Source organism: Pseudorasbora parva, chromosome 23 (assembly GCF_024679245.1).
Source record: "Pseudorasbora parva isolate DD20220531a chromosome 23, ASM2467924v1, whole genome shotgun sequence".
NCBI lineage: Eukaryota > Metazoa > Chordata > Actinopteri > Cypriniformes > Gobionidae > Pseudorasbora > Pseudorasbora parva.
Genome location: NC_090194.1, coordinates 35,929,276 through 36,001,364, shown reverse-complemented (window position 1 = coordinate 36,001,364; position 72,089 = coordinate 35,929,276). Strand labels below are relative to the sequence as shown.

General features: G+C 39.0%; 1 long non-coding RNA gene across 1 annotated transcript; it reads right to left on the bottom strand.

Moving 5' to 3' along the window:
- Positions 1–30,842: 30,842 nt before the first annotated feature.
- LOC137063015 (uncharacterized) lies at positions 30,843–69,438 on the bottom strand. The gene is made up of 5 exons (XR_010901333.1): positions 69,008–69,438; positions 65,326–65,475; positions 35,536–35,628; positions 35,057–35,147; positions 30,843–31,066 (listed from the first exon to the last, which is right to left on the bottom strand). It is a non-coding gene; the product is annotated as an uncharacterized lncRNA (long non-coding RNA).
- Between the last annotated feature and the right edge of the window lie 2,651 nt (positions 69,439–72,089).

Sequence of the window (72,089 nt, the reverse complement as noted above, 5' to 3'; positions counted from 1 at the left end):
ATTTTGAACAATACTGTATATATATATATATATATATATATATATATATATATATATATATATATATATATATATATATATATATATATATTATGAAAAAAGTGTAAAAATGTAGGGAAATGAATACCCCTCGGTAAAAACCTTTTATAAATAAATTAATCTGTAAGTTTTGGTGTATATAAGTGATACTGACATGGAGAAAAATCTCTTTAAAGATATGCATTGTGATTGAAATCTTAACACTTAAAGGTTTATTTTCTTTCCACTAGTTTCAAACAACACGTTATAAAAAACAAAGCAGCCCAAAATCTCATTAATGACCAGTGAATAAAAATACGAACAATATTTTTGCCTGCAGTGTCTTGCATCACTTTTTGGTTGACTATGCATGCGGAAAAAATTGATTTACCAAAACTAGGTTTCTGTCAGATCATGACCTGAACCCTCTTTGCTTTGTATGAAATGAGCCAGATCTGTTGTGGAAACAGTCACAAACACAAAGTGATTGTATATTGGCTTTCTTGGTCTCTTTCTTTGTTTCTTTGTCCTGAAATCCCTCAGCAGAGGTTAGTGAGTGCATCTGGCACACTGTTCTGGCCGTTTGCCACGACTCACACAAATCTGTTGCAGCTGAGCTGTAAATTCAGGTGGAGTCGCCAAGTGAGACCAGGGCTGTGTTCCAAATCGCCCCCTATACCCTTAAACAAGGCACTATTTGAGCGAACAGTACACTCTTAAAGGGATAGTTCACTTTGAAATTAAATGTTGATATGTTTTAGCATACTTCATGGCCATCCGAGATGTAGGAGTATTTGTTTCCCCAGTAGTTTCAATTTTGATCATTTTAGGTCAAACCGTTCTTGTCTGTGCGTCACATAATGCAGGTCTATGGTCACCACCTCAAAGAGCATACACAGAGAAGTCCAAATTAAACAATCCCCCATCGTAAGTACACACTGATGGCCTAAGACACGAAACGAGCGGTTTGTGTGAGAAAACCAACAGTATTTATATCGTGTTTACCTCTTGTACACCACTACGTCCGACTGATCTGAGGGTGAGCGTGTGTGTTTCCTGTTGTGACATTCTCGCGTTCTGGCTTTAGTCTGCGCAAGCGAGGAAAAAAACCAGAAGTGGATCTCTCGCGCGTGTACGTCTCTCATTGTTTAAACAGAAATTTGGGAAGTGTTACCTTTCACTGTGAAGATCTAAACATATTTATTCGTACAGGACATCGCAATGGAAGAAGATTTCGATATATTTAACAGACAACGTTGAATTTTTTTCACAACCATATTTATTTGAACCAGAATACACTGATCAAGAACTCGATGGAGGAAGCATCCGCTGCATCAGCACGTCTTCAAGCCTCAGAGAGACAGAGATCTCTTCAAAATTGGTGGTGTTCTTGTAGCAAGTGTTGTGAGATGCCAACAGAAGTGGAGAGCATATGTTGTCACGAATGGAACATAGCAATGCCACAACTACAAGTCGACGCGGAGGACATTGACAGTATCGCATCACACACCAGCCTGACTAAAAATCCTGAGTTTTCTCCGCTGTTGAGTCGCAGCGTTTTGAAAAAAATATTGCTTGTTATTACAAAGTCAACACTAATATAGCTACACGAACATGAATACACACTGTGTATTATTATTATTATTAGTAGTAGTAGTAGTAATACTATCATTGACTGCACCCTTATGAGTAGTACACATAGTTTCACATTGTTTTGACTAGATATCTCTCTCATGTAAAACCATTCTTACCAAACATATGGTGACCATATAAAAAAGTAGTAGTTGTAGAAATGCAAGTAATGCCCCCCGAAAAATGGTTTTACTAACTTACATCAAAGCTACATTTTATCGCTCATTCATGTAATGCCAGCTTTACAAATAGAAATAACACATACAAAGACGTTGTTCACATACCTCCGTTGCGAAAACACCATAAGCACAGCTGATGGTGTCAGTACTATGCGATCCACTCGTTGCTTTGTAAAATCATTAGGGGAAAAATGATCGCTGCAGACCCTCCACAACTTTAGTACGTTTATGGGTGTGTTGATATCCAGCTGAAGAGCAATCAACCATAACTCCAAGAGAGCACGCTCATAAATTGGGAATTTGTGAAAACTCACCACTCCTGGATGAGTTTGGGCAAGCATACGTAAATGTTTTCTTTTACATTGGTTTAAACATCCAGGATAACCGCAAATTAGAACCATTTCTATTAGCCGTTTCACCTATAATCTCTGTTTTGTGTAAACAATGAGAGACGTACACGCGCGAGAGATCCACTTCCGGCGCTTTCCACGCTTGCGCAGACTAAAGCCAGAACCCGCGAATGTCACAACAGGAAACACACACGCGCGCCCTCGGATCAATCATAGTGGTATACAAGTGCGAGTACAAGTACGAGTGCGGCGAGTATAAATGCCTCGTCCGTTTGGGGAGGAGCGCGCGCCGTCAGCGGAGACAGGCGAAAGTATAAACAAGCCTTTAGAAGAAAAGGTCTATATAGAACCTTAAGGGTGCGTTCACACTTGTAGTTCGGTTAGTTTGGTCTGGACCAAAACACAAAAACAAAACATATAGTCCTGGTCCACTTAGCGTTCACACTTAGCCTGACAAGCCTGACCCACATCAAGATGTTTGGTCTGGAAACTCCCCATTGACGGCTCAATCCGAGGGGCGGGATAAACGGCTGTCTGTCAAACTCCCTCTGCACGCGACAGGATAGCGCTACAACCAACCAGAGCAACGAATGTGAAGCAGAGCTCGCTGACAGATTAAACATTCGCCGTATCCGGTCGGCTAAACTCCGAACACATCTTCCCTTCTTAAGAATGACTTTAGTGCCGTTCTTTGTTCTTTTCTCAGAGAAAAGAAACTCCAAGTCTTTTAAAATCACAGTCAAAGCTGATTCGAAAGGCCGCCGTTCGCCAGTTTCTGTGTTAGAAGCACGCAAACACAACTCAGCCGTCGTCATTATGGCCCCGCCCGCCGACTCTATACACGATGTGACTGGCCCGGCAAGAGATAGGCAAAATACAGCTCAGAAGGGTATTGAGAGTTGCTAGACAACACTTGCGGGCAGATTAAATTTGCTGCCGCTAGGGTGCGTCTAGATTTCTAGGCTAGTTCACACTGGCATTTACATTTACATTTATGCATTTAGCAGACGCTTTTATCCAAAGCGACTTACAACTCAGGAGAACAGGAAGCGATCGGTCAAGAAGAGGCAAAGAAACACAAAAAGTGCCCCAAATACCAAGATTTGTATACCGCTCAGAGTAGCAAAAACCAGAAAAGGGAAGAAGACAAAAGAAATAGAGGAGGAAGAGGGTTTTTTGTGTATTTATTTTTTTATTTATTTTTTTGATATAAAATTAATTAAATACTGTTAGGTAAATACTGCTAATCCCAGATTTGTTAATCATGGTTTAAAATTAAGTGGTGCAACACAACTAGATTTAAATTAAAGCCTAGATCAACAAATCCTAGATTAGCTCTAAACTGAGCTTAATTTAATCCTTGTTGGTGCAACCCACCCTAAGTTTTCATGGAAGAGATGAGTTTTTACCTGTCTTTTGAATGAAGCGAGTGATTCAGTCGTGCGTATGGAGGACAAAAGATCGTTCCACCAACCAGGAACAATGAAAGAGAAAGTTCTGGAGAGGGATTTCATGCCTCTCTGTGATGACACCACAAGCCTCCTCTTGTTAGCGGAGCGAAGGGTTCTGGTGGGTGTGTAGACTCGTAGGAGTGAGTCGAAGTATGCACTGCTGAGCTTATGGAAGATCCATGAGCAAGAGTCAGAGCTTTGAATTTGATCCGGGCAGCGAGTGGTAGCCAATTCAGAGAGATGAATAGAGGTGTGACATGAGCCATTTTGGGCTCATTGAAGACAAGACGTGCCGCAGCGTTCTGGATCATTTGCAGCGGTTTGATTGCACAAGATGGAAGTCCAGCCAGAAGCGCATTGCAATAGTCAAGTCTAGAAATGACGAGGGCTTGGACAAGAAGCTGTGTTGCATGCTCCGGCATTTTTATCAGCGAACTTAAAGTTACCGAACCAAAGGCTCAGGGAGATGGTCACAACCCAACATTGGGTTGTTTTTTACTCAGAATTTTTTAGAGTGAACAGTTATTCAACTATGCTCGTTGATCTTGCGCAGTAGAGCAGACTCCCCAGACCAATGTTCAATCTTAAATTGAGCTTGGATTGGGAGTTCAGGGGGATTAGGACACTTTTCCCACGTCATCTCAATGGCAAAAAAGTGTCCCAATCACCCTGAAATCACCCTAATGTAGGGAGCAGTGAATGAGGGTGATTTGGAGCACAGCCCAAGAGACGCTCAGCTAACGCTGAGGGAATGGAAGAAGATCACACACGTTTAAAAAGACACACCTTCACCTACATCTTTTTGGGAAACATCATAATGATGTTATCTTTACCAGACCAAACATGCTCCTGATGATGATGCAAACCTGTAATGATAAAGATGACTATGCCTTCCCACACCCTCAGAATAAAAGGTACACTTTTGTTCCTTTTAGGTACTAATATGTACACTTTAGGTGCTATTATATACCTTTAAAGGTGGCAATCTCCACCCTTTAGGTACAAAAGTGTATCTTTTGAAAAGGTACCGACAGCTTTTGTACCTCTTTTTCTAAAGATTGCAGGCGAAACTTGAATGCACTAAAAAAACAAGCAAGTACATTTAGTACATTCTTATTTAAAATGATATGCTATATAAAAACACTAATTAAAAGTATAGTTCTACAGTAGTGATTCAGTGCACTTGAAAAAGCATATTGATTTTCAGTACATTGAAAAAAATTATAATACCACACAAATATACAGAGTTTTATTAAAAGTGTGCTTTGAATGCTTTAAAAATTTGTTCAATCTTGGTAGCTATAATAGAGTAATCCTAAATTTAAATTAAATATTTTTTTTTAAAAATACATCTAATGTACTAGTTATAAGTACATTTTTCCAACTATGAGTACATTAAATATGAATACACTAATTAGCACTAACACTTAAATAGGTTTTTTGTGTATACAGATAAAGTAAACCAAACATACAGAAGTGCATTACTTAAAAGTGTGCTTTGAACACTTTACATAACATTTTAGAGCATTTTTATATATATACTGTACATGTACCATAACTTTAGATTACAGGGGAATTCTTTAGTGGAGTTTGCTCAACCTCTTTTGCTCCGTCTTAATGATAAGAATCTTAAAGGTGGGGTAAGTGTACTAGCCTAATATGCTGGCTTTTGCTTGACTATGCTCGTGTGTCATGTTCGCTTGTTTGTCCATTTGCGATTGTATTGTGGTGGCCTGACAAGCCTGACCCACGTCAAGATGTTTGGTCTGGAAACTCCCCATTGACGGCTCAATCTGAGGGGCGGATAAACGTCTGTCTGTCAAACTCCCTCTGCACGCGATAGGATAGCGCTACAACCAACCAGAGCAACGAAGGTGAAGCGGAGCTCGTTGACAGATTAAACATTCGCCGTATCCGGTCGGCTAAACTCTGAACACATCTTCCCTTTTTAAGAATGACTTCAGTGCCGCTCTTTGTTCTTTTCTCAGAGAAAAGCTTAACTCCAAGTCTTCCAGAGTCACGGTCAAAGCTGATTCGAAAGACCGCCGTTCGCCAGTTTCTGTGTTTACTAGAAGCACGCAAACGCAACTCGGCCGTCATTTGTGTTAAGCCCCGCCCACCGACTCTATACACGATGTGATTGGCCCGACCAGAGTTTGGCGTTTACAGCTCAGAAGTGTATTCGCCTTATTCACCTGGCAGCCATTTTGAAAACTCTAACGCCGTTGTGGGGTACACAAACCCGGAAGTTGGACTCCAATACAGTACTAATCAATAGCAGCATTCTGTGTCACTCACTTTCTGCCAGCTGTGTGTAACAAAATCATGTAATGCATGACCGATAATATGTTTTCACTGATAATATGCAATAAGTTTTCATTTGTTAATGTTTTTTTAATTTTCCTCCTAATGTAATTTCTAATGTTCTGCCCTTTTCTGGTACGTTTTTCCATACTTACAATATACAAGCAGGCCATTTGTATTCCTCCATACCAATAAATGTACATAGTTACCATTTACAAACCTAGACCAGTATGCCTATCAATGTTTTTGAATGACTTATTTCTTTCTGATGTTCTGACCAGTTGTAAAGTTATGAAAGACATCATCCATGTGTCATAAAATTGTACTTTATTCTTTAGATAATTGGACATTTTATTTTACATATATGAAGATCCAGGAGCTTATACATACACATATCTCCCACATGTAAATAAACTGTATCAACTATAATACTGATCTGCCCACGTTGACACTATATGATAGATTAAAATAAGCTGATAACATCACCGTTTTCTCCAGAATGACTGCAGCCGAATCAAATTTTGTTGCAATATTGTCCTGTTTACACCGTGAAGCTGCTTTGGAACAATCGGTATTGTAAAAGCGCTGAATAAAGCTGACTTGACATGTCCCAGTCTTGCTATTGCTTGAGTCTTTCGAACTTCGTCTGTAGTAAAATGCAGAAATTACGACCAGGATCCCTTCTGATATTTTTTTTAATCCACTCTCCATGTAATACCTTATCCTATCTTATTTTTTCCTGAGTGACGAAGTGCAGTGAAACAGAATGCTGCTATTGATTAGTACTGTATCGGAGTCCAGCTTCCGGGTTTGTGTACCCCACAACAGCGTTAGAGTTTTCAAAATGGCCGCCAGGTGAATAAGGCGAATTGAGAGTTGCTAGACAATACTCGCGACAGATTAGATTTGCTGCCGCTAGGGTGCATCTAGATTTCTAGGCTAGTTTTGTGGCTCACTTCAGCGATGATAAAGACCTGTTCATTTCCGCACCGTATGGAGCATCTAAATCTCCTCACTGTGTTCTTCAAGCATCAGCTCACGAAATGTGTCCTACAAGTAAGATACTATACTCCTAATATACCGTATGTTTGTTTCCTCTTTTCATGATCTATATAACCCTTATCCAGTCATAATTGTAATATGTCGTTAGTTGGACTGTCGGCTCGTGTTCTATTGAGTTGTTCATGAGAACGGTTTGTGTTTTTGTGATGGAAGGGGTGACTTTTTCATTGAATATTTGACCTGGATTAGTTACACACAGTTTCTGCCATTGCCTGGGTTTGCGTGTGTGTGTGGGGCGGAGCTATCAATATAGGGCGGAGAACCTTTTTGGGGGTAGGGGCGTGTTTGTTTTGGTGATTTGAAATATCAACAACGGTTTCCAGATATCACTTACCCCACCTTTAACCGTCAGGCTTCTAGAGACAAAATATTACAAAGCAATTCTAGGCTGCATGATTGTTTATATTGTCGCAAAAATGTAAACTACTTATTATCGAACAGCTAAATGAAGTTGGATAAATCCAACTTTATTCACATACTGTACATACTCACATATAGCAAATCACAACTGCATGATCTTTATTATTTTATTGCTAAATGTAGAATATTCCTGACACGTACTAACAAATATAGTGCTGCACAGGCGAACACCACTCACAATTGAATAATTTCTGCAAATGTAATGTATAATCTGCTATCAAGAGCTCTATGATTGTGTAACCCAAGGGAAGGATATTGATCATTTGGGTGTTTGAAGTGTGTGAAGGGTTTTGGCAGAATCCTGGTTCATTCTCCCTTTTGAGATTTGTTTTTATTTATTTTTATTTCTAGCCAAATGTTTTTGTGGTACCTTAGGGCCAGGCCTACTTATGCAAAGTTGCAATTAATTTCACTTAACATTTTGTTATATTAAAAATGCTTAGGGTATTTCCTAATCTGAACAGATATTGTTTTGTTTCATCAGACTCCTAAAGATTTATGTAATCTTTTTTTATTATCAGAAAGCCAGGTGTTTCCTAATATCAAACAGATGGGAGCTTTTCGAAACTTTGATTCAATTGAACCGATTGATCTGAAAAATGATTCACTGTTCCGAAGCGCTCGAAACGCCGTGTGCTGGCGATCCCTGCTGGTCAAAACTGTGTAAATGCAATGAAAACTCAGCCAAAACATCAGTAAAAAACAACTTTTATAAACTAATTGAAAATGTTTTTTTTGAAAGTATTAAATGTAATAGACAAATCGAATGCCATTATATATGAAGTGTCTGCATAATATGTGTTAGTTAATTAAATTGTAGGTCTTGTTTTATGGACAGCTTGGTTAATTAGAACAAGAGATTTTTAACTAAAACTGTTCCATTTAAGTGCATTAAAATGTCTCCAAATGTGTAAACTTATGGGTTTCGAAACATCTATGACGTAACGAAGCCTAAAATAAATGATTCACAAAGGTTTCGAATCTTAACGACTCGTTTTACTACCGGATGAATTATATAAATTATTAAATAATATCTGCATGCACTCATATATGGTAACACAGGTCTCCAGCATGCCATGTATGTAGCGCTGTGATCATGCAAAATGGACCAGCTGTTTAATGTTCAGTAAAGAAGACAGAGTTTTATGCTTCAGCATCAAGAGAGACCAAGTCAAAACAAGAAGCTGATTTGATAAAATTACAAGATGATAAAAATTTTGCTGTAGTTACTAATGACATTGTTTAGTTTATCAGGTTGAATATGGATTGTGCCTTCTGTCAAGGCATGTTTACTCGTGCCTTAAGGAAATAGGCCACAAGGTGGTAGTGTTGTATTTTACACCGATCACACACACACACACACACACACACACACACACACACACACACACACACACACACACACACACACACACACACACACACACACACACACACACACACACACACACACACACACACACACACACACACACACACACACACACACACACACACACACACACACACACACACACACACACAAATTGTTTTTATGGTTCTAAACAGCACCATTTGATTTGACTGACCAATGACAGCGGAAGTGACTAACACTGATGATCTCTTCATCACGGCTCCTGTTAGTGGGTGGGATATATTAGGCAGCAAGTGAACATTTCCTCATCAGAGTTGATGTGTTAGAAGCAGGAGAAATGGGCAAGCGTAAGGATTTGAGCGAGTTTGACAAGGGCCAAATTGTGATGGCTAGACGACTGGGTCAGAGCATCTCCAAAACTGCAGCTCTTGTGGGCTGTTCCCGGTCTGCAGTGGTCAGTATCTATCAAAAGTGCTCCAAAGAAGGAACAGTGGAGAACCGGCCACAGGGTCATGGGCGGCCAAGGCTCATTGATCCACGTGGGGAGCGAGAACTGGCCCGTGGGGTCCCATCAAACAGACGAGCTACTGGAGCTCAAACTGCTCCAGAAGTTAATGCTGGTTCTTATAGAAAGCATAGCCGCTGACCAGTAAGGGTGCCCATGCTGACCCCTGACCCCGCCGAAAGCACCAACAGTGGCACGTAAGCATCAGAACTGGACCACGGAGCAATGGAAGAAGGTGGCCTGGTCTGAGGAATCACGTGTTCTTTTACATCACGTGGATGGCCGGGTGTGTGTGTGTGGCTTACCTGGGGAACACATGGCCCCAGGATGCACTATGGGAAGAAGGCGAGCCGGCGGAGGCAGTGTGATGCTTTGGCCAATGTTCTGCTGGGAAACCTTGGGTCCTCCATCCATGTGGATGTTACTTTGACACGCTCCACCTACCTAAGCATTGCTGAGACCATGTTCAGCCTTTGATGGAAACGGTATTCTGGTGGCTGTGGCTCTTCCAGCAGGATAATGCTCCTGACACAAAGCACAAATGCTTCAGGAATGGTTTGAGGAGCACAACAACCAGTTTGAGGCGTCGACTCGGCCTCCAGATTCCCCAGATCTCAATCCAATCGAGCACTCTCAGAAAAAAAAGTTACAGTGCTGTCACTGGGGCGGTACCCTAAAGTACAAAAATGAAAAGGTACATCTTTGTACCTTATTCACCCCTAAATGGTACATATTAGAACCTTGAAAGGTACATATAAGTACTTTAGGAGTGCGTATTAGTACCTTAAAGGGATACAGTATTACCGTATATAACCGAATATAAGACGAGGTTTTGTGACCTAAAAATAGGCTGGAAAAGGGTCTTATATTCGCAATATAGACAAAATCAGATATCTATTAAACTGACGATAACAAGGTCACGCTGTTAACGCTCGAGCCTCTCAAAGATAAATCACAACACATGAGCCGCTCACACTGACAAACAGCGCTAAACACTCAAAATGTTGTTTTTATATTCATAACATATGATACAATTAAACAACATCACTCAACCAAAAGAGTGTTTTCCTGAATACCATCACGACTGAAAATGACACTGATTTCATATGACAGATCCATAAAAAAATTAACATTAAGTCACTTACAATTTAGATGCAGTATTGGGTGTTTTTGTTCTATTTCAGCAGTGAAAATAGTTCCAAACAAAGATTTGCTAAGCAGCAAAGTTAAGCAGCAGAATCATAACGCGTCTCACAGCAACAGTGTGCGTTACTGAATGATTCAGTGTTTGAATGAATCGGTTGAATCAAAGATTCAATAACTTGTTTGTAAACACTGCTTCAATCTTGAATAAATCAGCCGTTTGAATGAATCGTTTGAATTAATGACTCAATGACTCACTCATTAAGACTCACCTGCTGCCACCTACTGGTGGTTTAGTTTCATGTTTAAACATACTTTCTAAAATGTCTTATTTATCCAAAAATACAAATCTCATAACATTATTTAATGCAGTTGTAATTTTTCAGTGTAAATTATTTAATTTAACAGGCAACAGCCCTATAATGTCTTATTTTAATTGAATGTATAGATCAAATTTAAGAATATAATATAAGATTAGGGATAAAATGCCCTTTAAAAAAGGTAAACATATCATAAATATGCAGATTTCAATATGCCAAAGCTGATTGGTGTATATATTGTTTCAGAATAAATTATATTTACAACACAAAAAATAAATAAATAAACTTTTTATCCAGACAAGCTAATTTTTAAGTGAATGAGCGATTTACTTATCCGAAGGACAAGCACACGAACATGTTTAATGTTGAGCCCTGCAATGAATGGTGTTAAAAAATCCAATGAATTATCAGTAGAATTTTCAAATAAAACAATTTTCTGTTGAAAACCAGATTTTTTTCCACAAAAATCTCTTTTTCCCCAAAAAATAAGTCTGGAAAATGGGGGTTTGTCTTATATTCGGGTATGTATGGTAGTACCTTTTTGGTTTTGTACCTTAGGGTACCGCCCCAGGGACAGCACTGTACCTTTTTTTCTGACAGTGAGCATCTGTGGGATGAGCTGAACAAACAAGTCCGATCCATGGAGGCCCTCCCTCTCTCAGCTTACAGGACATAAAGGATCTGCTGCTAACATCTTGGCGCCAGATACCACAGCACACCTTCCAGTTGAGTCCATGCCTCAACGGGTCAGGGGGACCAACGCAATATTAGGAAAAATGTTGTATATAGAAAAAGATCCATGATGGTGAAATATAATTTTGAACTAGACTTCATTTGAACAGCCCTTTTGTACCTCTGAAGTGAACACTAGATGCATGTCTTTCAAAGGAGAAAATGTGATGTCAGACCAGTCACCCTTCCTCACGTCCCTCGCCTTGAACCGTGCTGTCATTCTTCTGCGTAATCACAATCCACTGGTGGAGATGAATGAGGCCGCTGTCAGCTGAACGCACCTCTTCAATCCCGCGTGGGTTCGCCATCACTCTCTCATCATCTGTTTCCACAGTAACTGTCACCGCCTCAGAGAATGGGTGTTGTGTGCTGAGTTTATACAGGAGCAAGAGGCCAAGACAACACTTTGTTATCTAAAGCAATGGCAGGAGGAACTAGAGCCTCATATCGAAGGGCATCTCAGGAACTGAACTCCAATGGTTCAAGTCTTTCCTCTCAGGAGGTCATGTCGTGAGGCGGGAGGTGTCTAAGTCACAACATTTAGATACTGGAGTGCCTCAGGGCTCGGTGCTGGGACCGCTTCTCTTTCCCATTTGTCATCTACATTCTCAGAAAAAAAGGTACAAAAGCTGTCACTGGGATGGTACCCTTAAAAAAAGGTTATAATATGTACCATTTAGGTACTAATATGTAGCCTGACGTGGTCATACTCTAGTCTAGTCAGAATATGAGTCTGATGCTCCATTGGGCTGTGATTATGAGGCGTGTTTCAACCCAACCAGGAAAGACCTCGATTGGACAGACAACAACCAATCAGAGCAGCGGAGCGACGCATAACGTTAGTTGTCAAATGTCAACAGAGCTCAACTGCACTGTGTTGCCAAGTCAGTGTTTTTTCCCCTGCGGGTTGTTTTCCATGTCCGCGGGTTGAAGAGACCTAAATTATGTGATAAATAGACCCAGGAATGCGAATTTTAGCTGGCAACTTTGCCAAAATAAAACACATTTTACCCCCTGTGGTGTGGCAAGCAGCGGGGCGAGGGACTGCGAGAGCGGGCCGGTGACGAGTGGTACTGAGTACCAGCTGCGTGACGCACCGGTGACGGGAGCATAAAAGGAGAGGCCAAGGCAGGGGCTGCCCGCGGTTTTACTTTCGGTTTGTTTATTTATTTTCTTTCGGTTTGTTTATTGGGGCGGCAGTGGCTCAGTGGTTCATGTAGGTTGTCTACAAACCAGAAGGTTGGTGGTTCAATCCCCGGTTCCACCTGACCAAGTGTCGAAGTGTCCATGAGCAAGACACCTAACCCCAGCTGCTCCCGACGAGCTGGATGGCGCCTTACATGGCTGACATCGCCGTCGGTGTATGAATGGGTGAATGTGAGGCAAAAATATGCAAAGTGCTTTGGATAAAAGCGCTATATAAATGCAGTCCATTTACTATATAAATGCAGTCCATTTGCAGTCCATCCCGCCTCCTTCCTTCCCATCTACGAACTTCATTACACTGGTGCCGAAACCGGGGGGGAAGGAGGGACATGCTGTCGAAGAGCTCTCGCTGCTGAGGGGGATCGCAGTGCTGAGGAGGTCGGGCAGCGCGGATGAATGAGGACCGCGAGGGCTGCCCAAGACAATGGTGCTGGAGCGAGGAAGGTGGGACAGAGACCTCGCTGCCGTGCCCCTGGGTCGAGGTGGGGTGGCTGCCGTCTGAGAGAGAGCGGAGGAGTCGCCGCGCTTGCCATGGGCCGGAGCCTGCTGCCATCCGCCGGATAGGGGAGGAGCAGGGAGCGCGGGGCTCGCTGCCGGGTCCCTCAGAAGGAGGAGTCACCGCTCGGCCCCCCCGGGAGAGGGGGGGGGAGTAGAGCGCAGTCTTGGGAGTGCCCCCCGGCCTGCGAAGGGCGATGGGGGTATGTGGTGTGGCAAGCAGCGGGGCAAGGGACCGCGAGAGTGGGCCGGTGACGAGTGGTAATGAGTACCAGCTGCGTGACGCACCGGTGACGGGAGCATAAAAGGAGGAGCCAAGGCAGCGGAAGAGGAGAGAGGACCAGGCCTGGAGTTTATGTTGAGTTTTGTTTTACGTGTTATTATGTTTGTGTGGGCAGTCGTCCGTGAGGGGCTGCCCGCGGTTTTACTTTCGGTTTGTTTATTTATTTTGAAATAAAGTTTGTTGAATGTTCGCCGGTTCCCGTCTCCTTCCTTCCCATCTTCAAACTTCGTTACACCCCCAAAAAAATTTTTTCCGGAGTGCCCAAGCTTAAATGTTGTGGGTGGGGCTGAATTCGGCTGGCATCTAGGCTTACTAATATGTACACTTTTGGAAACAATATGTACCTTTTTAGGTACTAATATGCACTCTTTAGGTACAAAGGTGTACCTTTTGAAAAGGTACCGTCCCAGGACAGCTTTTTTTCTAAGCATGTAGACAAGGAGTTTTCAAACTGGGGTCCGCAAAGGAGTGACAGGGGGTCCGTGGAAAAGTCTGGACAAAATAAAAAATAAAAAACGACTCCAAAAATATGCACAAAATATTTCAATAGTAAACTCCCACATGGGTTAGGTTTCAAGCAAAGCAGGCTTTTCTTCAGAGATTTACTCAAAGTTTTGTGTGTGTGTGTGTGTGTGTGTGTGTGTGTGTGTGTGGATATTTTTGGAGTTGTGGTGTGCTGACTTTTGTCAGTTTTTTATTATCTGTTGTGTTGAGCATATTTATTGCCAGTGATGTGCGTGTTTTGGACCTGATTTTGCAAAGTCTTAACCATGAAAATAAGTTTAAATAAATAAATAAATAAGATTAAAATAAATAAGTCATTAAATGGTAAATTCACATATAAAACATGTAAAAAAAAAAAAAAAATACAATTAAAATAAGTAAATACATTTGTTTAATTTCTTATTTATACATTTGCTTAAAAGTGCAGAGAATTAAATAAACTAATTTGATTAAAAATAAATAAATAAATGATTGAATGGTAAATTTACATGATAAAAATAAATAAATGAGATTAAAATAGACATGTTAAAGCCTAGAGTAAAACTAAATATTGAAATAATAAAATGAGTAAGCAAATAAATTAGCTTAAATAAACACAAAAGTTTAGAAAAAAAACATTATTCTAATTTATTATATATATTTATATTATTATTATATATTCATATACATACATGACAGATTAGATTAAAATAAATAAGTGATTGTTAAATTAAAATTTTAAATAATTTAGATAAAAATGTTTAAATAAATGAATACAAATTTATTAAAATAAAGAATTGCTCAGTACAGATTTATAATGAAGCAAACGAATGAAGGCAGATGACCCGTGGCTTTAAATAATGCCATGCGGCCTCAGACTGAAGTGTGTAACTCGCAGTGCAGACGGTCGAAATGAGGGGAACGAGAGAATAAACCCAAGAGAGGTTTCATGAATAACCGGAGGCGGCAGTCGCCTTTACTTCTGTGCACTGGAGCTGCAAAACACCCCAGAGACTCACAGGATGGAGAACTTTGCCCTGCTCTCTTTGTTTGCAAAGGCATCATAACTAATATGCTTTTGCCCGCTCATACATAATCATGTGATCGCCTGTCTCAGGTCGGACATGATTAAAAATACAACATGGGATAACAAGACTGTTCATTGTCATGTATAAATCACAGCGCGTACGTACACACACACACACACACACACACACACACACACACACACACACACAGAGAGAGAGAGAGAGAGAGAGAGAGAGAGAGAGAGAGAGAGAGAGAGAGAGAGAGAGAGAGAGAGAGAGAGAGAGAGAGAGAGAGAGAGAGAGAGAGAGAGAGAGAGAGAGAGAGAGAGAGAGAGAGAGAGAGAGAGAGAGAACCTAAACCTACCCATCACAGGAAACATTATGCATTTTTACATTTTCAACAAAAACATAATTTAGTATATTTATGAATCCATTGTGGGGACCGCTGGCTGCTGATCTCAGGTTTATATTACATTGGTCCCCACAGTGTAATATAAACAAGTACACACACACACACACACACACACACACACACACACACACACACACACACACACACACACACACACACACACACACACACACACACACAGCAATAAATTAATCAAAAGTGTCAGTAAAGACATTTATAGTGTTACAGCACAACTGTTTTCATCATTGATAATAATCATAAATGTGTTGATCATCAGCTCCTCATCTGAGAATGATTAGTGAAGGATCATGTGACACTGAAGACTGGAGTAATGATGATAAATTCAGCTTTGATCACAGGAATAAATTACACTTTACTATAGATTCACAGAGAGAACAGATGATTTACACTGGAGGAATATTTCACAATTTTTTTTACTGTATTTTTGATCAAATAAACGCGACCTTGATCGATCTTAATCGACTCCAAACCTTTGAACAATCCCTCAATATCATATAGCCTAGTATAAAATTAATATAATATAATACTTTGTACCATAATAATATAATAATATATAATATAATAAAATAAATTTAAATAAACTACCACAAGTTTTTCTTTTTTGGCCTCTAGGATATAAATAAAATAAATGAATGCTGAATGATCCCTCAATTAATAAAAAATATATTAATATAAGATAATAGCATTTTTTTTATTTATAAAAATGCCAAAATATTATTTACAATTAATAAAGTATAATGTTTAAGTTTTGTAGTTACACCACTGATATTAATGTTTATCCCATACAATAATTATGAAATTTGAATTATATTTTAGGCAAAATGAGGGATGAATCCGAATAATCTTCAGTATTGAACTCATGACCTTCCTTCAGTGTGTGTGTGTGTGTGTGTGTGTGTTGTATGTTGAGTACTTCATTTATAAACTAACCATATATGGCCCTCCGCTGTGATCATGTGATATAGTTAAACTCCCTTTTACAAAATATCATATTTCCTTATTGCTTTGTTCCGAAATGACAAAGAAATTCCTCATCTAACCCCTTCATTCAGCACGTCTGAACCAAAGAAATGAATGTGTCACGCTAGAATTGCCATCATTCTTCTGCAATAAAAGCGGCTGGTGTCAGATATTGGCTTTTGTAAAGACCTAGACGGTGTGTGTAATTTGACTAATGGCTCTTCCCGCTCAGAATCTGCATCTTTTGCTCCTGCCGGCTCTACACGATGAACACAATTAAATATCCCTCTGAAAATCAGACCAAAATGTCACGGCCAATATCGTTATTTCTTTGTATTCGCTCTGATCAGTGTGTCTAGGGTGCGGGATCGCTGCTGTTTGGATGATTGAGGCAGTGGAGAGGAAGACAACACACATCCCATGATGCATCTGTCTCTGAATGGAGCGTATTTACTTTCTTTCCACTCATTTTTCTTCTTCGCAGCAGGAGATGAATTACCCGGGGAATGGATTGGGAAGCGGCGCTCCCTCATTGCGAGTCTTTTTCTTCTCCCGCGTGGAGTTTGACAGACGACACACACACACACACACGCTGATCGGGACCCACGGCAAGGTGAAGGGCGACTGAAAGACTTCCTCTAGAGAATCAGAAGCGCAGAATGAGATTGCGTGCTACGGAAAAACAATGCATTTGTTTGCTGTGTTTGTGTTTTTTCACCCCTGCTATGGGTGCGAGATTACAAAGGACGCACGCATGAAAAGAGAGCAAAGGACATTGTCGCAAAAATTTGAATAAAACAGCAGAACTGAATTATTATGCCCCCCTTTTATTTCAATACACAAGTGCAGTGAGTCAGTGTTGGTCTCCTCTTACAGAACAAAACACATGAATTTAACATGTGAAAAAATGTGAAATACACTATATTGCCAGAAGTTTTGGGACGCCTGCCTTTACATGCACATTAACTTTAATGCCATCCCGTTCTTAATCCGTAGGGTTTAATATGGAGTCGGCCCTTTGCAGCTCTAACAGCTTCAGCTCTTCTGGGAAGGCTTTCCTCAAGGTTTAGGAGTGTGTTTATGGGGATTTTTGCCCATTCTTCTAGAAGCTCATTTGTGAGTTCAGGCACTGATGTTGGACGAGAAGGCCTGGCTCTCAGTCTCCGCTCTAATTCATCCCAAAGCTGTTCTATCGGGTTGAGCTCAGGACTCTGTGCAGGCCAGTCAAGTTCCTCCACACCAAACTCCTCATCCATGTCTTTATGGACCGACGCTTTGTGCACTGGAGCGCAGTCATGCTGGGACAGGAAGGGGTCGTCCCCAAACTGAGTATGAAATTGTCCAAAATGTCTTGGGATTCTGAAGCATTAAGATTTCCTTTCACTGGAACTAAGGGGCCAACCCCAAACCCTGAAAAACAACCCCACCCAAAATCCCCCCTCAATCAAACTTTACACTTGGCAAAATGCAGTCAGGCAAAGTCCCGTTCTCCCGGCAACCGCCAAACCCAGACTCGTCCATGGGATGGTCAGACTGAAGCGTGATTGGTCACTCAGAGAACACGTCTCACTGCTCTAGAGTCCAGTGGCGGCTGCTTTACTCCACTGCATCCCACGCTTTGCATTGCTCTTGGTGATGTAAGGCTTGGATGAGCTGCTCGGCCATGGAAACCCATTCCATGAAGCTCTCTACGCTGTTCTTGAGCTCATCTGAAGGCCACAGAAGTCTGAAGGTCTGGAGCTGTTGACTCTGCGGAAAGTTGGTGACTTCTGCGCACTGTGACCCTCAGCATGCGCTGACCCCGCTCTGGGATTTTACGTGGCCTATCACTTCGTGGCTGAGTTGCTGTTGTTCCCAATGGCTTCCTCTTTGTTATAATCCCACTAACAGTTGAGCGTGGAATATTTAGTAGTGAGGAAATGTCAGGAATGGACTTATTGCACAGGGGGCGACCTATCACGGCCCCACGCTTGAGTTCACTGAGCTCCTGAGAGCGACCCATTCTTTCACTAATGTGTGTAGAAGCGTCTGCAGGCCTAGAGCTTGAGTTACACACCTGTGGCCATGAACGGATCGAACACCTGAACTCATTGATTTAGAGGGGAGGCCAATACTTTTGGCAATATATTGTATGTGGATTATGTGTAAACGTGTGCTTTTGGAACATTTTCGTGTGGATCACATGTGAAAAACATTGCCGTATGTAGAATTAAAGCTGAACCCTAACCCTAATGTGGCTGCCGGGGTATTGTTATAGTTACCAGTGTGTTTTTATATGGTTACCACAGTCTTAAACCCTTATGCTCAAACTAATAAATTGGTTTGAGTACTGCCAACTCAAATTAAATTAATTCTTCAAACAAATTAACTTTTATGAGTATTCAGAACTTTCTCTTTTTTTGAGTTCTCAAAACTGACACATTTTAAGTAATCTGACTTTTACAGATTTATGTGAAATGTTTTATATTGCTGTCCTCATTCAGCAAGCAAGTCCTATGCTAATGCTACCAAAGCATCGTGTGACCAATAAGCAAGGTGGCATTTATTGAATTAGCCAGTTAAAGCTAATCAAGTTTCCACTACTAAAAATGTGAGATTAGAAATGTTTAAAGGTGCACTATGTAGTATTTTTGCAGTAAAATATCCAAAGACCACTAGGCCAGTGTTATATATTTTGTTTAGTTGAGTATTTACAATATCCCAAAGGTTTCCAACTATTTGTAAATTGTGAGAAATTGCTATTTTAACTGAGGACCGGGACGTGTCAGCATAGCGTCTGAGGGAGTCGCCTGTCAATCGTGTCATATCTGTTTCCCTCGGTTTTATTCTGCAGAAGCGCTTTACTCTTAGCAGTGTGAAGATGTCACAGCAGCGCCGAGCGAACGCACAGAGTAACGTCATAACATCACTTTAAACACACTTACGCCGCATTCACACGGGGCGTAGGCGTTAACGCTTGACGGAGGGCGTGGCTGAAGCTGGGTGCTGATGCGATCGTCATAGTAACAACAGCCAATCACATTAACTTGCCGCTTGGACCAAAACACAACACAAAAAAGCGCCTTTTTATGACAGCTAGTCTGTGAGACGAAATGGATGCCGATTTGGTTGTATGTGTGAGTGCAATTGCCCGTGTAGTTGTTGTCAGCGCACCGCACAGGTGCACAAAGCTGTTAAGTACATTAAATCCTGAAAAAGCGCCGACAGCGGGAAGAATATCACGTAGTGGTCCGGGAGCTGCGTCTGGATTTTTAACGGTCTATGGTCTGGATGGTTCACGGAGCTGTAATGAACGCAATTGGCTAGCGTCTGCTGTAGGATATTTGCATACGGCGATCTGATTGGATGACGCCTGCGCTGGCGCTTGAAAAGTTGAGAATTCTTCAACTTCTGCCGCTTGCAACGCGAGTGAAGCGCCGCGACGGAACCCACAATTCAGTTCGGCAACGGATGATGTCACCCATTCAAAGTAAATGGGAAGCGTTAACGCCTACGCCCCGTGTGAATGCGGCATTAAATGTATCTAATATGATCAACAGAGCTGCTTTACCTTATAATCATGACCGGAAAAGCGGAAATACTGCAGGCGCCCGGTGACGGTGTCCCGTCTCGTCATAATAAAAGCCCTGGTGCTCGCGAGCCGTGCGTGTGTGTAACAATCGCTCCAGCGGGCCGTGCTCAGCTCCACAACACTCAGCCCTGCTCTGCTTCACTACAGTAACGTTAATAACCAATCGCTCCAGCGGCCGTGCTCAGCTCCACAACACTCGGCCCTGCTCTGCTTCACTACAGTAACGTTAATAACCGCATCCATCAACATGATTTCTGTCCGAGTCCTATTCTCCACCGGCTGTGAGGTGAAGACCACATGTCCCAAGATACTGTGCTCACACTTGGCGTCATCAAACTACGCCTTTGTTTAGAATAGGCGCCCTCTAGTGGATGGAAAGCTGCATAGTGCACCTTTAAGTTAAATGTATAAATTAGCTTACTCAAATATTTCAAGTTCAGAGCAATTCAAATGTATGTTTACAAAATAAATATCTGTCAGTTCTGCTTGCTTAAAGTTTTAATTTGAATCCCTCAGTCTTATTCGGGATTACAGTGTGTGCGTGCATAATGCCTAGAAAACATAGATTACCTACTAAATTGGGTAAAATGTGCAGGCTGACCTATTCCACAATGCACCCCACCTGATTTGACCAAACATTTTACAAATAAACCAGAGGTGATATCAGCTAAACATTCCTACGCAAACTTCTATATTTGCATCGTCAACGTTTACAGTTGAAGCATCTTCTTTAATTATATTATCATTGATTTATTGTGTGCTATTTTTGAGGGTGTATTAGTGCAACATTAGGCCCGTCTCGTTTACTTCTAGACTTGCATTCAAGCAATGCATCTTTTCAATTCATGCATTCAGGGGCAATCTAACACATGACCTTGTGCTCACTCTTTGAGCTAAACATCAAAACATATTCATAGCAGAGCCACATAAAAAGACAGATGATAAACGACTGAAGATGTCTATCCAAAAATGCATTCACGTTTCAATGCATCAAATGAAAACAAACCAACTTGAGGTGTATCGCTGGGAAGGATAGGCTCAATTCTTGGTTTGTTTTGTCATTCAAATACAAGAATATAATAAGCTCAGACTAGTTGCCATCAGCTGATCCATGCGTGCTTTGTGAAGTGAGCTTTCGTTCTCATCTCCAGTCTGCTGGCTGTCATTTATCCGGCGCTTTGATGATAAAGTCATTATCTCCTCCTCTATTCAAAGCGCTGTCACACCTCAGCCGAGCCGCAATTTATTTTCTCTGCGCACACGCTTACACTTATTTGTCAATTTCCATTCAGAATTGTATATTCCACCAAAGACTGAGTTTCATTCTGATACGCATTTGATACTCATCAACAAAGCGCGAGGGTTGATGTTAAAATGACGCCGTGCGCACAAGAAAGAAAGGACGGCGTGTTATCAGACATTACAGGCGGGTGTGATCACTGCTAAATCTACACGTTTGTCTCTGTAAATTATTCACTACTGTCAGACCCTCAAAGCAGATCTCCATCTAATCTAACTTATACTGATATTTGGCATTGCTTCCTAATAAATAAATAAATGCAATTCCCACACGAGACTTGTGACAGACGTCGCTGTAACATCAGCAAGCATGTGATTTTTTAAAGTCTAACATGCCAGACAACTCGGGCTGCTGCGAGGTGCTTTTATGCCTTTTCATCGACTAATCTATCCTTTTCATTAAACTTGCATGCACGGTATAGCTTCAAACTATTATCAAACCATATGACTAGTGTTTTAAAAAATGAATGCAAAAACAACTCCTGTGCATGCAACTCGTTTCAGGGGAAATCAAAGGGACGATGAGAAATAATTCATAGGCTTCGGAGAAGCTTCTAATATCGAATAAACAACATATTTAGATGAAAAAATAGAGAAGTAAATGTATTAAGTCGATGATTAAAAAAAGCAAGCTGATTACTTTCCGGCCTCAGAGTCATGCAGAAGCAGATTGAGTCCACACGGTGGCGCTCTCAACCACAGATTGCTCAATGAAAAGCATACGACTCAATTCAGCGATGAAACAAACGGAGAATACTGGAAGGAATAGGCCTATACTGTATCCCACAATGCAATGCACTACACTCCCATACATTTGAACTGGAAGCAATATTAGATCTCGTACACGTTATGGAATTGAAATTGCATCTATGAATTAAACACCGCACTGTAAATTAAACATGCAACAAAAATGTTCAATGTATGGAACTCCAGGACTCAATTTTAAAGAGCCCTCAATGCCAGAAAGATTCAATGTAAGAAATGTCTCCATTGTTGGACAATACTTAGATTTTTGATGGGTTATTTAATTTTCTTCAAGTGATAAAGTCTGTTAATGAGCTGATTAATTCATTAAATTTAAGTAAAACTTTTTTTTTGTATTAAGTCCATGATGGGAACCCCTAAGAAGTTCTATATCGGAACCCTTTAAAAGTTCTAAATAGAACCTTGATAGTGATAACAAAACATTTTGTGCAGTGTGTTTTTTCCACATTCTGTTTTTAAGAAACAATAGCTGACTGTAAATAGAAGCCTATTCTGTAAAATAAAAGTTTTTGTTTTTTGTTGGTTTAACTTAAAAAAGTAAGTAACCTGGTTGCCTTAAAATTTTGAGTTTATTGAAATTAAAAATTTGAGTTGATACAATGAAGGAAATTTGTTTAATAAATAGAAACTCTAAATATTATTGTATCTGAACCACATAAAAAATGTGATAAATCATGAAAATAGCACTATTTGGCATGTTTCACTGAAATCATCACAAATAAAACACACACAATTACCCAATATGCTGACAAAATCTTTTAATAATATTTTAATAAAGGTTGTCGAATCTCAAAAAAATGTCATTGTATTAACTCAAAATTTTAAGGCAACCAGGTAACTTTTTTTCTAAATATTTTTTACAGTGTATACTATTCGGAACTATATGGAATTTTGATTGTTGACCAAAAAAACTAAAAAAAAAAAAAACTAAATAAATAAATATTCCATATAATAATCCATTTGAGCATTATATCAACTTAATTTAATTTTTTTTTTAAAAATCTTCATTTAAACTGGCTTAATATACAAATTAAATTTGTACACTGTTAATTTTATATATTGTTAATATACAAATTAAATTATTAGTTAGGTCATATTTAATTCTACACTTTAAAAAATATTTAGAAAAAAAGTTACCTGGTTGCCTTATAATTTTGAGTTCATTGAAATAAACATTTTGAGTTAATGCAATGACAATTTTTTTGAGATTCGACAACCTTTATTAAAATATTATTAAAAGATTTTGTAAGCATATTGGGTAATTGTGTGTGTTTTATTTGTGATGATGCAGGAAAACATGCCAAATAGTGCTATTTTCATGATTTATCACATTTTTTATCTCAAATTTTTAATTTCAATAAACTCAAAATTTTAAGGCAACCAGGTCACTTACTTTTTTAAGTTAAACCAACAAAAAACAACAACATTTTTTACAGTCTATAAACTATCCAAATCAAACTAGCCAAATAAAAATTTGTTGCAATATTGTCCTGTTTGACACTGTGAAGCTGCTTTGAAACAATAGTCATTGTAAAAGCGCGATATAAATAAAGTTGATTGAAATAAAATATACAAAAAAAATCCAATTTCAGTGCTAGATAACGACATTCATATTTGGTTTCAGAGAGTTATACAAGAACTACAAATTTCTATTTCCGCCTTATAATAAAACAAATCCTACTCTGATAAATCATAATTATCGAATAAAAAGTCTAAATTATGACATACTAAGTCAATTATGAGATTAAAAGTTTCAATTATGCATTTAACAGTCATAATTATGAGATGAAAAGTTAAAAATTATGCGATAAACAGTCGAAATTAGCATCATAATTTTGACTTATATCTCATATGACTATCATGATTTCAATTTCTCTCAATTCTAAATGTCATAATTTTGACAGTTTATATCATAATTCTGACTTTGTCCTAATTTTGACATTTTAGGTCATAATTATGATTTACCAGAGCATTTTTCTTATATTTCTGGCAGAAATAGGCTTCCATAAACTGACATATTAAATCCAAATTATGACTTGAAAAGTCGTAATTGACATAAAAAGACTAAATTGACAGAAACTTTGTCAAAAATGGAAATTATGATGCCAATTATGACTTGAGTCATCTCATAATCTCATGATTTTGACTTTTTAAGTGATAATTTCAACTTTTCATCTCATAAATATGACTTAGTATGTCATCATTTCAACTTCTTAGGTCATAATTATGACTTGGCAGAGGATTATTTTTTTCTTATGTGGCAGAAATGTGCTTCTATAGAAATATGCATTGAATAAAACAAAGGGCCTATAGAGAGGCAGATACGGGGCCGGTTTTGAGAGTTGCTGATGGGTATAGTAAGTTCTTCAATGGCAGTCATTATGCGTCGCTATATTTTGATCAGTCTTTTAGGGCCTTGAAGAAGACTCGCGTGTTGAATTATTGCTCACATTCAGATCTATTGTATCCGGAGGCCTCACGGAGCGCTTTCAATGCTGCTTTTGCCGCCGTATCATCATTACATCGGGGATTTACAGCTCCTGTCAGGTCGGAGACACAAGGGTTATGAAGGGCTTATTTTAGAGCAGCGTGTCACTCACTGTTTACATCTCTCTCTCCTCTCTCTCTCTCTCTCCTCCTGCTCCTCCTCTACTTATCATGAACGATGCACACCCCATCCATCTGACTTTATTATAGCGGCTCCTGAATATGCAAAGCTCGTCTCAAATGAGACGCATCTATCTTGTGTCATATTGCCCTGCCTGCTCTCAGAGCTGGAGAACTGAATCTTGGGATATCTGTAGATATTAGACTTTGCCATAAATTGAACTTTTTAATAAAACATTTACAGTGTCTGCTATTTTAAGGCTAGCTGTGGAGATATACAGTGAGCAAATTTAATTTGAATTGGACTGAAACCAGTAGGCCTAAATACCACCAGGAAGGATAAACATGAAATAATACATTCAGCTCCATTAGATGCTATTTCATTATTTGTTTGTAAGGTCATTGTTTTTCTTTTTGAATTAGTATTTTTTATATTGCTGTGGTTGCCAGGGTGTTGTTATGTGGCTGCCAGGGTATTGTTATAGTTACCAGTGTTTTTTTTATGTGGTTGCCAGGGTATTGTTATAGTTACCAGTGTTTTTTTATGTGGTTGCCAGGGTATTGTTAGTTACCAGGCTCTTTTTATATGGTTACCAAGGTCTTTTTATGTGGTTACCAGGGAGTTGCTAAGTGGCTGCCACGGACTTGCTATGTAGTTGTCAGGGTGTTACTTTAGTTACCAGCGTCTTTTTATTTGGTTACTAGGGTCTTTTTATGTGGTTGCCAGGGTGTTGCTTTATTTACTAGGATCTTTTCCTGTAGTTTCCAGGATGTTGCTATAGATACCAGGGACTTGCTATGTGTTTTCCAGGGTGCTACTATAGTTACCAGTGTCTTTTTATTTGGTTACCAGGGTCTTTTTATGTGGTTGTCAGGGTGTTGCTTTGGTTACAGGATCTTTTTATGTGGTTGCCAGGGTATTGCTATAGTTACCAGTGTCCTTTTCTTAAATAGAGAATCTTATGTCTGATATATAATGCTGTATTTTTTATATTAATATTTAGGCTTTTATGTATGTAATTATGTATGTATGTATTGTCCTATTGTACACTGGCCGTGTCACGATGTCTAAGACAAATTTCCCAGTAATGGGACAATAAAGTATATTCTATTCTATTCTATTCTATTATGTGGTTACCAAGGTATTTCTATGTGGTTGCCAGGGTGTTGCTATGTGGTTGCCAGGGACTTGCTATGTAGTTACCAGGGAGTAGCTATGTGGTTGCCAGGTTATTGTTAGTTACCAGTGTCTTTTTATATGGTTACCTAGGTATTTCCATATGTGGTTGCAAGGGTGTTGCTATGTGGTTGCCAGGGACTTGCTATGTAGTTGTCAGGGTGTTACTTTAGTTTCCAGCATCTTTTTATTTGGTTACTAGGGTCTTTTTATGTGGTTGCCAGGGTGTTGCTTTATTTACTAGGATCTTTTCCTGTAGTTTCCAGGATGTTGCTATAGATACCAGGGACTTGCTATGTGTTTTCCAGGGTGCCACTATAGTTACCAGTGTCTTTTTATTTGGTTACCAGGGTCTTTTTATGTGGTTGTCAGTGCATTGCTATGGTTACAGGATCTTTTTATGCGGTTGCCAGGGTGTTTCTATAGTTACCAGGGACTTGCTATGTGGTACTTTTATGCAGTTTACAGGGACCAGTTGCAGAAACTTAGCCACTTAAGAACTAGTTAGACTAACTAGCAGTTAAATAAAGGAAAATAAGTCTTACTTTTTTAATTTAAACTTGACCAATCTACCTTTTTATGTAAATGACTTAAAAAAAGTTAGCACCAGTTTTGAAGAAAAAAATGTAGATGACAAACGTGTAAGATTACATAAGCGGTTTATGCAACCCTGTTTTTTTCTGTGGTTGCCAGGGTCTTTTTGTGTGGTTGCCAAGATGTCGCTATGGCTACCAGGGTGTTGCTAGGTGTTCTGTAATTGCTTGTGATGTTCTTAATTTGTATGTTGTTTTGGATAAAATCTTCCGCTAAATGAATAAATGTAAATCATGTAAAGGCTGAGACGTTCTGGGTGTTTTGAGAAGTCCAAGTAATCCTACGTTTCAATATAAATAAATTACAAAATTAGTTAGAAAATACTGACAGGGATCTATTTTCATAATATTAGACAATAAAATAAATTATTAAAATCATTATAATTATTAAAATATAATGTAAAAAAAAGTGCATGTCCTTAAGTTTATGATTTTTGGATAAATGGTTCAGAAGTTATAAGCCAAAATTGCAATTTTTCCTGTCTCCGGACCAGTAGGTGGCGCTGCACCGAAACGATGCTTGTGATGAATTGTACCAAGTTTGGTTCGAATATGATAAAGCGTTGCGGAGATATAGCTTTTAGTGTGTTTTTGCGACCGCTATGTAAAATTTGTTTTTGCATTTATCGAAAACGATTTGACGAATCAACTTGAATTCCATAACTTTTTGTCAGTATGGTCTGAAGATGATCTGTTTCAATTTGCGTGTAAATCAAACCAACGGCCTAGGAGGAGTTTGAAAAAGTTGGTTTTCGGTTAATTAAAAATGGCGGGAAAATGTACATAACGGAAAATGACGTCATAGGGTGCAATCGAATCGGCTTGAGCTAAGGAATTTGTTTCTAACCCTTAGGGTTCAAAAGTTATTAGTATAAACATGAGTGAATGTTTCTCTCACTTGTAACTGTGTGCTGATGTGTTGTAGCGGTCATTGACGTATGGTCTCTATAGAGACTGTACATGACCACATCACACCAGACCCTTCAGAGAGTCATATGTGAGCCATATCCATTCTGTTTGTCATGATTTGTCATGATGGGTGAGTATTTTTATCTCTGAGCGTGTGGGCAGGTTTGGTGCATCTGGCTACGCTGGGCCTTTCTTTCGTTCAGATGGGCATTTGATGTGATGTCCTGTGACTGACGATGTGAAAAGAGCCCTTGGCACTGAGCTTGTAGGCATTAGCGCATGTGTTTCCCTCAGACAGCCGTTGATGAATATTTCAGCCAGTAGCAAGTCAGAGACCGTCCCAAACTCACTCTATACCAAACGCTCCCTTATAGGGTTTGTTCACCCAAAAATGAAAATTCAGTCATTAATTACTCACCCTAGTGTTTTTTGGACAGACATAATAGTTCATCTTCAGACACAGATGAAGAAATTAGTGTTGAAATCCGATGGCTCAGAAAGGCCTTCATTGACACCAATCTCATTTCCTCTCTCAAGACCATAGACTGTAAAAAAAATATGGACGTAGTGTCCGTGACGTCACCCATAGGATTCCGATAAGCCATCGGAAGCTGGGCGTCGCCATCCTGTGAGTTAGTCATCGCGTGTCACTCTTGCATAACAGAAAATGGGCAAAACGGCGGGATGTGGGCGGAGCTTAGGTGACGCAATGACTATAGACAGCGGATAAATGGCTATCCATCTGTCATTTAAAGTAACCACGTCCTTAATTATGCAGAACTTAAAGGCTTTATATAACGTAAACGAATGAGTTATAAAAAATTCACCCCCCTCAGAGTCGTCATGAAGGTCAAAATTAGCCGTATAGGCCAAAACCACAATTTGTACCAGACTGTAAACATTTCTGCTGTAAAGTTGGGAATGAGCCCTAGTGGCCAGTCAAAGAATTGCAGTTTACATTACTTCCGTATTGGCTTCAAGAGAGATCGCGGGAGGTTGCCGCTTGCTCAAGACCCATAAAGGGTCGTTACAAAGCCCATCTCACTACAGCGGCTCTACAATCATTTTATGAAGACACGAGAATAGTTAATAAAAACTAAATAACGACTTATATAGTGATGGCCGATTTTTAAAAAAAAGCTTCAAACTGTTATGAATCAGTGAATCGATTCATGATTCGTATTGCTTGTCAAACTGCTGAAATCACGTGACTTTGGTGATCCGAATCATGAATCGATTCACTGATTCATAACGTTCAAAACTTGTTTTGGAATTGGCCCATCACTATATAAGTCGTTATTTAGGGTTTTTTTGCGCACACAAACTATTCTCGCCTCTTCATAAAAAGATTGTAGAGCCGCTGTAGTGAGATGGGCTTTGTAACGACGTCTTTAGTGCCTTTATGGGTCTTGAGAGAGGAAATGACATTGGTGTCAATGAAGGCCTTTCTGAGTCATCGGATTTCAACACTAATATCTTCATCTGTGTGTGAAGATGAACGGAGGTCTGACGGGTGTCCAACTACACGAGGGAGAGGAATTAATGATGTAATTTTCATTTTTGGGTGAACTAACCCTTAAAATACTCTTGAGTGTGTTTCCCTTACAATGATGCCTAATTCACTACCATACGAAGCATCGTTGGTGAAACAAACCAACTAGTCACCACTGTTTCCCAAAAGCGCAGTAACATGGTCGCACCACATAAAGTGCTGTCGCTAATGGGGTCACATGCAGGTGGAAGAGTAATAAGTTCTGCTCATTGATCTATTGGAGATCTCTAAGATGCTGCTATAGCGAACATGGCACTAACTTCACTGTTTTTGTTTCATGTCATTTCGCTTTATTTGATGAAGAGCTGCACAATTCTGGTTAAACTGAGAATCATGATTTTTTTTGCTTTAAACGATTCTCTCACGATTCTGAACAGACAACTCAACAAAATAACATGTAATTTACTAGAGGTTCTGACAAAATTGTAATTGCTGCAATCTAGTTGAAATGATTCAATGACTCGCTCATAAAGACTTCACTTGTTTCATTACTGGATGAATCAGCATCTTTAAATGACCCTCTTGAGTGAATGATTCAATGACTCACTTATAAATACTTCATTTGTTTCATTGGATGAATTAGCGTTTTTTGAACAAATCTCTTGAGTATATGATTCAATGACTTGCTCATAAATACTTCACTTGTTTCACTACTGGATGAATCAGCACTTTTGAACAAATCTCTTGGGTGAATGATTCAATGACTCACTTATAAAGACTTCTCTTGTTTCATTACTGGGTGAATCAGTGTCTTTGAACGATTCTCTTGAATGAATGATTCGATGACTGACTCATAAATACTTCACTTGTTTCATTACTGGATGAATCTAAGTTTATAAATGAATCTCTTGAATGAGCGATTCAATGACTCACTCATAAAGACTTCACTTGTTTCATTACTGGATGAATCGGTGTCTTTGAATGAATGACTCAATGACAAATATATTTTGAACAGTCACGTGACACAATTGTTATTTGAAGCGTAAAGTTACTTTCAAAAGGTGATTTGCTATATTTTGACACTACCATAAACATCAGTGTTAAGTACTTCTGTGGTACTATAAACTTTTGCAACACAAATGTTTTATATCAGGCATTCAGCATGTTCAAAAACCTCAAGACGACAGAGAACCAAAATTGCTAAAATGCATAAATGTTAACTCTCACTAAACACACTGATTTAGTTTAGGTATCACAAGGTCTGATAGTTACTATGGAAGCTGTGCCCGAGGTTTCTCCATTCCCGATCCATATCGTGATGGGTTTGGATTTAAAGGTGAGGGTCTATGTCCAATAGCCTGATTCATCATGACCACAGAAGCCAATTATTCATGCAATCCTTCTTTTCTCTCTAGAAACTGGAGGATATAAGTGCAATTTAGAGAGATGATTATGATCATTTTTAAACCAGCTTAATCCTGCATTAAACCCCACATGGAAATGCACAGAGGTCAGCCAACATATGCTGATTATGGAGGAAGGACTTAAGAAACAAGCCCTGATGTCTAGACCATGACTATTTGACTGGGCCCTAAAAACAGAAAAATCAATACAGATCCCAGGGACTCGTAATGGTCCAATTACCGCTTGTAGGTTTGTCAATGCAGAGTCTCAGAGGACAGTTGCTAAAGGCCACTTGCATGCGTTTATTAGTGTACTGTTCTGAATCTATATGTTTAATATAAGCAGATCTTATAGCTTATACCAGTGTGCTTTACACAAGGCATGCATTCCACAATGCAATAATGCAATTATTAATCAAATTAACAAGTGAACATGAAATTAGACTGATTTCTGAAGGATCATGTGACTTAAGGCTGGAGTAATGATGATAAAAATTCAGCTTTATTCACTTTACAATATTTGAAAATAATTTCAATTTTTTTTTTGCAGTATTTTTAAACAAATGATGAGCAGAAAAGACACAAAAGTGATTTTCAAAAGACCACATGACTTTGATGGTCACAAAGTGGGACAAACAGATCCGTTACCAGTCGTTACTTTACCAGGGGACATTATGGCTGAAAGTCAATGTAATATTCATTATATAATGTCTGAACTAATGCCATTTGAATTCTTAGCAACTTCATTACTCATTTGTGGTCAGGCATTGCTCCACATTAGACCCTTGATTACCTCCCATCCTTCATCAGCTTTGCTTTCCATCCGGCCGCTGGATGAAAAATGTGTTAATATCGAAAGACATAAATCAAGGCTCATTGAGCAGATTCCCACCTCCGACCGGAAAGTTTTCAAACAGGTTCACCGGAGTGGAGAGAGAGAGAGAGAGAGAGAGAGAGAGAGAGAGAGAGAGAGAGAGAGAGAGAGAGAGAGAGAGAGAGAGAGAGAGAGAGAGAGAGAGAGAGAGAGAGAGAGAGAGAGAGACTTACTTAGAGGTGTAACGCATTAAAATACATATAGAACCACACATATTTTCATACAATTCTTATATTGTTCTATGATAACACACACATTAGCATGACCTTTTCTGCTTTTAGCTATCACAAAAGAATATTACATGAACTATATTTTAATTAAGGCTGCATTTAAATGATAAATGCAACAGATTTAGCAAAACACTGTCAGTGAATCTCAAACTTATGCGCTTCATTAACAAACATATAAAACTCAGTTTGAATCATTCATGGAGGACTAAATTCTCTACATTTTTCACAAATGCAGCATAGAGCCGTTATATTCTTTCATATTTTCAGTCTGCGTTGCACGGAAGTCCGACTGGGTCAAAGATGGGACGTCTGGCTGCGTGAATCGTAAATTTAATAACGGAGCTCTAAGAGGCTTCTTTTAAGGCCATTAGTCAAAGGTAGGGACACTATCAGCAGGGTTGATTACAATACTGCAGCATATTCTCAAGGGGACCTGCTGTTCATTCATATTCCACCATTTAAACAGCCCATTCATCAATTACTGTAGCGCTGGCGGCAGAATGCACATCCCAAACACACACGACTCCACTAACACAATGTCCATGAAGAGTCAAGAGTCACCTGTAGCCTGGGCTGGCTTCAAATGACCACTAACTGGCTTGATTCTGGTCAGCTGCATCATTCTGCCGACACGTTTTGGTATAATGATGCAGTTATTGTCCAACACAACAGTACTAGTTCTATGCTTCATATTGTGAAGTGAAATGTGTTTATGGTAAATGCACTAAAATAGAAACCAGCTAAATTAGCAGCATTGTGAACGAAATTGTATTAAAATCAACACTTAACTGAACAACAGACGAAATGCATCATTTTCATGTCATCACTGTAAAGCTGCTTTGAAACAATCTGTATTGTATAAAGCACTATATAAATAAACAGATTAGGCATAATATTATGACCACTGACAGGTGACATGAATAACACTGATTATCTCTTCATCACGGCTCTGTTAAAGGGTTAGTTCACCCAAAAATGAAATTGATGTCATTAATGACTCTTCCCTAATGTCGTTCCACACCCATAAGACCTCCGTTCATCATCTGAACACAGTTTAAGATATTTTATAGTTTAGTCCCAGAGCATAATGCAGTCAATGCCCACTTTGCTGTCCATGTCCAGAAAGGGAATAAAAACATCATCACAGTAGTCCGTATGAGACATCAGTGGGTTAATTAGAGTCTCTTGAAGCATCCAAAATACATTTGGGTCCAAAAATAACAAAAACTACGACTTTATTCAGCATTGTCTTCTCCTCCATGTGCCTCCAAAAAGAATCAAACGGTTCATGAATCAGTGAATCGATCAATGATTCGGGTCGCCAATGTCACGTGATTTCAGCAGTTCAGTTCGCGTCAAACTGCCAAACTGCTGAAATCCCGTGACATTGGCGACAATGGACATGGACAGTAAAGTGGGCATTGACTGCATTATGCCCCGGGACTAAAATATAAAATATCTTAAACTGTGTTCCGATGATGAACGGAGGTCTTACGGGTGTGGAACGACATTAGAGTGAGTCATTAATGACATCAATTTCATTTTTGGGTGAACTAACCCTTTAAGTGGGTGGTATATACACTCGGTGCTATATAGTACTAAAAGTAGTTCTTTGGCTTGTAATCATAGGGGAACCACTTTAAGTGCTGTATAGCACCAAATCTTGGTGATTCAGTGGTTCTTCAGCGGTTCTTCACCAGTTCTTCACCAGTTCTTTGGGATGACTGAAGTGCTATATAGCACCGTTACCATATACAGAACCTGTTAAGCCCCTGTATGGTTCTTCAGCGGTTCTTCAGTGGTTCTTTGGGGTGATAAAGGTGCTATCTAGCACCACTGTCGTACAAAGAACCTTTCAAGCCCCTATAAAGGTTCTTTACACACCAAATAACTACTTTTGGTGCCGTTTAGCACCATTATTGAGGAAGAAATTAAATGCGATCTACATAGCACCATTTGACAAAGGTGCTGTAGAGCCCCTTTAAAGATATGGTGCTATTTGGCACCATAAGTGGTTCCCCTATGATTACAAGCCAAGAACCACTTTTAGTGCCAAATAGCACCAATTTTTTTAGAGTGTACTGTATTAGGCAGCAAGTGAACATTTTGTTCTGTGTTAAAAGCAGGAAAAATGGGCAAGCGTAAGGATTTGAGCGAGTTTGACAAGGGCCAAACAGTGGCATGTCAGCATGGGCGTAGATTACGCGGGGGACGCGGGGGACGTGTCCCCCTCACTTTTAATAAAATGTATTTACGTCCCCCGCACTTTTACTGGGTCTCTCCGATCCTAGTAGACCCGCTCCGAACGGGATTCGAACCGGAGTTTCCCTGCGCGGGGGCGGACAAGTTAACAGGGACGCTAACGACAGCCTTCTCTAAACTCGGTTGATAGCGCGCTTCTTGAGGTCAGGGGCAAGTGTATTTACATAGAAACCAATGTGAATACATCAAGATTTAAATTCAGAGACAAAAAATTATCTATGCATGACCTGTAATTTTTTCCGAATCTTAATATGAGGAGGGCGCTCTCACAGAAAGTCCAAAAGTGGATTCGTAATACCCTGTCAAGCTGGAGCTGCAGCTGAGGGAAAACAATCGTTATGATGATGAAACGTGACGACGACAATCAGACGATTGCGACAATGCTTTATGTGTGTTAAGTCATCTCAATGTAGGCTATTTATTGACAATAAAGTATCATATGAATAATGCAGCTTTTTTAATGTTTAGTATTCTGCTCACCACGGCTGCATTTATGTAATCGAAAATAGTTAAAACAGTAATATTTTGAACATTATTACAAATTAAAACCGCTTTTTTCCCCCTATGTGAATATATAGTAATTTATTCCTGTGATCAAAGCTGAATTTATCATCATTACTCCAGTCTTCAGTGTCACATGATCCTTCACTAATCATTCTCAAATGAGGATTTCATAATCAAGAAACATTTATGATTATTATCTGTGTTGAAAACAGTTCCCAAAATGTTGTGGAAACCATGATAGCCTACATGTTATTTTTCAGGATTCTTTAATGAATAGAAAGTTCAATGGACAGCATTTATTTGCATTTATTAAATAAATTATCTAATTTGTAATATTAAAAATATCACTTGTGATCAATTTAATACATGTCTGATCAATAAAAGTATTGATTTCTCTCTTTTTTAATTTTACCACAAATGTTTAGAAAATTAAGCATCACCATGAGCAGCACAACTGATAATAATCCTAAATGTGTGTTGATCATCAGATCCTCATATGGGAATGATTAGTGAAGGATCACTGAAGACTGGAGTAATGATGATAAATTCAGCTTTGATCACAGGAATAAATTACATTTTACTATATATTCACATAGAGAACAGATGAGTTACATCAGAATATATATATATATTTTTACATTGCATAAAATCTATGGAGTCTTAATGCAGAAGTGTTTGTAGTATATAAACCAATCATAAAATTGGCACAAAAAAAAAAAAAAAAATAGGAGAATAATATTATAGATATTAATTATTGGTTATTGTTCAGCAGTGTATTTGATATCTTGCCCAATTAAAAGCAAGAGATGCGATAAATTATATTGGTCCAAAAAAAAAAAAAAAAATGGTATTACGACATTTCTGTCCCCCTCACTTCTGAAAAGATGGCTACGCCCCTGCATGTCAGCATCAGAACTGAACCACGGAGCAATGGAAGAAAGTGGCCTGGTCTGACGAATCATGTTTTCTTTTACATCACGTGGATGGCCGGGTGTGTGTGTGCGTCTCTTACCTGGAGAACACATGGCCCCAGGATGCACTATGGAAAGAAGGCGAGCCGGTGGAGGCAGTGTGATGCTTTGGGCAATGTTCTGCTGGGAAACCTTGGGTCCACAAAACACAAATGGTTTAGGAATGGTTTGAGGAGCACATCAGTAAGTTTGAGATGTAGACTTGCCCTCCAAGTGGAAATGAAGATGCTACAGAAAGGTGTTCATCTCGTTACATAGTTAAAAATGTGCCAACTGTATCAAATATCTTTTTTTAAAGTCTTGTTTGGGGCTAACAGAACCACAGTTATAGTTGACAGGATGACTAAAGGGGTTTCGTGTAAATTAACTATGAATGAGTGATCATAGTTTGTCACACATTCTTATATTTATTGTTCATAATTTTCAGCAAAGTAAAATTCTTTAAGTGAAAGTAAAGGGAGTAAATATCAAACGAACAGACAAAGCAATAGTGACACATGGTAAAAACACTGTTACTCACACTTGTGCTGTCGGATCCAATATAGTCGTCACTGCATCATCTTTTCAGTCTCTCTGAAAAGCCAGCGTCGAACTGTCTTATTTAAAAACGAATCTGCAGTAAAATGAAGCAAACATGAAACGTGAATTACTGATGCGATCTGGAACTTTGTTAAAAATACAGTTCATAGTACACACTTTCATAATGTTAGGATCACAAGGTGTCCTGATTATGGACATTTTAATTTGTTTCCTTTGTTCTGAGTTTGTCTGTTTGACCTAGTTTCTGTTTGTTTGGTTAGTTATTTCGTTCATCTGTTGTCATTTAATAAGCTCATTTGTTTGGTTGGTCATGTTTGGTTCAGTCGGTCATCATGTGTAAGTTTTCCCTATGTATTCCTGCGAGTTCCTAATTAAAGACTGTTTCTGAGTTTCCTATGTCTGTGAGCTATTCACTTCAGCCGCCCGTGACAGAAGGCAATGCAAAGACTGTTTTTCTACAACTCGGCACTTCAAAATGTCTTGTAATTTTCAGAGGCGTCACTATGAGTTTGTTGCTGGTGAAATCCTGTAAGTCTCTCTCGTATTTACTACTACATGACATGCGTGGATCAGTGGGCGGGGCTAAAGAGGCAATGCTTTAGAAGTGGGCGTCAACATTCTTCAGCAGAGGCGGTCTTTCGTCGCACTATGACATCATACTGAGACAAAATCTGAAACGAGTCATTCTTGGTTTCAATAAAAGCTGTTTTTGGGTTAACAAGGGAGATTTGAGATCTGAAACTTGCAGGATATTTTTATAGCACAATGCAGGGATGGATCTAGAAAATTATTCATGGGGTGGCATGAGAACTATGAGGGGTGGCAACACTGAATCTTGTGGATTCAAGTATATATATATATATAGAGAGAGAGAGAGAGAGAGATTCCTTGTATCATGCAAATATAAGTATATAATATACTTATATTAAATATACTTTATATTTATATGTTGCTCACGCAAGTGGCAAAACATTTAAACATAGACCAATGTTAAAATCAAAAACATTTTACATTAAAACTTATAATAGAAAAAAAATCAGTCTTTAATTTCTTTAATTTTTAAATATTTTATAAGAAATACTGCAGGTCATAAAGTACTTTGTTTCTCCACCTCCAAGAAAGGACGAGTGCTCACCATTATGTCTCCCTATTTACCTAAATGTGTCGTTTTCCTTGCTTTATCTGAGGCAAACAGTCATGTGTTGACTTTGAAACAGATAAGACTTTAAATTATATGCATCTGTGGTGAAATAAGATTTTCACTACAATAATCAGTGCTGACGCACCACTCCTGAAGGCACTGCCGGACCGCATCGGTGGCCATGTGCAGTCTGAAATCTGTTTTCCGTTAACATGGGTACAGAAATAAACAAATACACACTGCAAACGGACTGTGTCTGAAACTGGTAGAGGTGAGTTGCGTTGCGGATCACTAAGCAGTTCATTGAGTCATGTTTGGACAATAATAGAAAGACGTGTTTTCTTGCTATTATCTCATCACATTGAAGCGCCGCTGATGTAAATCGGTAGAGGAAGCTATTTATATTTTATACATTGGGAATTTGGGATACACTGGTGGGGTGGCAGACGGGGTGGCAATGGTTTTTCTTAGGGTGGCAGTTGCCGACCCATGCCACCCCGGTAGATCCACCCCTGGTACAATGACCTCTTATATGTCTAAAATGTAATGAATGAATCTTATTTATTGGGGACACTAAAATTTTGATCTAAGTTTTCAACTAAATATTCAAATTAAATGTATTTATTAGGTGTTAATTAATTGTATAAACTATAATACTGTCAAAATCTCATGCATTATTTTCCTGTTAACACTGCTTTGGAGCAATCGTCATTGTAAAAGCGCTTTATAAATAAAGTTGACTTAACACTATAGGGCTTTTCATAGCCCTATTCGGACGGGATTAGATTAACATGGGGACGTCGGGGTAAAGTCTTTTTGCCTCAGGACGTCTGTAATATTAATGGCCAATTCGCACGGGATAAGACATCTCAGTAAAACTAGCAGAAGTGGGAGGAGTAACTCGCTTTACACACCACGGTATCCTCCGTGTCGTCATGTGTGTATGACGTTGCTGTTATCACTTAAGCAAACACACATGAGCGCCAATCTGAACTCCGTCTACAATATAATGTTTGTTTTAATAAACTGTTAGATCCAGTCTAACGATTCTGATTGGATTGTGTTGGTAATAGACACTTTCCCAGAGCTAATATGTGTTGTGCCTCTAATAAGTGCTTTTGATCTTCTTTTTGCTTTAAAGGAAAATACTGGACATTTTCCACAGATTTGTCCCACCACCTACAACGCAACCGAATGCTTCAAGCGCCTCAAAGCACGCAAAATGCGTTTAAAAAACTTTTTAAAAGAAAATGATGGAATTTTACCTCACATTTTTACAGCGGGTCTATTCGAACGGGAATAGTATTACCCCAGGTCATTTTTCCGGACCTTTTTACAGAAGGTAAAAGTCTTGGTAATCTTTACTGACATTGTCCATAATGACTACAGAGATGGCACATTAGGACAAGACTAAAATCACAGAGAACCTCTGGTAATAATTACTTTACCCCTACGTCCCCATGTTAATCTAATCCAGTCCGATTAGGGCTTTAAACTGGTTAACCCTGGGTCATTCTAAACTCCGGGTAAACACAATCCAGGGTTATCTTGATCCACATTTCACACTCCTCAAGATTTACCTGGGGTTAACAATTAATCCTGGGTATTCATTAAACCTGGGTTAATGTTCTTATTTGCATATTTGCTGTGTTAGTATCCCTGATTGGACAAGAGAATCAGCATGAGACCTCTTTACATAAAGGCAGCCTCATATTATATAATGTTATCTGTACTCAGTTTATACTGAAAGGACTTTTCAGACTATAAAAGGCAAGAGTGATATTTTACCAAATTAATTTGACCAAATTCCACAGATGCAATTAATTTAGTCACCAAGAAATCAAAATGGACAATTCTCTTTTTTGTGTGTGTGTATTATAAATGATTTATCAATGCACATTTTTTAAATTCATGTGCCTCATAATCTTGAATGGAAATAAATTCCCCTCGCTCTTCTCTTCTCTGATGATGAGGGCGGAGCAACCTGTCACTCACATGAGCTCCACCAATAGCAAACCACAACCATCCAATCAATTCCCCACAGACAAAAACAAGCCCCGCCCTACATTTGTTCTTGTTTGAGAAGCGCTTCACTCGATATACGGCACAATAGGGAAGAAAAGACAGCGCAACTCCCCTTCCATGTTGACTTTAAGCTGTGAAGTTCAGCATGAAGAACCTGTAAAACTCCTTTAAACCTGTACATGGTCTGTTAGACATCTGTCCATTTCTTTCACACACTTTCCCTCACTCCTCCTTTAATCTTACACAGACACATTCTCTCACATGCTCTCTGTGGTGGTCAGTCATTGGCTCGTGTCTTCATTAGTATGCTGGGAGCTTGTCTCTATGATGGGTGGTGACTTGGTTGGATGCACTCTCTCTGTCTCTAGTAAATGAGTATAATTATTTTCAGAGCTGCGGGCGACTCATGCATGTTTTATCCCTCCATCTGGACTGCGCGCCGCACCCCACAATTGTGATAAAAGATGTTTCTCGTCCCCACATCAAGGATGCGTGTGCGTGGACGCGGCTGGCCCCAGAAGTGGTGGAATGGAACGGGACGGGGGGTGAGGCTTCACACATCCTGTGCAAATCGCAATGCATCTCTCTCGGCATGACAAACAGCGACGCGTCTCTCCGGCGCGCATTTGGGCCCCCGCGTTCAGCCGCTCTTTACAGGAACTAGTGATCTGTGAAGTGACAAATGAACTTTCAAGCACTTTTGGTCTGGCAGAGAACGAGCTTGCAAAAAAAATTAAAGTGGAAGGAAATTCTCTTTTGTCTTCATGTGGCATCATTTGTTTCCTCAGGGGATTGTTAAAGGGATAGTTCACACAAAAATACTCCTTTTGTGTTCCACAAAAGAAAGAAATGCCAGGTTTTGCGTGAACTACCCCTTTAAGGGGAGGAACTACAGGCTATTTAATCTTTGGTTTATGAAAATAAAACTTTTTAAGATGAAAATACACAATAAAGAATTTTGTCTTTTGTGTTTCATTTGTTAAAATATGCAAATAGGCACCATCTTATTAATATATGCATGCATTTGCATATTAGAACAAAGGTGATACAGACTGTAGAGGAAAAGTCCAACACGATCTAAGCAGTTTGTAGTGTTTTTTACATTTAGCTTAATTGGTGGGTAATTCGTACTACCTCACTGGTCCTTCATAATGTGTTTCTTTTAAAAATCATACGATTTGTATGATTCAAATTGTATCAATTCATATGAATTCATATGTTTTCCTGCTAGACAGCGTTTTGGTTTTAGCGTGATCATTAGCTTAGGGGGTTGGTAATTGTCAGATTCCTTTTGTCAAAAAAAATATTTTTATTTAATGAAATATTTTATAAAGCAAATGTTTTTAGAAGCAAGTAGCCAGACTTCTATTAAATATTCCATCAAATGTTTATTTAAAGATAATTAATTAATAAATAAATAACGTGTAAAATCACAGCTCTACTGAAACATTAAGTTGCATATTTGCTTGTAAAAAAAAACCCACCAGTAATTTTCAATAAGGAAGCACATGTAACCTCTACTGTTCAGACCGGGACTCGAACCCGGGTCCCCCGGAATGACAGTCGGACGCTCTAACAAGAGGCTAAAGGCTGCAACCTCTAGTGTCAGTCGCTAGAGCGTCTCTTGAGGTCAGAGGAGTAAGGTTTACTCGCACAGCAACTACGACTAGCTGGCCTCCGTTACACACAGATTTTGGCCGATAGGATAACCGATAATTCTTTATATTTGAAACCCGATAACCAATATATTGGACGATAAATCTAAATCCAAATTTTTATATGATTTTTATGAGCCTGATCACAAAAACAGAAGTCTCAGTATTAAAAGCCATGTCCTAAACACACAATTATGATGTTCTCAGTATAGTTTTATGTAGTCTATATGACAGACTTGCTCTGCTCATGTTGCTCTGAACTGTATTTTCCAATCATATTTCCAGCAATTCAAACCAATCATGATGAACAGTGCACATCTGAAGTGTCTCAGCTGAAGGAAATAATACATTATTTATCCGCTTTAATATATCGGACACATTTTCTTATAATAACGATAAATATTAAATGAACATATATCGGACCGATACCGATATGGTGGCCGATATGCATCCCTAATCTTAAAAAATGCATCTGAAAAGTTAAGCTTTTATAAATGGTGTAGGCAAATTTTATACTTAAAAAAATAAATAAATTTGTCCCTACCCCAAAAATGTAGTGCTGGTTGCGTTTTTGTGCCTGATTATGTGAAATGGCCTCTCTCTCGGGCTCAATTTACAGCCGCAACATACGCAACAAAAGACATTACACAGATGGCACATACATGGAGTTCCATTTGCATACCAAAACTCTCTAAATGTCAACAGGGAGATATGCGGTCATATGCTACGTCGTATCTCTTCCAGCCAACACACAGATATGTGCTTCATGTGCATACTAGCATATGAGTACAGCTGTTCTGCTGCATGAGGATATGAAACATCACAAGAGGAGGATTTCAGCTGGTCATTTATCTGAACGTCTCCGAGACAAATGGCCCTTCACAGTCACAGAGGCTTTGGTTTAGACAGCCAAGGACATGGGTTCTGATGTAAAGTACAAGAAAAGCAATTACTTTCACAAATAATGAAATTTCTGTCATCTTTTGACACTTCCTCGTGTTGTTTCTGTGTGGCTTTCTTCTGTGCGAATACAAAAAGAGTGACAATGCTGCATTTCGGCGTAAAATAAAAACATTCAATGCACGATTCTGAATGGCCAGTTGCGGCATCTAGCAGTCTGTAAAATGTAGTGTCATTCGGCTCTACTGAAGTGTTTCCTTGTATCATGCAAAATGGTATATGAACGCACATTAAACCCTTTAACATTAAAGGGGATCTATTATGCAAAAATCACTTTTACATGGTGTTTGAACATAAATGTGTAATGGTAAAAATCCACTCCTTTTGTAATCCCCATAAATTATAAGTGTGTGACAATATAATGAATAACATCATGAAACAATATACTATGAATGACATTATAGTGGATAACTTGACAATATAACAGCACGACTACATGAAAAGAGGTTTTACCGTTTTAAAAACGCTATTAAAAGGTTTTAGAATAAACACGAAACACACATGATCACTGTCATGTGGTGAATCTGGCGAATCGTGGAACAGCTGTGTCGTCATTAGAGCTCATGCATTCGCTCTGGAAAAGCTGTGCAGAATGAACCAGCCGGCTGCTCTCCAATCACTCTCGCGGCACTTTGTTGACAAACGTCACAGTCACGTGGTATCCGCGCTGCCTCAAGTTGGACAAAATTTGACTGCTGACTGACTCCGCCCTCTTAGCATAGACCCCGCCCCCAGTGAGCTGTGCATGGTCCGCCATCTTTATCTCCTCGCCAGAGCAGATTTAAAAGCTTCTATTAAAGTTTATTAAAGTCGAGAGCAGTGAGTGATTTTCTGTTTTTCTATTGTTGTTTGATTTATATTATCAGCAGATATAGCATTAGATACTGTATATTACACTGCTGTCACTTATAGATAAGTTGACATAACCTTGTGTGTATTTGACAGTTTAAACGCAAGAAGACGTGAAAGAGTCTGATACTTACAGGACGCACCATCTGACATCCAGCTTTCTGTGTGCGTGTGCTTAGAAAACCATATCAGAAGTTTAGACTGATATGGCTTTAAAACGCATGCAGATCATAAACTCTCATGATGATGAAGAACTGCAATGTCACGTCAGCATGATAGAGATGATAATCTCTTTCTGAGGGACGAGGTGTAAAGGATAGGGGGTGGAGCAGCAGTACATTTGCATTTAAAGATACAGTACATGCACAAAAACGTCATGGTTTTCCCTTTCACTCAAAAATGGCATTTACAATAAAAATTATCGGTGGGGTATTTTAAGCTGAAACTTCACAGACACAATCTAGGGATGCCTGAGACTTATTACATATTTTAAATAAAGCACATAATTACTACTGTTATCGTTCTCATAGTTAGATGTTATGCCTATCGAGGTTGGTTAGGCACAATATATCATTATTGCTGATTAATAATGTATTTTTCCTTCAGCTGAGACACTTCAGATGTGCACTGATTATCATGATGGGTTTGAATTGATTGAAATATGATTGGAATCACTTTAAAAAAGAAAAATACAGTTCAGAGCAACATGAGCAGCGCAAGTCTGTCATATAGACTACATAAAACTATAATGAGAACATCATAATTGTGTGTTTTGGGACATGGCTTTTAATGGTGTCATGAACTGGCTTTTAATTTTTTTTACTGTTGTCTGAGGTCAACTTATGACGTGTGCATGGATTTTACATTTAAAAACATCATAACTAATAAGTAATAGGTTATTTTCTACGCTGGTTTTGAGGCTCTATCCTGACCACTGGGTTTTGATGGGCGTGACTCACTGAAGACTTGGAAGTAAACACCCACGGCTAGGATTGGATGAGATTTGCATATTTAATGAGCGTCCGCTCACTTGTCGGTCCTGGAAAGGATTGTTTTGAAAGCGGCAACTGGAATGATTCGCCCGCAGGGTTCGCAAAACGTCTTAAACACTAATTTATCTCTCATCCACCCGCGATTAATTGGAATATAATTTTTTTATTACTTGGTCGCCGATCTCTGGATATAAGCGAGAACTGTGCATCACACACATACACACACACATGCTCGCGCCCTTCAAATATTAAGTCAAGAGAGTGAACAGCACGGATCAAGAAAGGTATGTTATTTCACTATTTAAAAATCACTGGCCTGCCGACAGGCTTACGTTTTGGTAGCCCGTCTGGAAAACACATAGTCCCGGGTTGTTGGGCTTTGCGAGCCCTGGCTCATACATGTCCTACATGTCTGAGTCTGATCCTGAATCGCAATGAAAAACAAATAAAGGATTCTCCAGCCTGTGACAGTGTGATAAAGGTAGGTTCAGTTAGACACGTACAAATAATCAAAACGATCTGTAACAATGCAATACTATCACATATAAAAAAACATGTTTTACTCACATAAGTGTGTTGCACCATTCCTGTCGGATCCAATATAGAACACAGCATTGTGTTTTAATCTCAATATGTAAGTTTATGCAGCGACTGTGTTCTTCCGCAACCAGGCACAGCACAATATCTTGCTATCTTCGGCATGTTTATCGCTTGGTAGCGCGATCCCTTTAGCGATCCGTTTATCTCCACGAGTTGGTGGGCGGGGCTACAGAAAAAGGCGTACATATTCATCTGTTGAGGTGGCATTTCTGCATTTTATGACGTCAATGGATGAAATATTCTGAGATCAAGTGTTTGCTGGTCCTGGTGTCAAAAAAGCTTTTCTTTGACTAACAAGGAAGTTTTTTAGCTCTGAAACTTACAGGATATTCGTATATCACAATGAACTTTTATCTGTCAAAGGCTCAAGGGAAAGTTAATTTCTCAATTCATCACCCCTTTAATGCTGAGACTTTTGTTTTGTAATCAGGCTCTCAAAAGTTGTATAAAAATTGGAATTTAGATCTAAATATATTGGTTATGGGCTTTCAAATATAAAGAATTATCGTATTGGCCAAAATTTTCAATGTTGCATCCCTAGTTAGGACAAAACTAGCCTAACAAGGAAAAATAGCCTACCTTTTAGCAACCCCTAAGCAATGCCCATTTAGAAGAAAAAGTGTAAAATCAAGACTTTTAAATTATGTGATTATATCAGAGGAACATTATATATTGAAATAGTGACCAGGGATGAACAGGCTCTATAATTGTGCCATAAAAATATTCTCATGCACTCTATTCCACTAAAATCTTCTGAAGCCAAACAACACGTTTTGCATGAGAAACAGATTTAAATCTCAAGAAGTAGCTCTTAAATATTCATGCTTCCACAAATTCAAATTTATAAGAAATATAAGAACCAGTGCCACTGGGGTCATTGACATTAAATCTAGTGCGACATGTCTTCAAGTTTCAATATGCGTGAAATCACATTTGACGTTATGATATTGCTTAATTCTATTTAGTTTGAGGAAATAAAAGTCAGCAATTACTCTCATAAAGCATCTTCAGAGAGTGTCAAGCTGTGGCGTTTTAGCATTTTAGCTTTCTAAGCGTCGGATGATGCCGGGGACGTTTATGTATGCGTGTTCTGCAAAGAGGAGCATGTCTGAGGTTATATTAGCCTGATGTGAAATTAGTATACATTATGTGTCATATCCCTCATTGCCTCTGTAAATTGGATTCTGTTGAATGGTGGCGCACGGCCGCGCTGTTGCCTCCCTTTCCTCTCATTTCTCCGTCTCTCCGCAGCCATTTGCCCAGGATGAAAGTGATCTGCGGCAAATTTGTGTATAATATATTATAATGACATGGCTAGAGGTGCTTCCACGACTTCCAACGGCGCCCCCTGGAAATAAGCTAATGTGGAATTCTGCTTGTCTGCATAAAATAAAAGAGTTTAAAGATTGTGCCGGCAGAAAGAGAGTATTGACTTACTGTACAGCTTGAACACAAAGAAAGGTCGCATGGATTACAGAGCGGCCCGCGGATGCTGTGTGCGCACAATCCTTCTGGCCTAAAAAAAACACATCTCTAAAGAATATCAAGCGATGGTGAACGAACATTTTATGTGTACAAATCTCATTCACTTCCATGCATTGGCTGAGGTCTGTCCTTTGAGAAAAGTGACCACTTTGTCTGGTTTTCCAGTACAAATATCTAAACATTCTTAAATCAAGATGCGTTTACTTGAGAAGCAAAGTTAGGGGAAACTGATGGATGTGAAATATTTAAAGTTAAGAGCAATTAAAATGTTTAAAGGTGCACTATGTAGTATTTCTGCAGTAAAATATCCAAAAACCACTAGGCCAGTGTTATATATTTTGTTCAGTTGAGTTCCTACAATACCCGTAATGTTTTCAACTATTTGTAAATTGTGAGAAAATTGCTATTTTAACTAAGGATGTTTCAGCATAGCGTTTGAGCGAGTCGCCTGTCAATCGCGTCATATCTGCGCTACCCTCGGTTTTATTCTGCAGAAGAGTTCTTCTCTTAGCAGTGTGAACATGTCACTGCAGCGCCGAGCGAACGCACAGAGTAACGTCATAACATCATTTTAAACACACTTAAAAGTATCTGATATGATAAACAGATCTGCTTTACCTTATAATCATGACCGGAAAAAGTGGAAGTGCGCGAGCCGTGTGTTTGTATAACAATCGCTCCACAACACTCGCTCCTGCTCTGCTTCACAACAGTAACGTTAATAACCGCATCCATCAACATGATTTCTGCCCGAGTCCTATTTTCCACCGGCTGTGAGGTGAAGACCACATCTCCCAAGACTGAGAAAAAAAACAATTTCAATAAATCGCGCTTAGTTAGTTCACCCAAAAATGAGAATTCGGTCATTAATTACTTACCTTCACTTTCTTACGTCATTCAACACCCGTAAGACCTCCGATTCTCTAAAATCTCTACAATCATTTTATGAAGACACGAGAATAATTTTTGTGCGCACAAACACTAAATAACGATTTCAAAATGAAGCTTGGAAGCATTATGAATCAGTGTATCGATTCGTGATTCGGATCGCGTGTCAAACCGCCAAACTGTTGAAATCACGTGACTCTGGCGATCCGAATCATGAATCGATTCACTGATTCATAACCGTTCGAAGCCTTGTTTTGAAATCGGCACATCACTATCAAGTCATTATTTAGTTGTTTTTTTTGCGCACAAAAACTATTCTCGTGTCTTCATAAAATGATTGTAGAGCCGCTGTAGTGAGATGGGCTTTGTAACGACGTCTTTAGTGCCTTTATGGGTCTTGAGAGAGGAAATGACATTGGTGTCAATGAAGGCCTTTCTGAGCCATCGGATTTCAACACTAATCCGAACGGAGGTCTGACGGCTGTCTAACAACATAAGGGTGAGTAATTTATGACTGAATTTAAATTTTTGGGTGAACTAACCCTTTAAATCTACGATCGCTTAGCTCACATTACATCAAACCGTGCATATAATTATTATTGTTATACTTTGTTCTCAAATTGTTAATGTTAACGTCAGCATTGCGTGACTGTGTGTATTAGCATTACCTGTAGATGTCAGTTTCCGTACAGTCGGAAACAGTTGTTACAGTTGTTTTTGACTCCGGGTGAATCTCTAGTCGTCACTGATGATTGTCGTTTAGACCTTTCTGGATTATAATCCGCCATCAAAATGATACGCTTAATTATTCCAGCTGCTGAGAGAAAAGGCTGTAAATGATCTGACACCTGCAGCATCCTCACATGCAATGTCGTACCCGGGACTAATGTGACGTAATGACGCAAAGACATGCTTGAACTTCCCACGAATATCCACCAGTACCACTCAGATTATAACACATTATTACAATTTTACCGGTGTAAACTCGGGCTAAAATAAGGAGATTGAACACTGTCACTGGCTGGTTAAATACTTGCTCATTTTTAACCCCCCAAAAAAGTTATGGATGGCAGCTTTGAGAATACTAATTTATTTAAAAGCGATCCAGACTACATAAAATATGGCGTGTTTGGTCTCAAAAACCAGTGTTTCTCTACAAATCAGCTTTATTATATGCAATTAAAGCAGTATGTAGGCAAATCAACAATGTCAGTATTTTTTATTTTTTTTTGCAGAAGTATCTGTACTGCATGTGTTTTTATATTCAGGTGATACAGCATCTATCCTCCGACCCGCGGTGCCTTTGTTCCACGTCAGATGCGCCGTGATTTATCCCTCCGTCTGATTGAACATGCTCCTGTTTTTGTAATGATAACCATCTCGGCCGTTTGTAGCCGCCCAATGAAAGTGACAGATTATTTGTGGCTGCTCCAGCAGCGGCCCAACCTTCCCTTAATTGGCACCAGCGCTCGATCGCGCCTCAGCGTCGCAGTGATGGTATGGGTAAGTGCAGCACTCCTGCAGGCGCTCCACTACTTAAGTATTCCCGAACCGGAGTCAGACCTTTCATGGAAGTTTTGCTGTCGGTCTGCTCGGAATGTGGCACGCATGCATGCAGTCTGAGCCTATTTGGCAAAAAAAAAAAAAAAATGTACGCGCACACACTTTATCAGCATTTGTGCCTTGGTCTCCATGGTAACAGTATAATGGATTTGCCCTAATTCAATCCCAGAAGCGATGCCGAAGCATTTAAGTGTGTGTGGGGGGGAGGCTAGTGCCTGTATTCTTTTGAAGTCGGGACTGACACGTCAAGAGGCGAGTCAAACGCCGCGATAACAGATAGAACACAAGAGGCGCGAAAATATTCACAGTATGCCATCACACGCTCTCCCTTTCTCTGTTCTTGCGCTTTTTCTCTTTCTTCTCCAGCCCATCCCCCTCTGTTTGCTCGCTCTGACATTCACAATCCAGGACCCCATTGGATTTCACTCCCACCCCTAGATTTGTGCTTTATTGCGATGCTCTCCTTGAAATAGAATGGGAATTATAGGCAGGGTCAGAAGCGTTTCAGTGTAATAAAGTGCAGGGTGAGCGAGAAGAAAGAGCGAATCTGAAGTGACGCTCTCACGAATTCCAGGTACGTGAGACTCTTCAGCAAATGAATACTCCTGGAAGCCATTACGACGCGGGACACAATATACAGTCGGCGGTCGGTGATAGAGAGATGCGGCCTTCATCTTCACTCGACCTTCCTGTGAGTCGATCATGTCTCAAACAAGACACGTCCAGTTTTCTGACGCTTCTGCTTTCTGCAGTTCAAGTGATAAAGACGATACAATTCATTTAAAGGGTTAGTTCACCCTAAAAAGAAATTGATGTCATTAACTCCTCACCCTAATCACCCGTAAGACCTCCGTTCATCTTCACACACAGTTTAAGATATTTCATATTTAGTCTGAGAGCGTATGCAAGTGTATGCACACTATACTGTCCATGTCCAGAAAGGGAATAAAAACATCATCACAGTAGTCCATATGAGACATCAGTGGGTTAATTAGAGTCTCTCGAAGCATCAAAAATACATTTGGGTCCAAAAATAACAAAAACTACGACTTTATTCAGCATTGTCTCTTCCGCGTTTGTGTCCAATCCTCAAATAAAGATTCAAACGGTTATGAATCAGTGAATCGATCAATGATTCGGATCGCTAATGTCACATGATTTCAGCAGTTTGGCAGGCGATTCGAATCACGAATCAATCTGCTGATTAATAACCGTTTGAATCTTTATTTGAGGATTGAACACAAACGCGGAAGAGAAGACAATGCTGAATAAAGTCGTAGTGTTTGTTATTTTTGGAAATATCGTACAATGAAACTACAATAAAATAATCATAATCAGCATCATGATGATTATTATCTTAACCTCTAGTAGAAATAGCCTACTGGATAAAGTCAATAAATAATTTATATCAAATCATGGATAGCAAATCACCCTTATTTTAGTATTATTTATACTATTTTGAATAATTTATTATTGTATTTGATAGTAATTCTTTTCATTGATAGTAATTTTGTTATTGGCTTTTGTCATTTAGTTTTTTGACTATTAGTTTTTAATTTAAATTTAGCTTTCTTCAAGTTAAACTATAATTTTCATGTAAAATATGTAAATTTAAAATCATATATATATATATATATATATATATATATATATATATATATATATATATATATATATATATATATATATATATATATATATATATATAATAAAATAATAATAAAAACATATATAAAATTGTCTTAATATAACAATTCATATATATATAATACAATACATCATATATATATACACACACACACACACAGATGTAAAGACACACATTAGCTTGTAACAAAAATATGTTAGTTCGTATTAAGTTATGAAAACATTATTTTTGAATGTTCTGATTTTTTTTTTCTCAGTTGAGTGAACATTGACACACTTCAGACAAACTTGCACCAATACAATAAGAACATGTAATTAAAAAAACATGTAAAAAGTACATTTGTGCTGTTGTTTCTAAAATTACAAATGAAATTGCATTGAAAATGCATTATAATCTACTCCAAATCTTAAAAGCATTTTACAAGAGCTTTTCAAATAGAATGTACTTGAGTTATCAGATAACAGATGTGAAACTATATTATAAATAAATTACTGGGAGAGAACATGCAGAAAGAGATTTCAGAGAGATCTGAGGTGCTCGAGCCGAGCTTTCCGCGATGGAGGATTCTGGCACAGAAATCCTGATGAAGGGGTTGGAGCGAGAGCCTGAATCCTGACACATCCCAAGATTTGGTCCCCTGTGGACTTCCTGTGATCCGCCTGCCTCTCACCCTTCCCCCAGGGAGGCGTCAGTCTCACCCCGGACCATCACATCACCTTCCTACCCGCCTGTCTCCACCTTCTCTCATTCTCCTCTCTTTCCGAGCTGCTTCACACCCCCACAAATTGCTTCATCTATTCACCTGACTGCTGATATCTGACATGAGAACGGCTGAGAGGTTCTGTGTTCCTGCGAGCCAAAGAAATCCTGATGCAACGCTTCAGCATCGCCTGTGCTTTATGTTAGCACTACACTAGCAAATATCTTCAGAGCGGCTGTTTGACAAACAAGGTGAAAAGAGACGCCAGCTAATGCTGCCTTCATGTTCTTTTGAGGTCGGAATTCGCAATTACAATGTGATGTACAATATTAATATAATAATAATATAAATTAAAGTCCACCTATAATCATAATCCCAATTCTTACTTTTTATGGAATGTTATATGCAATTAGCCTGACAAGGCCAATAAGATGTTGGGAACACACAGGATTCAATCCGAGAGGCGGGATAAACTAGCCTAGAAATCTAGACGCACCCTAGCGGCAGCCAATCTAATCTTCCGCGAGTGTCGTCTGGCAACTCTCAATACACTTCTGAGCTGTAAAAACCAAACTCTGGTCAGGCCAATCACATCGTGTATAGAGTCGGTGGACGGGGCTTAACATAATGAAGGCCGAGTTGTGCTTGCGTGCTTCTAGTAAACACAGAAACTGGCGAACGGCGGTCTTTCCAATCAGCTTTGACCGCGACTCTGGAAGACTTGGAGTTAAGCTTTTCTCTGAGAAAAGAACGGCACTGAAGTCATTCTTAAGAAGGGAAGATGTGTTCGGAGTTTTGCCGACCGGATACGGAGAATGTTTAATTATCAAGGAGCTCTGCTTCACCTTCGTTGCTCTGGTTGGTTGTAGCGCTATCCTATCACGTGCAGAGGGAGTTTGAAAGACAGCCGTTTATCCGCCCCTCAGATTGAGCCGTCAATGGTGAGTTTCAGACCAAACATCTTGATGTGGGTCAGGCTTGTCAGGCTAGAGATTAACGCTTGTCTTTCAAAGTCCCTCTGCACCTGATAGGATAGTGCTTCACCCAAACAGAGCAACGAAGAAGGTGAAGCGGAGCTAGTTGATCTTTTTCACCCTTCTTTGTTATTTTCTCAAATAAAAGCATAACTCCAAATCTTCCATATAAGGGACAGTATTTTATATATTTTTAAATATTGTAAATATCCAGAAATAAACAGGAAAAAAAAGTTATTTATCTGCGGTATCAGCCGATATGTGTTCATTTGTAATGTTATCGGTATTAGCCTGTAAAGAAAATGTGTCCTCTATTTTAAAGCGGATAAATAATGTTTTATTTCCTTCAGCTGAGATGTGCACTGTTCATCATGATGGGTTTGAATCGCTTGAAATATGATTGAATCAAACCAGAAAATACATACAATTATAATGAGGACATCATAATTGTGTGTTTAGGACATGACTTTTAATGCTGAGACTTTATTTTTGTAATCAGGCCCTCAAATATGATGTGAAAATTGGGATTTAGATTTAACAGCTAATATATTTGTTATCAGTTTTCAAATATAAAAAATTATATTTGAAAAATATATAGTCAAAAATTGTCATATCGGCGAATCCCTTAAAAAAGGCAAACTACTGCTACAGGCTGCAATATTATGCAAAGAAAAATGCATAGAAAAACAAAAAGCAATCTTTGACTACAACATAATATTTTCTTGGTTCTGTTCATAATTTCTTTGTATGACAGACAATGTTTCATTATCACGAATAAAACAATCAACTCCAAACACAACTGTGTAACATGCTAACAAAACGCTTAACACATTTTTAATAATATTAGAATAAAGGGTGTCTATTTTCCTAGGCCAGACATTACTTTTGCCCACTACTGAACATAACCTAGGGAGCGGATTGAGTAGGGCTGGTCTGAACACCATTTTTTGAGCTTCAAAGCTTCGGAGGGAAGGGGCTGACCATATTCTTCTCTCTAATAAAAGTAGAATCTCGAGAAGCGGGCTTTCATGCTTAGAGAATGGACACTGCACTAGTAATACAAAATACACACGTCTGTTACGTCCCAGTTTTGATATATTATAGTAGTAAAAAACATTTTGTTTAGTTAGAGAACAGATTAAAGAGTTAGTTCACCCAAAAATGAAAAGATTCAAACAGTTGTGAATCAGCGAATCGATTCATGATTTGGATCGCCAGTGTCACGTGATTTCAGCAGTTTGACACGCGATCCGAATCATGAATCAATTCGCTGATTCTTAACCGTTTGAATCTTTATTTGAGGATGGAGAAACAAACCCGGAAGAGACAATGCTGAATAAAGTCGTAGTTTTTGTTATTTTTGGACCCAAATGTATTTCGGATGCTTCAAGAGACTCTAATTAACCCACTGATGTCTCATATGGACTACTGTGATGATGTTTTTATTCCCTTTCTGGACATGGACAGTATAGTGTGCATACACTTGCATACGCTCTCGGACTAAATATAAAATATCTTAAACTGTGTGTGAAGATGAACGGAGGTCTTACGAGTGTGGAACGACATTAGGGTGAGGAGTTAATGACATCAATTTCATTTTTGGGTGAACTAACCCTTTAACTACAATTAAAAACCGAAAGTGAGCCGAACGAGAGCCGCAGCACAAACTGCAGCAGGAGTCAGATTTCATTCATCACAAGAGTGAGAAGCTGAATAACAAGATGATCGTGGAAGATTTGGTTTCAAAGATACATTTTTCATTATTTTTCATTAAGAATAATAGGCTAATGAACCCACAATTCAAGCAACTCGCAGCCGAATTGGCAAACGGAGATTAAACTTCTTACAACTGCATTTGTTCACAGCTGCTCAGTGCACAACTGTAAAAAAAAAAAAAATCACTGTCACGAGTACAAAGGCTAGTACATTTAGATTCTCTTATTCTATTTTTTACAATGTCAAACCAACACAGCTTGACCCAAAATGCAAGCTCAGGGCTGCGCTTCTTCCACATCACCTCGTGCAGTCGTGCGCTCGAGACAGAGAATTTTTGCCGACATTGCCGGGTCGCCTTCTGTGTGAAAGCAACCACGTCCCGGGATTGATTACCGAATTGAACCCAGGTCGGGGACCTAGTAACATTGCGGGGTTCGATCCAGGACGAGCGCTGTGTGAACAAAAGCCAAAACTAATGCCGCAGCGTGTACGTAGTTATCGTGCAACTCCTAGAGCTTGTTTTTTCAATAATACAACCCTGCAGCGCCAGAAGAGCTCGTCGGTGTTTTAAACGCAGAGAGTGTTCGTACACAAAAGAAACTAAAATTAAACAAGCAGAAATGTGCGCAAACTGGACACAAGTCGAGACCACAGAGCTCCTTACTATCCGCGCTGAAGCGGAGATCGCTCGCCGTTATACGCCACATCAGGATGTCACGTGTCAACTCGACCCGGGACCGTTACGGGTTGTGTGTGAAAGCGCACATATTACGGTATTTCGCTGGCAGTGTGAATGGACCAAATCTAGCGACCCGGGAACAAATGCCGGGTCGCATTATCCGTGTATTTGCCGGAATTGCAGTGTGAAAGGGGCTTAAGAAGAAAATATATTTAAGTAAAAAGAGGTTGGGTTCCTATTCAATGTCCCATATCCATCCTATTAAAAACTGCTATGCTATAAAATAACTGTAATAGTTACTGTATTTCACCAGATTTTATAGTGTAAACGTATGCAAGCGTGAATGACAACTGTTTCGAGGGGGATGTGGGGGAAAGCGCTGCTCAGCACAAAAAAATTAAATAATAATATTCGATTTCCACATTTGAAAATCGAATACCAACCCATCAAACGAATAATCGAATTCGCCCTAGAAATGATGACGCACCCATTGTGTGCCAGCCAATCAAGGGCCATTGAGATAAATGGGGAGGCAAACGGAAAGCTCCAATTCATAAGTGGAGTTGCACTTGAATGCAGCAAATGTCTCAAGTTTCCCACTGGTAATTATAGTATTTTGGTGGCGCTCATGTGCACTCGCAAATACAATAATTCCGATATGACTTAATGGCAGTAAGAGACAAAGAGAGCGTGCGAGCGAGACAACAGAAGGGGGGGTCTGTAGTGCGGAACAATGGTCCATTATGCAGCGGCAGAAAATGATCACCTCTGCGCGGGGACGAGGGGGCACCTGTCACGCCAGCAGCTGATGGCTCCATCAGCGCCACTGGGACCTGCCTGGGCTTCTCAGCTTGGCCTTCATCTGTGTGTGTGTGTGTGTGTGTGTGTGACAGCCCCACCGCTGGGCCATCCTCCCTGCTTATTATCTGGGATGATGGCTGGTGCAAAAGAGCTCCACCCCCTCCATCTCTCGCTGCCTCAGAAGCACCAGGTTTTATTTCCAAACGCGTGCACTTTGCCTCTCATTTCCTTCTGACATCACAAACTCCTGTTATAATTTATCCAGTCATTACCGAATAGCTTATTATGGAAACGTCACCGTGTTTATAACTGTATTCTCCGACCACAACTGGCGGGAACGCGGCTCTCTCTCCGAGGAATGGATGATAGACACTTGAAACGCAAAGCCATGACAACTGGTAGACTTTGCACCGATGACACAAAGAAAAACAGACAACCGACACAGGGGTGGAGGGATGTAATTCTGTTCTGAAAGAGAAAACCGATCTTTCCGGCTTCTAAGAGTTCATCCTGATGAGATACGAAGAGCTTAAGAATCATTGCTGAATGTGTGCAGGAAACACCTGCGTGTGTGCTAATGATCTCTGTCTGATTTTCCATCATAAACATCTATAAACTATTTATGCCTAAAACAAGAAAAATATCTGGTCATGCAAAAAAACTTAATTCAAAGGAAAAGCAAGATTTTGTTTCATTGTTTGTTTTAAGCATAAACTAAGTGTATGTTCACATGACAACAGTGTAGTAAAAATGGAAACGTTCTTGGGTTTTTATCGTACAGTCAACGACACTAACAAAACGATCCTTGCTCACACTGATAACTGAGTAAATGCTACAAAAAAACATGTAATTTCTACATGAAAAGTTTGGTCAGGAAAGAATTGAAAAATCTAAGTAAATTCTCTATTAGTCCTCAATTCAAGCAGGTAGAAATTCAAGTGTAAATATCTGACACTTGTGTTCCCATCATAGCCTGGCGTGGTCATACTCAATTCTTGTAAGAATATGAGTCTGATACTAGCCTGGATGGCAGCCGAACTCATCCCCGCACACAACATTTGAGCTCAGGCAGTTCGGTCTGGAATCGATCCATAGAGGAGTAATTATGCATAAACTGTTCGGACCAATGAAATCATCAGGGCGGGCTTTAGACGATGACGGACAGATGGTCAACAGTAACGTAATCATCCAAGGAGCTGCACTAATGGTCGATCGCATCAAAACCTAGATCCTTGAGTCTTATGCTTTCCTGACTCCGACACTGAAGTTGTTTAAATATATGCATTTAATATGTTTTGCCCAACGAGGCATTGTTCGAGAGAGCTAGTGTGAATAGCATTTGCCAACAAGGCTCTATATGCACTCTGAAAAAGGGCAATACAAAAAAACAATATTTCAGTGTCGTTGTTCTTTTTACCCGAAATCACACATTCAGCATCCGGAAGATTTTTAGACTGGTCTTGCAAAAGCTTGCCAGCATGCTTATTTGCATTCAAAACAAAATAAATGATAATAATGATTCAATATTATTCAGGATTTCAGAGCATTTGCCACATGCTTCAAAGCAAATGTTTATCTGCAGATGGTGCTAATCAGCATGCTTAATGTGTGATTAAAAAAATGCAATGTATCAATATTTGTTAGTTGTCCACTGTAAACGAACATTTAAAAATCAGATGATGCTCTAATACACTATATGATGTTTATTATAAAACACGTTTTCTGGGGGATTTACAGAAGTGCCCAAAGTGATGGAAAATTGACATCATCCTTTATTCAAATATTATAAAAAATGTGTAAGAGTGCTTGGAGTTGATTGTTTTATTTGTGATGATAATGCAATGAAACATGACAAATTGTGCAACATCATTTTTGTCCAGAGTGTCATACAACGAAATTATGAACAAGAGAAAACCAATGAAATATTAATATCTGATTATGTTGTAGTCAGTGTTTGCTTTTAGTTTTTCAATGCATTTTTTGCATTGTAAAATAAAACCTGTAGCTGTAGTTTTGGCCAAATCATTTTTCCAGATAAATACCAAAACCAAGTTTACTTTTTTTCTTCCCTCATTTATAAAATATTTTCCTTATGTTTTGATGGTTGTAGGGTCATTAAAGCTACACTGTGTAACTTTTTTAGTTTATTCTTAGCTAAAATCACTTAGTTCTTTCAAAAATATATGTGCTCATTAATGTATATTTACTTCTTTCAAGTAATAATGCATTCTCATAATTTTATAATATACCATTGAAAATACATAAGTGTTGAGGGTTCGGATGGCGGTCGCCATGTTGCTCCTCCATCTTGAAAGTACATTTGCCAAAGAGGGACATACCCGTAAATTCAAGCTTTGCTTTTCGCGTTTTTACACTCGATGGCACTGTGTCGAATGTGAAGAGGAGGATTGCTTGAGGCTGCTATATGATGACGGAGGATCACTCTTAAGCCCCTTTCACACTGCACGTCGGACCCGCAATATTCCCGGAACATTGCCGGGTCGCCTTCTGTGTGAAAGCAACCACCTCCCGGAATTGATTACCGAATTCGACTCGGGTCGGGGACCTAGTAACATTGCGGGATATGTATCAGAGTCGCCAAGGAAGCGGAAAAGAGAATTAAGACGGCAATGCAACGGGCAAATCAACAAGACAAAATTAAATATTGGAGTGGCCTTTCCAAGATGGAAAGAGCTCATGAGGAGCAACGATTTTAAAAAGAACGCCGACGTTGCCTGCGTTCTTCTCGACAGGTAATATTAATTCAGCCTATTTGTGTATATTGGAAGTTTTTGTTGCTTGGCTAATTATATCATGGTGTGCTGTGCATAACACTAGAACGACGTCTAGGATAGTTTTCCTCGCGTCAATGATGAAAAAGTATTGTTTACCTTATAACATAAATCCGTGTTCTATGACGGATAACATGAGATTAATATTTTAATTGCATTATAATTTGTTTGCCTTACGCTAGTGGTGTTGTACAATATACAGAATAATGATAGCACTGATAAAAGTTACTTTACTAAGAGCTTGCATTCGTCTGGGAACCTGCTGATGTTAGCAATGAACTGGTTAAAAATAACGAAAACGTAAAACTATTATTCATTTTACATAGATTAATTTGATCATAGATCACTTGGTAAATTAAATAACTGCAAATTATAATAGTTTTCAAAAGTAACCTCATCACTTGAGTTGAAGCAACACTCACCGAAGAGGGCGAACTGAAAGCCATGACTAAATCGGCCACCGTAGGAGTTGAAACGAAATCGAAATTGAGAGGAGCAGAAACTATTATACACTGGATGGTCATATACCTTTTCACCACTAGATGGGAGAAAATATCACACAGTGTAGCTTTAAAACAGACGTGTCCACTACTGTACTTGTTGTGTATATTGCGTTTCCTGATAAATGTTTATTTTAATGAGGAATAAAAACTAATGTAAACCCTGCTTACACCGAAGGGGTGTAAAACCCATTTCAATCACATAAAATATTTTCCTGGTTGTAGGGTAAACTCACAATTGCGTGATATAACGTCACAATTCTGTCTTTTTTTTTCCACAACTGCATGATATTAAGTCTTTTTTCCTCACAATTGTGTAATAGTCACCATTCTGAGATATAAACTCACAATTGCGTGATATAAAGTCACAATTCTGAGATATAAACTCACAACTGCGTGATATAAAGTCACAATTCTGAATTCTGAGATAAGTCGAAACTACTCTTTAAATTTTTTTTATTTAGTGGTGGAAATGGGCTTCCATAGTTAGTTGTCCATTGTAAACGAACATTTAAAAATCCGAAAGTGCACTTATATATGATGCTTAATGTAGAACAAGTTTTATGGGTGATTGACCCAGAAAGTGGATCAAAAAGTAGTGTACAGTAGTGCACAAAAGTAATGGAAAATGTACATCTCTATTCAAATATTATTATTATTACAATTAGTAAATGGTTTTGTAAGCATATTGCACAGTCGTGCTTGGAGCCGATTGCTATATTTGTGAGAATAATGCAATTAAACATTATAAATTGTGCGCCATAATTTTTGGCCAGACCATCATACAAAGAAATTATGAACAAGAGAAAACCAATGAAATATTAATATCTGATTATGTTGTAGTTCGTGTTTGCTTTTTTGCTTTTTGCATAGTAAAATAAAACCAGTAGTTGTAGTTTACCTCATATATAAAATATTAAAAATCATAAAATATTTTCCTGATTATAGGGTCATTAAAACAGACGTGTCCACTACTGTACTTGTTGTTTATATTGCGTTTCCTGATTATTATTTTTTTACTTTAATGAGGGATAAAACTCATTTAAACCGCTTACAGCTTACTTGTGGCCGTTTAAAACCCACTTCCATCACATATCCTGAGTGCAGTTGTTAAATCTGTGGAGATTCACTCAGTGTGTGAGAAGGTTTGCCAAAACTATCTCCGTCCAGCTGCGGTTTGCAGAACAGCAAGAGCTTCAAAATCTCATTTCATCTCAGCATTTCAATGCGGCCACGCTGCCTGATGAAAAAACACACACCAGAAATATCCATATTTCATTTAATTAATCTCAGGGTAACCCAAAACCACAAGCAGATGTTCAGCTAATTTCCAGTAATTACTTCTCTCTTTATATCTGTGTAGTGTTTTTGCTAGCCCAAACATGCTTTCTTAATGAAGCTTTCCGTGAGCTGCTGCGCTGGTTATGTGTATTAAATGGACAGTTAGGCGCTAATAGCTCACTTAACAGGAGGGGTCACGTCATAAAATTACAGTGAAAAGCCGTCAAACAACACACTGACAGCGATTTTAATCAGGAAGGTTTCGTTCCTGTGGTGTTGGAGATTGAACAAATGAAAGATGAAAATCCACAGAATCTGTAATATTTCCAAAAGTAGGGGAATATTAGCTCGAAGACCAGCCGTGAACTCAATTCCATGCATCAGTATTCATAAAGCAATGCAATAGCCTATGCTATGCTTTGCATCGACACAATGGGTCTTCTACAGTCAGTTTTACTTTTAAACCAACCACTTCACAATCTTATTGCTCATAAAAAAATTATGCAGTTTTAGTTAATCCGTGTTTTCACTGATATAGGGTATTGGAGGCACTATTACACATCTTCTGAAAGAGTTCTCCTGATCAAAACACAGGAGAAGAAGAAGAAGCAGAAACAAGCGATAGAAGCTTTGCTGGGGCACATGTAAAATAACACGATCATCAAACATAATATAAATCAAAACTGCCTAATGTTGCTGAATGAGATATGGACCCAGGATGAGCTCTAGGACTGTGAAGCTTTGGGGGGTTTGATAAAAACCAAACAGAGTACCCTAGCAACCGCTCAGCAAGACCTACATCTCTGCATCAGAACATTGTATATACATGGGGGTTTGGTCTTTTGGCTAGCAAACAGGACTTCCAACAAGATAGTCATGTTAGCAGTGAATAGCTACATGCTAATGGTGAGTGTAGTAGTGTGAGCTAGCAGTGTGCAGATTTGTGTTTACTTCGATTTATGATCTAATCTAGCACCTGTGAAAGTTATTGTATGTGCGCACAATTCTTCCTCTCTAAATCAGACTAACCCCATGCTAAAAACTATATAAAAACTCCATAGTTACTATCTGTGACAACAACCAACCACCTAGTAACACCATAGCAACTGCCCTAAACACCCTAGCAACTGCCTAGCAACCACCCAGAATATCATAGCAACTGCCTAGCAACTGCCTAGTAAATATTAGAAATTGCCCAGCAACGCACTAGCAACCACCCAGAACACCTTAGCAACCACATAGCAACATCCACCAATACCCTAGCAACTGCCTAGAACACCCTAGCAGCCACCAAGCAATGCCCTAGCAACCCAGTCCCGAGTTTTTAAGTTAAGATGTTTAATGTTTTTGAAAGAAGGCTAAGGATGCTTTATTTGATACAGTAAAATACAGTAAAAAAAAGTGAAATATTAATCAAATGTAAATCAGCTGTTCTCTATGTGAATCTATAGTAAAGTGTAATTTATTCCTGTGATCAAAGCTGAATTTATCATCATTACTCCAGTCTTCAGAGTCACATGATCCTTCACTAATCATTCTCAAATGAGGATCTGATGATCAACACACATTTATGATTATTATCAGTGCTGAAAACAGTTGATATTTTTGTAGAAACCGTGATACATTTTATTTTTCAGAATTTTTTGATGAATAGAAAGCTCAAAAGAACAGCATTAATTTGAAATATAATAGTTTGTAACATTATAATTGTCTTTACTGTCACTTTGAATAAATTGAATGCATTTGTGCTAAAAAATAAAATAAAACAATTTTAACGGTAGTGTAATCTATATATATTCCACCAACGTCACATCTAATCCACAGAACGGCAAGAATAGCCCCTCATTTCAACATGCTCCAGTTTGTGCATAAAGGAGGTTAAATTGAGATGTTAAAAGTGTGCCGGTGTGTGTGTGTCTGTGTTTGTGCAAGTGTCTATGTTGTGCTTGTGTATGTGTGTCAGTGTGTTGTCACCTGGGAGCCACTCCGCATGTTTACTACTACTACACACACACACACACACACCTGCTCGACTGCCTGTCATTGAACAGGTGGAGCGGAACATAAGGTGTTCATTGTCTCTGTGGCTCACACCTCACTTCAGATGCTCAAGCAAGGAAACAAACTGCAAAATAATCAGCAGAGACAAGCTGAAAACTGAAAGACAAGTGGTGGCTTTTAGTTCGCCCATGCAGCCTGCCGCTAATGCTGTCATTACACAGTATATATGAAATGTGTGTGTGTCTGTGTGTTTTCGAGGACGGTTGAGAACAATAGATGCAAAATGGCCCCCTGCCAATGAGGCACAGTGTGTTTTGATGTGCGTTCAGCTCTTCGTGGTCACAGAAAGTGCTTGTCTTGTCTTGTGCTTGAATGTGCGGGGTCAGCGCATGCTGAGGGTCACAGTGTGCAGAAGTTGTCAACTTTCTGCAGAGTCAACAGCTCCAGACCTTCAGACTTCTGTGGCCTTCAGATGAGCTCAAGAACAGCGGAGAGAGCTTCATGGAATGGGTTTCCATGGCCGAGCAGCTCATCCAAGCCTTACATCACCAAGAGCAATGCAAAGCGTGGGATGCAGTGAAGTAAAGCCGCCGCCACTGGACTCTAGAGCAGTGAGACGTGTTCTCTGAGCGACCAATCACGCTTCAAGCTGACAATCCCAAGGACGAGTCTGGGTTTGGCGTTTGCCAGGACAACGGGACTTGCATGACTGCATTGTTCCAAGAGTAAAGTTTGGTGGAGGAGGGGGTTATGATGTGGGGTTGTTTTTCAGGGGTTGGGCTTGGCCCCTTAGTTCCAGTGAAAGGAAATCTTAATGCTTTAGCATAACAAGGAATTTCCTAACTTTGTGGGAACAGTTTGGGGACGGCCCCTTCCTGTCCCAGCATGACTGCGCTCCAGTGCACAAAGCGTCGGTCCATAAAGACATGGATGAGGAGTTTGGTGTGGAGGAACTTGACTGGCCTGCACAGAGTCCTGAGCTCAACCTGATAGAACAGCTTTGGGATGAATTAGAGCGGAGACTGAGAGCCAGGCCTTCTCGTCCAACATCAGTGCCTGACCTCACAAATGAGCTTCTAGAAGAATGGGCAAAAATCCCCATAAACACACTCCTAAACCTTGAGGAAAGCCTTCCCAGAAGAGCTGAAGGTGCAAAGGCTGGGCCGACTCCCTATTAAACCCTACATACTTAAATCCGTTACGAATGGGATGGCATTGAAGTTCATGTGCAGGTAAAGGCAGGTGTCCCAAAACTCCTGGCAATATAGTCTACAAGCACACACACACACACACACACACACACACACACACACACACACACACACACACACACACACACACACACACACACACACACACATTAAAACAAAGCACCAGTTAAAATATATTCAAAATATGTTAATGTAGACAAATAGTGGCAGTGCTTATATTTTGCAGTGCTAATGTTTAACTGCATCCTCTCCTAATGGTATTATTTGTTTTTGTGTTGAACACATCAGCGTTTAAACCTCACATTATTTACTGTGATGTCATTCTGAGATGCAATTAAAAAGAAACATTACAGAAGAGAGCAGAAGTGAATATTAGAAGATCACTCATACCCATAATTACCTGCTCTGTCAAGGTATTTCGGAATTTCACTGATCACAGACATTAATTATATCTCCTTTAAATACAATAAAAAGTAATGGGGGCCCTCTGGTAAAATGCTCCTGAATTCACAATGCCTAAATGAAGTTATCAGTTTTATTAATGGTCTCTATTCTTCTTCATCTATTATGAATCTTACAAGAGATCTATTTTACTGAGTGGTCAGGTTGCCGGAGAACGGTCCGACGTTATCGAGGGCAATTTCTAAATTAAATTGAGAGCTGGTCTTTTTTCGTGTGAAAATGAGCACGATACTTTAATCAGGAACGTCGTGAGGAAGCGGCCCTTGTTAGGTAGCGTAATAGATGGGCCCCATTCATCACCGGATAGTGTCTATGTAAAGAACGGCGCCCGGGCTCAGGACTGACGGTATTAATTACTATTCAATTATAAAACCCTGGCCCATAAATAAAAATAAAAGGGGGTATTCATGAGGCATTTATAGAAATCCACTTGGGATGTGAGGGAAGGGCATTTTTGTGAGATATATAAATCAAGAGAGTGTGTGGTGAGTCTCTCTGGAGTTACAGAACGTGGCTTTACGGAGGAGAAACTACACGAGAGAGAGAGAAACAAGCTAGGATCTCATTTTAATACGAATTTCAGAAAAGACTTCTGCCAGTAAAAGTTGACTGATTTTACGCTCTCCTTAGCAAATGCTGCCTTTCAAGATGTCTTGCCCAACTTCTACGTCTAAACTGAATACCGGTATATCAGTCTTGGAAAGGCAATTTTAGGAGGCATAGCAATGATCCAAGATGGCGAACTGTAAATAGACATGTATTTCATTCAGTAATGAAAAAACTGCTAAAGAATAGTTCCATCTGATGAAAAATGAGCTATTTCATTCATATGTTTTACATACATTCAACAGCTGTGCATTATAAAATGTTTAAATGACTTTATACAATATGTACAGTAGTTGCCAGAAGTGATGTTCGGATGGGTATGTTTGTTTTTAATGACCCTTAAAGTGTGATTGAACCATCAAATTATGAGGGGAAAAAATAAAAATTTAAAATAAAATAAAAAATTAAATTATATATATATATATATATATATATATATATATATATATATATATATATATATATATATATATATATATATATATATATATATATATATATATATATATATATATATATAATATCTTAAATATTTTAAATATGAGGAAAGAACAAAACACTAAACTTAGTTATGGTACAAATTCATTTTGCAAAAATGTCAAACTACAGCTACAGGTTATTTTTCTATGAAAAAATGCATAGAAAAACAAAAAGCAAACTTTGACTATAATATAATCCGTAATTAATATTGTGTTGGTTCTCTTTTGTTTTTCCATTTCTTTGTAACTTAAATTATGTCGCACAATTTGTCATGTTTCACTGCAATATTAGCCTACCACAAATACAGCAACTGACTCAAAGCTTTCACTCAAATATGAACACACTTGTGCTTTGAGACCAGTTTGGAAATTCTTGCACATTTTCCGAACAATGTCAAAACAAAGAGTCTGTCTGCTCTCTACATCTAATGAACATGCAAAAGATGACTGATTCACTCTCAAATTAGTTTAAGAAATTCCTTAATGAGTTTTCCAAATAATACTTGCACTAAATACACCTTGGTTTTATACACCTTTATGTTAGATGCGATTAATCAATTTGACAGCCTCATAAATATATATGGGGCTGTCAAATTGAATAACTGCATCTAACATAAAGGTTTGTGTCTATATAATATACATATGTTTGTGTGTGTGTGTGTGTGTGTGTGTGTGTGTGTGTGTGTATTAGTATTAGTATGGTGCTCCTAATAATCCTTTAGTTGAGTATATATATATATATATATCCACTCACCTAAAGGATTATTATGAACACCATACTAATACTGTGTTTGACCCCCTTTCGCATTCAGAACTGCCTTAATTCTCCATGGCATTGATCAACAAGCTGCTGAAAGCATTCTTTAGAAATGTTGGCCCATATTGATAGGAGAGCATCTTGCAGTTGATGGAGATTTGGGGGATGCACATCCAGGGCACGAAGCTCCCGTTCCACCACATCCCAAAGATGCTCTGTTGGGTTGAGATCTGGTGACTGTGGCGGCCATTTTAGTACAGTGAACTCATTGACATGTTCAAGAAACCAATTTGAAATGATTTGAGCTCTGTGACATGGTGCATTATCCTGCTGGAAGTAGCCATCAGAGGATGAGGACATGGTGGTCATAAAGGGATGGACATGGTCAGAAACAATGCTCAGGTAGGCCGTGGCATTTAAACGATGCCCAATTGGCACTAAGGGGCCTAAAGTGTGCCCCCCCCGTAAAGATGATAAATTCAGCTTTGATCACAGAAATAATTTACACTTTACTATAGATTCACATAGAGAACAGATGATTTCCACTGGAGGAATATTTCACTTTTTTACTGTATTTATGATCAAATAAATGCAGCTTTGATGAGCAGAAGAGACTCTTTTAAATAATGTCATGTCAATTATTTTATCCTTCAGAAAATGTATCTAGTGAGGATACAGAAAGGATATTATTAATCCAAGTCAGTTAATTGTCCAGCATTATTTCTCTCTTCCTCTGCAGTGACATTTATGAAAACGTTATGGACAGCAATTGTTCTTATGAGTGACATTTTCATTTGGCTTTAAAGTCGAGATGTTAGGACGTCACTCGCCTGTCCAGAGACTCAAAAATACGACGCGACAGTGGCTTCAAATCTTGAGAGCGCAGCTACTTTAGATGAAAGCGTGCGATGGGCCTTTCATCTCCAGAGAAAAGGTCACAAATACCCTGGTGCAATGTATCACATGCTGATAGATGTTTTAGATATAAGAAGAACTTGCAAAGACCTTGTTTAAATCTCCAGGTTAACGGTGCATCTGTGGCGAGATCGTCTTTGAAGCCCGGCGATGGGAACGAGGGCCGATGGCTTCAAACAGCAGCAGACGAATCAGCCTGAAAGTTTCCTCAACGCCCAGGGGAGAACGCCAAGGCTAGCTCTGTATCGAAAAGGGAAGAAGAAAAAAAAAAAGAGTCAAATTTGCCAGCCACAGACAAATTCCCCTCATGGGGAGGTTGAGGAGGCTGACATTTTTAGATCGCAGGGTCAATAGTAAAGTTAATGAACTTAAAGGGCACCTAAGATTTTATTTAATTCTTTACAGAAATGAGCGCTCATTTATCATAAACTCACCATTCTTATACTTCATTAAATCATTTTAAGAAAGTGTATCAGTGATTTCCAGATATAGATTTATTTGGCTTTTTATGCACCAAATATGGAGGGAAATCTGCATAATTCTGCAGGAATGCATTGAACATGGCAGGGATAGGGTCTCGGCCGGTTAATTTTTAAAGGGGTGATGAATTGAGAAATCAATTTTCCCTTGAGCTTTTGATATATAAAAGGTCATGGTAATATAAGAATATCCTGTAGGTTTCAGAGCTGAAAACTTCCTTGTTAGTCAAAGAAAAGCTTTTATAGACCCCAGGATTAGCAAACGGTCCTGTGCTTTATACTGACGTCACTGCGCTCATGGAGCTGTTCGGTCGATCACAAGCCAGCAGCAATAAACATGTGGAAGATAGCAAGCAAGATATTGTGGAAGAACACAGTCGCTGCATAAGCTTCCTTCGGATCCTAATATTAGGAATGAGTGATACTTACAAAATTTATTTTTAAGCTCCAGCTCACATGGGGAAGAAATGTTCACTTCAGTTCACTGCGGAATCGTTTGACTCTGGATGCATTCTCCGTGTATGAGAGAGTCAGGCTGGGTTAACTTCTGATTAACGACTGCTCTCAGACTTACAGGCCGCTAGCCTGACATGGTCATACTCTAGTCTAGTCAGAATACAGGGAGTGCAGAATTATTAGGCAAGTTGTATTTTTGAGGATTAGTTTTATTATTGAACAACAACCATGTTCTCAATGAACACAAAAAACTCATTAATATCAAAGCTGAATATTTTTGGAAATTTTAGTTTTTAGTTTTAGCTATTTTAGGGGGATATCTGTGTGTGCAGGTGACTATTACTGTGCATAATTATTAGGCAACTTAACAAAAAACAAATTTATACCCATTTCAATTAATTATTTTTACCAACTGGTGGCCAAACTGGCGGCAAGTGGCATCTTGGCAGCTGCACGCTTGACTTTTCTCAGTTCACGGGCAGTTATTTTGCGCCTTGGTTTTTCCACACGCTTCTTGCGACCCTGTTGACTATTTTGAATGAAACGCTTGATTGTTCGATGATCACGCTTCAGAAGCTTGGCTATTTTAAGACTGCTGCATCCCTCTGCAATATATCTCACTATTTTTGACTTTTCTGAGCCTGTCAAGTCCTTCTTTTGACCCATTTTGCCAAAGGAAAGGAAGTTGCCTAATAATTATGCACACCTGATATAGGCTGTTGATGTCATTAGACCACACCCCTTCTCATTACAGAGATACACATCACCTAATATGCTTAATTAGTAGTAGGCTTTCCAGCCTATACAGCTTGGAGTAAGACAACATGCATAACGAGGATGATGTGGTCAAAATACTCATTTGCCTAATAATTCTGCACTCCCTGTATGAGTCTGATGCTCCATTGGGCTGTGATTATGAGGCGTGTTTCAACCCACCCAGGAAAGACCTCGATTGGACAGACCAACAACCAATCAGAGCAGCGGAGCGACGCATAACGTTAGTTGTCAAATGTCAACAGAGCTCAACTGCACTGTTGTTGCCAAGTCCGCGTTTTTTTCCTGCGGGTTGTTTTCCATGTCCGCGGCTTTAAATTTTGTGATATATAGACCCAGGAATGCCAATTTTAGCAGCAACCTTGCCAAAATAACACACATTTTACCCCCAAACGCCATTTTTTTCCCCAGAGATCCCTTCCGAGAAGCTATTGGGCTTGTTTTGAGCTAGTAGTTGGCGGGTTTTGTTGTAAAAACTTGGCAACCCTGTCTACACGCGCGCTGGAATAAACGATCTTTGCCGGTGTTGTAAAAAAATAAAAGAATTTAAGGATACACAGAGCACTTAACAACACAATGATAATTTCTGAGAGAAATAGTGAAGGTGATGCAGATACAAAAAAGCTCTCCGTTTAGGATTTGAACAAACTCAACTCAAGCCCCTTTGATGACGTGATGATTACGTTACTGTTGATCATCTGTCCATCATCATCTAAAGCCCACCCTGATGATTTCATTGGTCAGTTTCTGTATTATAATTACTCCTCTATGGATCAAGTTCAGACCAAACTGCCCGAGCTCAGATGTTGTGGCTGAGTTCGGCTGGTATCCAGGCTAGGTCGTTGCAGGACACGGAGGAAATTAAATAGCAAATAGGTGATTTCCTCTTACTATTCCAAAATGGCAGGGTCACTTGTAAGACATTGGAAATGCAATTGCAAACAGACTTTGCTTTTCCATTTGAAATATGGCATTTCTTGTGCATTTGCGTAAACAGTTTGGATTATGTCACATTTTATGCCTCCACAAATTGAAACCGCAATTGCAAATACAATTTGCAATTTCTTTTGAAAATTGTCCACGATTTCCTTCCATAGATATAAGTGTTCACCTGGATTTATATTGTATTTATATAAATCATTCACTGGCAAATTTTTCTTCTCTCTTTTTGTCCTTTCATCTTTTATGTCCTCTTCATATGTATGTAAGTAATTCTTAAAGAGTTAGTTCACCCAAAAATGAAACTGATGTCATTAACTCCTCACCCTAATGTCGTTCCACACCCGCAAGACCTCCGTTCATCTTCACACACAGTTTAAAATATTTTATATTTAGTCAGAGAGCGTATCTAAGTGTATGCACACTATACTGTCCATGTCCAGAAAGGGAATAAAAACATCATCACAGTAGTCCATATGAGACATCAGTGGGTTAATTAGAGTCTCTTGAAGCATCCAAAATACATTTGGGTCCAAAAATAACAAAAACTACGACTTTATTCAGCATTGTCTTCTCTTCCGCGTTTGTTTTTAAACCTCAAATAAAGATTCAAACGGTTATGAATCAGCGTATTGATCGGTTCGCCATTTTCACGTGATTTCAGCAGTTTGACACACGATCCGAATCATGAATATAAAATATCTTAAACTGTGTCTGAAGATGAACGGAGTTCTTAGGGGTGAAGAACGACATTAGGGTGAGTCTGTAATAGATTTTATTTTTGGGTGAACTACCTTTAATACTTCCTTTAGATATTTGACTCATACAAATGTCTTTTATTTCCTAATCCTAATGTTGTCCTGAAGATGTTTGTATATTTGTATGGTTCTTTAATTAATAATAATTAAAAAAATGAAACCAAGGTGAAACTAATCAGTAACTTTGGGAACAAACTGGCACACACTAGGAAACTAGGTCAATTAACAGGCAAAACTTGAAGAGGGAAAACCAAGCTAAACCCCATGAACCTGTGATTTGAGATATGCCACATGGAAAACTTTGAAAAATATGACTTTTCCCAACATGCAGACTAACCTCCCCTTCTCATAACTGTATTTACTCACCTGTCAGTCACTCCATGTAGGTGCACATACAGCAAAACCATAGACTGGAGTGGAGTGAGCGAACGTGACCGTAAACTGATGCACGAATTCACAGCGCATTCCCGGGGGAGGCGCAGGGATTATGGGATCCTATATCTCTCAAGGACACTCGCTCAGGTGAGCTGTGGTGGTAGGCCTTATACTATCACTGGCTGCTCTGTCTGTCCTACGGTTCCCATAATCCCCTGTGTGCCTAATTTAATCCCATACACCCCCACACACACCTCCCGCGGCCCGCGAAAATCCATCCCGGGCTTTAGTGTGTGTGACGAGACATAAGACGACGGTACCACGCGAAATCCTGTTGCAACACACATACACACTGCAGAAGGGATTATTAATATGTGTGTTAATATGATTTACTTGAAACGCTTTGGGTGTTTATCCACCTTATTTTCAACGCGGAAGTAAGATGTTTTGTACAGCTACGGACCCTTTTCACATTGTGATGACGCATTTTAAAGGAATAGTTCACCCAAAAATGAAAATTACCCCATGATTTACTCAACCCCTCAAGTCATCCTAGGTGAGGTGTGCATGACATTGTTCTTTCAAATGAATACAATCAGTGATATATATATAAAAATGGTGTGGTTCTTCCAAGCTTTATAATGGCAGTGAATGGCAGTTTCTGGAAGTCCATTAAAGTGCACCCATTCATCATAAAAGTGCATCCATCCATTATAAAAGTGCACATATCCATCATAAAAGAGCATCCATCATCATAAAAGAGCATTCATCCATCATAAAAGTGCATATCCATCATAAAAGAGCATCCATCATCATAAAAGAGCATCCATCATCATAAAAGAGCATTCATCCATCATAAAAGTGCATATCCATCATAAAATAACATCCATCCATCATAAAAGTGAAATCATCTATTATAAAAGTGCATCTATCCATCATAAAAGTGCATCCATCAATCATAAACCTGCATCTATCCATCATAAAAGTGCATCCATCCATCCATCCATCCATCCATCCATCCATCCAACAAACACTACATGGCGCTGCGCTGAATAAGGTCTATTAAACCCAGAGCCGGACAGTAACATAGCACATTTACTTGAGTACAGTACTTAGTTACAGTTTTGAGGGATCTGTACTTTACTTGAGTATCATTTTTGGGGAATACTCATGACTTTACTCAAGTACATTTGAGAGGCAAATATTGTACTCTTTACTCCACTACATTTCTATCCATAACCATAAGTACCCATTACTTCTTATAAAAAAAGAAAAAGAAAGAAAAAAATTCTCGGAAACTTGCAATTTGTTGTTTTCCTCTCAAACGTGATTGGATCGTGCAGGCGCCACTGATTGGGACAGCCTATCAGCAATCAGCTTCAGCTTTCCCACTGATTGGGTCAACTCCATGGTCAGATTTAGATAAGAGACGAAGCAATGGATGAAGACTCAGCAATGTGCCGGCCCGTGATGTTCTTGAGTATGCTGTGTGTTTAGCACAGTCAGGTTCAAATGTGATCCATCCTCTAGCAGAGGTTTTTTCAGAGCGTTGCCTTGTGGGTAAGTGAGAAATCTTAAATAAAGCAACATGGTAAAAAGATGAAAATGACTTGATTTTACTTTCAATTCCTTTTACATTCTCCAAGGTATTAATATTAACATTTTTCATAACTCCATGTAGGACGTTTCTGTACATAAATGTAAGCACTGTGGCAGAAAAAAATGCAATATTTAGAAATTATACTCTTGTACTCTTGATACTCAAGTACTTTTCAGTACTTTTACTTAAATAGACATCTGACTGTAGTACTTTTACTTGTACTTGAGGAAAATTTAGCAAGGGGTATCTGTAATTTTACTCAAATATTGAAGTTGTGTACTTTGTCCACCTCTGATTAAAACCACATTGTTTCATGATAAAAACCACTCACACCCTAGTAAGTAACCACCTATAAACACAATATAAACCACCAAGCAATGCCCGGCTATAACCCCCCCCCCCCCCCCCCCCCCCAGCATCCATATAATAGCACAATAAAATCAAGTTTTGTTTATTTGTGCATATGAGAGTTTTAATTGAAACAGCGGATTGAATCATCTGACACGCCTGGTGTGTGTTCATCCTACAGGATTTTTACACAGAGCACCGACATGCTCTTACTGCGACGGTGGGGTAAAACACGACATTATCCTCTTCAATAGATGACACACAAACAGCGGCGGGGAGGACGAGGTCCAGGTTTGATCATGTTACGCTCTGTGTTCTGTAGGCCCACTCATGATTGATAACCGGGGCCAGACGTGGTCGGGTCTGCGTTATCTTTTCAAGCTTTATTTAATGCAATGAATACTTTTAAAGCCCTCAGATTGTGTAAGAAACAGATTACAGAGAACTGACACTGATTTGCACAGGAGAGCATGAAAGGTTAAAGCATGCATAATTGAAAAGTGAGATCTGAAAATCTTGAGAATGTGAAGGTTCAAAAGGTGGCCTTCAAAGCCCTCATATGGAAATACTTCTTATTCCAAAAGAGCAAACGGTGGCGACTGGGTAAAATGTGGAGCGTATTGATTGGTCAGTGCGTTCTGTTGCGCCCACATTATGACCAGTGGCATTTACCAGCTCATTTCTGCAGTTAAAGTGAAGTGTGAAGCTCTCACTCATATACACTTTTTAAAATCACTGTACTTTCTTTCCCTGAGGAGTGCTTATGGTGTTAAAAAGGGTCATAGTTTACTTTTTTTGCTTTTCTCAATATTAAATGGCATTTAAATTCCATTTTAACAACACAAAATATCATAGTAAATAGTCAACTCCATTGCTTATACTCACTAGTACTGTTGTTTTCCCTCCAAAATGATGTCACTTCCTGGATGATGTCACTGAGGGAGTGGCTTTTGTTTTTTAATATCTAAAGGCATTTGCAATCCATTACTCAAGCCAACAGACATGGATAAAAATCAGAAAATTGATGTGGCACTGGCACCTATTTTATAATGAAAGAATATGAATAAATGAACTGAATCATATTAATTTTTGGAAAATAAAAAGCTGAATTTGAACCTAACTTTA